General features: G+C 40.6%; 1 protein-coding gene and 1 long non-coding RNA gene across 3 annotated transcripts; one reads left to right on the top strand and one right to left on the bottom strand.

Moving 5' to 3' along the window:
- Window positions 1-28,729: 28,729 nt before the first annotated feature.
- LOC141658725 (uncharacterized) lies at window positions 28,730-30,049 on the top strand. Its single transcript, XM_074465587.1, has one exon. The coding sequence runs from the start codon at window positions 28,730-28,732 to the stop codon at window positions 30,047-30,049; it is 1,320 nt and encodes a 439-aa protein (XP_074321688.1).
- Window positions 30,050-31,208: 1,159 nt separating this feature from the next.
- LOC141610774 (uncharacterized) lies at window positions 31,209-38,387 on the bottom strand. 2 transcript variants are annotated; one of them, XR_012528401.1, is made up of 4 exons: window positions 38,181-38,387; window positions 37,950-38,007; window positions 37,357-37,412; window positions 31,209-32,962 (listed from the first exon to the last, which is right to left on the bottom strand). It is a non-coding gene; the product is annotated as an uncharacterized LOC141610774 (long non-coding RNA). The 2 variants fall into 2 exon arrangements; XR_012528400.1 differs by having other exon boundaries at window positions 37,357-38,007.
- Between the last annotated feature and the right edge of the window lie 33,702 nt (window positions 38,388-72,089).

The raw sequence follows: 72,089 nt of genomic DNA, 5'->3' as shown, positions 1-72,089 counted from the left end.
GAAGACATGAGGTTGAGTAAGCCAAGTACTCTTAGCCTTTGCGAGTATGAGGGTGTGTCCTTTGAAGTGAATGTTGAGACATTGGAGAAAGAGTTAAATGAAGCCCCCATTTATGATTCGTATGAAGATAGCAACAATGATGATGAGCCAAAAGGATGGACTCGTAATATCACCTTGCTTGAGGAGCCTATCCTTGAGACATTTGAGATACTCTATCATAAAGAAGAACGTCCTTCCCTTATTCCTCATGAAGACCACTTGACACCTATTATGGAGACAATGATCGTTGAAGAGGATATGGTAGACCTTCTTCAAAAGGCCAAAGTATCATACAAGAGCTACTTGGTGAAAAAGCTCAAATAGAAAATTGCTCGTGAGGCCACTTGTGAAGATTTGGCACCCACAATGACAACTTCTAAGGAACTTGATCATCAATGCCATGAAAATTCTCCTTCCACCTTGGAAGGATTGAAAAATCAAAATGCTATCATCATCACCGGAATTGAAGAAGAAGTTGGTGAGTGGAAGTCTACGGATGAAAATGAACCACACTTCATGCCTAGTATTGACAAGAATCATGGGCTTGTTTATTTGAAGCATTGGGAAAGCTCTAATGCCAAGGTCAAGATGAAGGAAAGGATATATGACAAAATTCCTTGGCCAAATTTCGTGTTCAAATGGAGCAACCCATACTTATGCTTATTTGGAGCTTGTTCACAAGCTTTTGATCTTCTACTAAGAGCCTTGAGCTCTATGGACAAGAATTTCTACAATTTGAACTAGTTTGGTGGAGTCCTATCTTAAACCACCATTTGTAAGATATTTCTTGGACCCTTTACTTTGTATAATATTGTACATTATTGCATTTGCATTTAATTTCTTGCATGAGAGTGGTGAGAGAGAGAGTCATCTTACATTTTTAATGAGCAAATTTCAGAAAAAGATAAGGAGGAATAGCAAATCGGTGAAAGGGTATGATATTGCAAGGAAAATAAAGAAAAAGAAGAAAAGGAGCTGAAGACGCCCGTCCCGAGGCCTGGACGCCCGTCCAGGACCCCCGTCACATAACTGGTTGGCGCTGTCTCAGAAGATGGGCGGATTCAACCCAAGACGCCCGACCTGCGAAAAGACGCCCGTATTCTTCACGGGACACCCGTCCTGAATGTCATCTGAAACAAGATTTTGAAACTGCCAGGAAATCCGAGCGGATTTTTGACAAGACGCCCGTCTTCTTCCTACTCCTAACTTAGCAGAATCTCTGCATTAAAATCCGCCCGGATTTGTAGGAAGACGCCCGTCTCCTATTATCAGAAGACGCCCGTCCCGAATCGAAGACGCTCGGATTGGGCCTTTTTCTCAGATAAACCGGACAGGTCCCACCCTTATCCGCCCGGATTCTCTTCTTCTTCTTTAAAATCACCTCCCTTTCTCCCTCATTTCTTCACCTTATCAAACCCTAAAACACTCATTTCCATCCTCCAAAACACTTCCCTCACATCAAAAGCCAACAAAACCCCCCCATTTCCTCAACTTCAAGATGATGAACCTCAAGGGAAAGGCTAAGAAGTTGGTTGAATCCACCGGAAGGAAGCGCAAGGGATCATCCTCATCAACTCCGCGAGAGGTAGCGCTACCAAGAAACTTCCGCCCCATAATGAGGGGAGGAATTGAACAACTTGAGTACTACCAAGAGGTGTTTTTCGAATCCGATGACCACCGCAAGAACTTTGTCAAATTGCTAGGTAAGAACTATGAACCCACTCAATTCATAGATACTAGGGTGTTGGAAATCCTTAGGATAAGGTACCCCACCGAGATGTTCTTTGATGGCCTAGGGATTGGAAAACTTTTCCATGCCCATGAGGAGACGTACCTTAGTCTCACCCTTGAGTTTTTGAGTAGCCTTTGCATTGTAACGAATACCCGAACAACTGTGGGCATGGAGTTTAGGTTGTGCAACCTAGACCATAGTCTTTCACTTGATCAATTTGCCTACATTTTCGGTCTTGAAGTGCCCACCAACTTTACCGATAAACCCGATAATTTCGATGTGGACCAACTTTGGAGGGCTATTTCCGGGCGGAATTTTACCGGTCTAAAGCAATGCTATACCTTCGCCATCCAACATCCGGTGATTCGAATCACCGAGCGCTTTGTGGCCGGTACCATCAATGGGAGGTACGAACAAGATAGGTGTACTCTCATTGATTTAACTTTTCTTGAGTCCTATTTGAATGTTCGAGGGACGAGGCGCTATAACTTCAACACACCCCTTGAGATACTTACTAGGTTTCATGATTTTGCTCAAGGGACCACCCAACTTAAGACCTTCGTAATGGGAGGTCTAATTACTATTTTGGCCAACTACCTTTGCCTCGGGTTCAATGCCCGTGGGATCTATACTCCTCTTGAGGGGAGAACTTGGATTGATGAGCACACCGTCTTCAACCATCACCGGTGGTGCAACTACACTCAAGAAGGGAGTGTAGAATGGTACACAAAAGGATGCACCTCAATCATCCTTGAGGGTTGGAAGATACCGGGCATTGACCCAAGATTGAGCCCATACTCGCCTCCACCAAGCTACCTCCTTGATATCCAAATTCTCGACAATCCCCCTCAAAGGGAAGAGCCACACCGCCAACAACAAGTACCTCGTGGGTTACCGGGAAGGCCTATTCGCCCACCTTCCTATGTGCCTATCCCACCATACCCTATCCCTCATACCAAATTTGAGCCGGAAATCCCCAATACCCCGGGTATTAATGATTTGATGGCACTCATGAATAGAGTGGACCTCGGGGTACATGAAGGGAGGGTCGACAACTACTTGGCCCTTTATCCCCAATACTATAACATGGCTCAACAAGGGTATGTTGACCCTAATGGCCCTTTGCCCACTTGGGCACAACCGCAACACTTGTTCCCTAATCAAGGGAACCAAGCTTGGGATCGCGACGGCGGAGAGCATTCTAGCCAAGGTGGAGGGTACTCGGGTCAAGGGGGAGAGTTCGACCAAGGAGGGTATTGGGGCCAACCAAGAGGGTATAACCAAGCCGGGAGCTCTCACCAATATGGTTACCAAGATGAGGAGGATGACGAGTGAAAGAGTCCTACCTCACCACCTCCATTTGTATGATACCCCTCTTCTCCCTCTCTTTTTTGTATATACATTGCACTTAGTGTAGTTTTCGCATGCATTTGTATCATATTTCACTTGCATTAGCTAGTTCATATAGTATAATTGCATTGTAATATATCTCACATGATTCATGTAGATAGTTGCATATAGATTAGAATTCATGCATAGTTACTAATGGCCAAACCTATTCATTTCTACACTAGAAATAGTGTTTAAATCGGTTTGGGGAGGTTTGATCATAGGTGACCATAGTTTACTAGAAATCATGCATCATATAGTATAGTTTAGATTGCATTCATTTGTTATATATGTCATATAGAATTGCATTTAGTTAGAGCATGCATTCATTCATATCATACCATTGCATTTGTACTTTATTTCAAAAAAAAAAAAATCAAAAATCCAAAAACATGTATTTCTTTTTAATTCCTACTCCTACATGTACATTGAGGACAATGTCCAAAATAAAGTGGGGGATGGGAATTTATATTCCAACAAAATGCATAAAAATTGAAAAATTTCGAAAAATCACAAAAATATGTCTTTTAATTTCTTAAAAACAAAAACCATAAAAATTTGAAAAATTGAAAAACCCAAAAACATGTTCATTCCTTTGTAGTGTAGTCATGTATATATTGTTGTATATATTTTGTTTGTTTTATCCTTGTTCACATTGATCGACTCGCCACATCCGAGACATGAGGATATTGAAGACCGCATGGTATGATCTTTCCAATCTCCTTTTTCCTCTTTATGTTAATGACTATGTGGCTTTATTTTGATTGATGTGGTATAACAATGTGGATTTAGGACTTGCATTTAGTTTATTTGGCATACTAGTTGGTAGAATCATATGCATTAGGATGTTTATATGCTAGTTGCATCATGGCATGTAGTTGCATGTTAGAAAAATTTTGCGAAACCGTCTACTTGGGAAGCTTGACAAGTGTATATAGGCCCTAGTAGATGTTTTTTGTTCTTAAGACTTTGCTTGTTAGAATGCTTGTAAAATACCCTAGGATGTGTCATGCTAGTATCCTTTGACCCATGGATTAAGGCCTAGTCAAGAGTACCTTGTGGTGTGATAACTCCTTGGCTACCGTTTATTCCAAGGTGACCCTTGAAACCATGCATGCATCCATCATCCATGTTCTACCACATTTTTGTCATCAAAGGGAATGGGCACAAAAAGAAATCAATTTGAGTTCAATGAAATGAAAAGTGAAAGAAAGTTTGCAAAATGCATCAAAAGAAAAGAGGAGCAAAAATAGACTCCTAAAGCTTCAAATATAAGCCACCCTCACTACATATGGGGTGACTTTGAAAATGTTCAAAAAAAATGCAAAAAGGTGAAAAAGTTGTCAAGTGTTGAAATGCCAAAAATCAAAAAGAAATGGCAAAAGAAAGTGTTCTCAAATGTCAAATGCCACAAGAAATTGGGGGAAAGAACAAACAACAAAAGCAAACTCCCAAATGAAACTCAAATACTATCGATCCCTGTATCCATCATATCCACTTTTGTGCATGGTAGAGAGGGGACGACCCTTCTTCTTGTCTAGGCAAGAGGGGGAATTCCGCGATCCTCCAGTGTTTCTAACACCATAAGGAGTCTATTCTTGACAAAAGCATTTAACGATTGAGGACAAAGGTACCCTAGCTTGACACAACTTGGAGGTGATTTATTGGTATCCTTCTAGGCTTAGTAGTTTGAAGAAATTCCATCTATGAAGGAGTGTGTACCCTTGAATTGCTTCCCTTGTAGATAATTTCCGCCACTTAGATGAGGAAAGTGGCTATTCTTTTGTAGATACATCCATTACTTGTTTTGTGTTCTTTAATGCTTGGATGTGTCGCCATTTTGGCAAGACCCACCTTGCCTTGCAAGAAGGCATCCTACCTCATGGTTGTCTTGTTGTGAGTTGAAGGGGCGGAGTGAGACCCGCTAATTGTCTCATATCGGCTATGTTATTAGGTTAGTTTAAATAAAGGTCTAGTTTTAGTCACCTCTTTACTCGGGACGAGTAAAGGTTCGGTTTGGGGATATTTGATGTGATCATTATTTGCGCACATTTAGTCCCCTAATTGAGCCTATTTTGCATACTATTATAACATTCCATGGCCATTTTATCCGTCAAAACCTTCCTATTTGCTTTTCTATCGCATTTCATGTGTTTTGTAGGAAAGAAGATAATAAGACGGAAATTCCCGTCTTTCGTGCGTATTTGGAAGCTATTTGATGATATTAGATGGACTAGTATGAAGAGGAAGCGAGAACTAAAGACCAATCGTACAAGAATAAAAAGAGAGTGAAGAAAAAGGATTCTGTGACAGAAGACGGGCGGATTCAGCACAAGACGCCCGTCCTGAAGTGACAACCCGTGCGTCCCAGCAACAAAGACGCCCGGATTCCTCCAGAGAATCCGAGCGGATTCCCTTGAAGACGCCCGTGCCCAACCTCAAGAATCCGCTCGTCTTCCTCCCAGGACGGACGGACCGCAACATCTTCCGCCAAGATGCCCATCCTTCCAAAAAGACTAGCATTTCCCTGCTCTAAACTCAAAAGTGTAATTACTAATTTAGCCTTAGTTAACCTAATGAATCCCTACTATAAATACCCCATTTGTAATAATCAAAAAGAGAGGTTCCCATATTAGAAATTCCTCTTAGATTAGATTAGGAGTAGATTAGAATAGATTACTCTTTAATCTTTCCACAAATTACACATTAATCTTTCCATAATAATTGTTCAAGTTTATTATTCAAGTTTATTATTGGGTAATTGAAGATTATTGAGTTTATTGGGAGATTGACAACCTTCCATTAATCAATCAAGTTCTCCTTTTTTATTCCTTGCTTTATTATTTGGATCATTCAAGTTTGGTATAATTCCTTTACTCTTTAATCTTTATTGTTCATTTCTTCATTCTATTATCATGTTTATACTTGTTGTGATGATTGACATCATTAATGACATGTTTCCCATGATAATGAGTGAGTAGTCTTTTAGTTAGGATTAGTGGGTAATTAGGGGAAACCAACATGGGATTGATTCATGCTTAATCTAATATGTTCACATGATTAAATTGCTTGCTTGTTGTGATGTCAACTTTATGCACATGTTATGTTTGATGAAATGCCAAGCCTATGAATCCTTGCATTTACAACCATCTCTTATCTACTCAACAAGACTTGTAAGATATAAACCAACTCGAGTCTTGTTAGACCATGCATAGAAGTTGATTAGGAGGAAAGTAAGTCGACTTGTAGGTGTTGTACAATCTAATCGATTCGGCTCCGGGACCCAACTCTTCCTAAGAACCGTAAGACATAAACCAACTCGGTTTCTCCACAACATTAATTGCTTGCAACTTTGTGAACATGTTTGTATGATCAACACCATGAATCCCCTATGACCCCATGATATCCTAGCACTTTTAATCATTTGTTTACATCCTTTTTTTCATTGCTTGTTATACTTTATTGCTTGCATTAGCCTAGAACACAACTACAAACCCAAACAAATCGTCACACTAGCATAAATTGAGATAGATAGACTTAGAACCCAAAGCACACCGTCCCATGGATCGACCGCGACTTACCGCTAACTAGTAGTTTGTTGAGTATTATAAATGTGTTTTGATTGGGTGTACAACGACACGCCCACGATCAACGTCACCTCATATAAGCAAGTAGGGGCCAATACTATGTTAATCCAGTTCACTTAAATAGGGTTCAACATTGTCTTGACAACCTATTTGGAAAATTAAAGCATTAAAGAAAAGAGTTTTGAATAAAACTCAAACGATGAATGCATTATCACATATGTAAAATTGATACAATATCAATTACTACATAATCTATAATTCATTTTTAATCTTGTATACAGTTGATCATCTCAATTCAATTGAAATGGTATGACTTATCATGCTAAGCCTATGAGAAGGCTTTGGTTAGTAAGTCTTAGCAACACTTTGCACTTTCCTAGCCTTACTATATACTTTTCCTTTTGTTATGTACAATCTTTATTATAAAACTTTTGCGTACATGTCTAGATCTAATCTAGACATAGGCTCTCTTACCTTAGAATAGCTCCCACTGTCCTCACAGTGTGTAGGGATAGGACTTTCGGTTATTGGAACGAACTACCATAGTTCCTCCAATTTACAAAACTGAATCCTAATATCATCCCTTCATACTTGCCTATCTCATTATTGCAAGTGTACTCAATTTCCGTTGTGTATATCTCATTATTTAACTTCCTAGGATGTTTCTAGCAGATATCCTCCTTAAATAATATAGCCAAGATGGTTCTTCAACCATCCCTATGTGTTTAGAATATGGTTTTTGTGTAACCCCTTGCACATAAATCCATCTCATTTCTAAATGCTTAGCTTCATATCTTTAGTACTTCCTTGGTACTAACTAATGAACTATGTGGCTATATATAGAGACATCTCTCAAGGATTCGATTTGTAAAATCTCGTCATACTCCAAGAGTACGAGGTTTAAGAATGGTAATACATCTTAGCGTAATGAATTAATCCCGCAGCGGAAGCAAATGGATTCAATTTCTTCATGTTCAATACTTTTGAACTTGTTAAGATTCTTATTAACATAAGAATATTTTATGCTAATATTGTGACACCCCCATACTCCAAGTGCCTTACCAGGACCACTTAAGGTATGAAAACGTCACCATCTCGGTTACCTGAGGCAATGATACTCAAATAGACAATAACGAAACGTATTAAATGATAATAAAGTTTACGTGATACAACAAAGTTCCAAAAACTGTCAAAAGGAATACAACTGTTCTCCAAAAACCACAGTACTCAAACAACTAAATAAAACACAGCGGAAGACTCTAAGACCGATGGTGACTCCACCCCAGCTATCCCTCGCATAGGCCATCATACCTGCTCAACAACTGCTTACCATCCCCGAATGGATCACCACAGTTTTTAAAATAATTAACGGGGTCAGTACTGATTACATAAAAACAAATGCCACAATGAAACAATATCACAAACAGCTTAAACCAATCTCTAGTCTCCATCTCCAATCTCCAGACAACTGACTACACACTAAAGTGTGTAGCCCTGCCAGAGTACCCATCGCAACAAGTACTCCTCGCCGCCAGTGGGGGACCGCAGCCGTTCCCACCTAAGCCCCGCTCATCTCCATCGAGCGATAAAACCAAGTTCATTAATGTGCACATCCCTTCTGTGGCGGGTTCCACAAAAGGCGAATCAAGGGCATGAAGCCACTCCCGCAAGTGACTCCACTCAGCCTAGGACACACCCCGAAGATCACAGACAGATACACAACCAATCAACAATATACAACCAACAACTATCAAAATCAAACCAATGATATAATTAACCAACAATCACCATCACAAACACCACACATTATGTAACCAATACTGAGTAGGGAAACCCTACTTGGAAAGCAAACACCAACAGTTGATCAAGCAACTAAATCAGAATCTTTCCTCAACGAAACCTCCTCCTATAACATACATACATGCAATTACTACCACATTCATATAAATCACCCAAAACTCCCAATATCACCCAATTAGGGTTTAATCAATCTTAACAAAACATTATAAAAATTATATAAAAAGCTTACCCTCGACACAAGGATCACAACGGCGTAAAGAACAATGCAATCCGACACTCCTAGCCTTTGGATTTGCTAATAATGCGGCGAGAATAATCAACGTAACTTCTAATCTTCCCTTTGAAAGGTTTTTGAGTGTAAAAGTGTTTTAAGAAAAGTGTCGAAAGCTTTATATACTAATCCCGCAATATTAACAAAACCCATCAATCATCGCCCGTAAACTCACTTACTCGATCGAGTAAGTGACTTACTCGATCGAGTGCCCCTTACTCGATCGAGTCCCCAACTTACTCGATCGAGTACCGTACAGGCAGTCTACTGTTTTGCGTAAAAAGCTACTTACTCGATAGAGTAAGCCCCACTCGATAGAGTACCTTAAGACACATAAAACCTTAGTATTATAGTCTTCCTTGCTTAAAAAGAATTTCGTCCCCGAAGTTCAAACCACAAACAAAAACAAAACACACTAACATCACCCCGACACAACAACATAACCAAAACTGACCACAAAACTCAAAACACACCTCCCAAAACAAAACTCAACCTGACTCAAGACAACTACTAACTGTACTAGAACCAACATAAAACATGCAAAAACTTGCAAAAACTCTATGCGACCATCTCCTACCCCCCTAAAAGAAACAAGGTTACATCCCGTAACTATACATACTTGATAAAAAAGAGATGGATACCGCTCCCTCATAGCCTCCTCCGCCTCCAAAGTAGCCTCCTCAACCTCATGGTTAGACCAAAGAACCTTAAGCAACACTGTCTCACCGTGTTTTGTTTTCCTAACCTTACGATCAAGAATCTGTTTGGGCACCTTAAGATAAGACAAGGACTCATCCAGCTCGATGTTCTCTACCTCTAACACATGTGATGGATCACTAACATACTTCCGCAACTGAGACACATGAAACACATTATGCACTCTATCCAAAGCAGCTGGTAAAGCTAACCGATAAGCAACCTCACCCACACGATCCAAAATTTCATAAGGTCCGATAAACTTCTAGCTCAGCTTCCCTTTCTTACCAAATCTCATGACCCCACGCATAGGAGACACTTTCAAAAGAACCTTGTCCCCAACCTGAAACTCTATGTCACGACGATGTATATCGGCATAACTCTTTTGTCGATCTTGGGCCTCTTTCATCCTTTGTCTAATTAGCTTAACCTGTTCAACCATCTCCTGTACCATCTGTGTTCCTAAAATAACTGCTTCAGCACTATCATCCCAGCAAATCGAACTCCTACATCTCCTCCCATACACTGCCTCAAATGGTGCCATGCCAATACTGGTGTGATAACTGTTGTTGTAAGAAAACTCCATCAAATCTAATCTCTGCTCCCAGCTACCACCAAAATCCATAACACAAGCTCGCAACATGTCCTCTAAAGTCTTGATGGTCCTCTTTGTCTGGCCATCTGTCGCAGGATGAAATGCAGTACTCATCTTCAAAGTAGTCCCTATCATCTCCTGCAACTCTTTCTAAAAATGTGATATGAACCTCGCATCTCTATCGGACACTATATTCTTAGGCACCCCATGCAAACGACCCTCCACCTCTTCCCCGGAAGAAATAGTGGCACACTTGACAAGGGACGCCCCTGACTTGAACAACCCGGTCGTCTTCTCTGACGAGGATATCCCTCCCTTCGGAGTCAATCATAACCTTGCCCTGTACATTACCATACAATGTCTCAAGAAGAATGTGCCCATGGTCTTCGTGGATGACGGATCCGCAGTGAATGTCATTCCCCTCAAAACGGCTCACAAGCTGGGCATCAAGGAAGCTGATTTGGTCCCAACAAATCAAGGAGTACGCATCTACGACGGCATTCGTCGCAAGGTCGCGGGGCTTATCACTCTAACTGTCGCAACCGGACCACTGGAAAGGCAAGCCAGTTTTCAGGTGGTCGACATCGACGCCTCCTTCAATATGCTCTTGGGACGTCCCTGGATCCACGCCGTCAAGGCAGTTACCTCAACTCTCCACCAAAAAATCAAGGTCCCCTTCAACGGGAAAACAATCACGATTCCTGCTTCCCCGATCAAAGCTGTCACGAGAAAGGGAATAGCCTCCCAAGCTATTGAGGAGGACCACAATGAAATGTGGGGATTCCAAGCCGTGAATGCCATAACTGATGAATCCACACCCCTTGATTGTGACTCGTTCGCCAACCTCACAGTCAACCGCATTCTGATGCGCCAGGGTTACTTCCCGGGTCTACCCCTCAATCCACTGATGGGCACCTTACCTCCCTTGAAACAGGCTAAGGTCCCCAACATTCCCTTCGGACTAAGATATGAACCTACCGATGAAGATATCCAGGAGATGAACCTCCTAGTTCGGAAGCGCAAGAAGCACGGGGTTATCCTCCGTCCATATCATCTGACCCTAAATGGATACTTTGTCCCCGAGGGAGAGTCTGAGCTCTACCATGGCTTTCCGGAGACGATCTATGACTCTGTGGCCAAAACCAGGTACCCGGGTGTGGAAGTCTTCCAGGACTGCTACTTCATCCCCGACAACACCGAAGCTGCATCAACCGAGTCTAAGCCGTCCTCATGCCACGACGGACAAGCTGTCACTCTCCTCTTTGGAGAAGATAACATCAAGCACCTCGACTATGAGGATATCATTAACATCGCCCTGAAGGACTATCAATTTGACCCAACCGCCTTGATCTCCGACACTGACCTGGAGAAAGCTACACAAGGCTGGAGGAAGACCGTCAAGTCGACCGATCACCAAGGCCGCATTCTCAAGATCACAACTGCAGAAGGCCCTATGTTCAAGGAGGGAAGTGAAGAAGAATATGAATCTGAGTCTGAGTCGGAGTCAGAGTCTGTCATAGCTCCTAACACTCCTGATGTCCAAGTCAAGGTCCCCTTCCCGCTGTTTTATCACAAAGTCGTGGCAGATTCAGAGGCTGAGTGTACTTGGGTCATCCCCACTCCCATGAAAGGTGACAACCTGGAGCCTGTTCCAGGGTCCACCTCCTCTGCTGTGTCGCCTCTGACTGACCATGAGATGTCTGTCCTCTCCGAGATTTTCGCTCGTGTCAACTTAATGAACGCTATGTTTGCTTATGACTCGTCTCAATTTAACTGCAATGCAATTCTGAATGACTATGAGGAATTTGACTTGAGTAACTACCCACCTCACCTAGTCAAATAACTTGACAAACGGGAAACCAGAACCCCCATCATTGAGGAGACCGGACCTATTAACGTAGGAACCGACAACACACCTCAAGAACTTAGGATAGGGACAACCCTTGACCCCTCGAAAAGACGACAGTTCATTGACCTCCTCCACGAATACAAGGACGTGTTCGCCTGGTCCTACAGAGATATGCCTGGGATCGACAGGGAAATTGCGGAGCACCGGATACCCATTAAGCCCGGAGCCAAACCCGTGAAACAAAAGTTGCGCTGTATGCGTCTTGAATGGGCCCTGAAAATCAAGGATGAAGTAGATAAACAGTTCAAGGCTGGTTTCATCAAAGTGTCTGAATACTCTGACTGGGTGGCCAACATCGTTCCTGTACCAAAGAAAGACGGGAGAATTCGGATTTGTGTCAACTTCAGGGATCTGAACACGGCGAGTCCAAAGGACGCCTTACCTTTGCCACATGTTGACATTCTGGTGGACAATACTGCCGAGCACGCTCTCTTATCATTCATGGACGGGTATGCTGGGTACAACCAGATTAAAATGGCTGAGGAAGACATGCACAAGACCGCATTCACTACATAGTGGGGTACATATTGCTACACGGTCATGCCTTTCGGTCTCATCAACGCCAGAGCTACCTATCAAAGAACCGCTACCACTCTCCTACATGATATGATGCACAAGGAGGTAGAGGTATATGTCGATGATATGATTGTCAAGTCAAGAGAGCGGGACGGCCACATCAGCGCCCTTCGGAAATTCTTCGCTCGTCTGCGGAAATATAACATGAGACTAAATCCTCAGAAGTGTGCATTCGGAATTACCTCCGGAAAACTCTTGGGACATGCCGTCAGCAAAAGAGGCATTGAGATTGATCCAACCAAAATCAAAGCCCTCCAACAAATACCTTGGCCTAAGAACGAGAAGGAGATTCGGGGATTCCTCGGCCAGGTCCAATACATCAGCCGCTTCATTGCCAAGCTCACCATGCACTACAACAAATTGTCACTTGCGCCACGAATTATGCCACAGGAATTTATAATTCGTTGGTAAAGTTTTCTTAGCCACGGAAAAAACTTATTCATTATTTTGGAAAAAAATTTATGCCACGGGATAATTTTTCCCGTAGCAAAAAGTCACTTTAGCCACGAATTAGGCTACACCCGTGGCAAATAATTTTTTTAGCCACGGGCTATGTCACACACGTGGCGAAAGTTTATTTAGTCACGAATTGTTCCGTGACAAATATTTTGTCAGCCGAGAACTAATAAACACCCGTGGCGTGTATCTTTTCTGACTTAAATCTGAATGAAATTTAATCAAATATAATAATATGAAAATTCATTTAAATATAAAATTTTAGAAACACTTTAATTAATTTAATTAATATTTTTATTGTTTTATGTACTTTAATAAGAAATTTTGAAATTTTATAAACTTATATGCAAGCAAAGAAAAGTTTATCGCCTAAATTTTTTGATTTTTTTACAAATCACATTTATGTTTGGTAGGTTTTTTAAAACAATAATAATTTAAAAAAAAAAAATTAATATATAGTTTTGTTTATTAAAGTCGTGAATTTCTTTTAATTTCTTTATCTTTTTTTAAATTAAACTTTATAATCTTGAATAACAATCTTAAATGATTGTATCACATTTAAAGATATAACATATCAAATTGAATAAAAACCTTATTTGCCATCTATGTTAGAGAAATCTAAAATTAATATATTGTTAAACTATTTCATTCAAAATTTGATTTCCAACTTATTTGTAGGATATTTCTAGAAAATTCTGAATTTGATATAAAATTTATGGAAATTTCTCGTGGTACCCTTGAACTTTGCCAGATTACACATGACACCTCTTATTTTATGTTTCTACATATGGTGTCCTTGTGTTTACCGTTTTCATTACTAGAATACCCTTTGGCGAAATTTCGTCATAACGCCGTTACTCTTATAAGTAATTTGATGAGTAATTAAGTATGTTATGTTGTATTGTTATATTATTTAGGTACTAAATGTTATTTTATTAGACAAAATAAGGATTTAGGTATTTGATGATGAATTGATAATGCATTAGTTAACAAAAAAAAGGCGTCACAAGGCATATGAGTGCCGGCGTTATGACGGAAGTTTGTCAACGAGTATTCTGGGACTGAAAAAGGTAAACACAGGGGTACCATATGTAAAAACTTAAAAAAAAGCGTACCATATGTAATCTGTCAAAATTCGAGGATACCATGAACAATTTACGTAAAATTTAACTCGCTGAGAAAAAAAAGTTCCAAATTTTTTTCATTGAAAATAAGCGCATTACAGAGAGAATATAGAAATTATAATAATTTACAGTCACATTTGCAAATAATGTGAAATTTTGAGAAAAGAAACGGTAAACGATAAAAAAGAGAAATCGGTTTAGGAAAATAAGCGATTCTTTTGTACAATAGTCTTTTTCGTGTTTTTGGGGTAAAAAAGTGACTACTTTTTGGTTAATAGGGATCACTTTGTGGAAAAAGGCATTTAGTTATAAAAAGCGGTCATTACTTTACCAAAAAATGGTCACATCAGGTACGACGGTTATACAATATAATTTGCGTAGAAAAATATACGAAAAAATGAGTACATGAGAAATGAAATTAAGAATGTCGATAAAGAAAAGAAATAAAATTTTTTTTTAGGAAAACACAATTATGTTTACTTTTTGGAGAAAATGGTTTGATGACTTCGGCAAAAAAATGACGTCAAAATCATTAGTCAGGAGGTTACTATCGAAAATTTAATTGTTTCGGCCAAAATAATGTTTTTTCCGCAAAAATTTGTAAATCATGTAACATTTATGTAATTAAATAGTACTAAAGGTAAGATTTGAAAGAAAAAAAATAAACTTAAAAGGATTCAAAGTGCTAATTATATCAACAAAGTTAGCATTTAATTTCGGTGGCACATCAAAAGAACTCCACAGTTAAGCGTGTTCAAGTGAGATTAGTGTTCGGATGGGTGACCTCCTGGGAAGCCTCTCCGATGCTCACAAATGCATGACCGGCGAAACCAAATAACGTTCAAATGAATCAAATTAACTAGCGAAACAATTACCTTGATTGTTATGATTCCGTATATTAAAAAAAATATCCATTGTGAAAAATAAATAAATTATTTTACGTTTTATTTATTTAATTTTCATATATATTGTTTACCACGGGAATTATTTTTTCGCCACAGGAAATTTCTTTGGCCACGGGAGTTATTAGCCACGAGAGAATCCGTGGCCAAAAATTCAATAATAGCCACGTTCTTGTTTTTCCCGTGGCTATGTCTTTGCCACGGCCACTTGCGGCACGGAAGGTATTCCCGTGGCAAAATGATTTAGCCACGGAAATTTAGCACTTGTGCCACGAATTTAGCCGTGGCCCAAGTGCTAATTTGTAGTAGTGATGATTTGTGAACCGATCTTCAAGAAGCTTCGCGCCTCCGATCACACTGATTGGGACGACGATTATAAAAAAGCCTTCGATAGGATAAAGGAAATCTTATCCAAGCCTCATGTCCTCATGCCACCTCAACCGGGGATTCCTTTATCCCTATACCTGACTGTTACCGACACAGGCATTGGAGCAATGCTAGCACAAACAGTCGACGGCGAAGAACGAGCCATCTACTACATCAGGAAAAATTTCATTGAGTATGGTCGGGACAAAATCTTTCGGTAACTTGTCGTTAGGAGCACCTAGACCAAAACACAATTTATAACTTCACAAACAACACTACAATTAGTAAAGAGGCAAGTAAAGGTCGGATCCCAAGGGACGGGAATTGAGATGAGATTTCTATTGCAACTAGTGGTGTCTTAGCGGTGTCACAATTTGGGTTGATGTAGAAGGTCACTAAACTAAATAGCAATGAAAATAAACAAGCAAGATGAATTAAAAGGGTTGTAAACAATTGATAAAAAGCACTAGGGTGTCATGGGGTCATAGGGGAATCATGGGAATTGATCATACAAACATGTTCTCAAATTATAAGCAAGCGATTATTGTTGTGATGGATTGAGTTGGGTTATATCTTACAATCCTAGGAAAGTTTGGGTCCCGGAGCCGAATCGATTAGATTGTACAACACCTACAAGTCGACTTAATCTTCCCTACTCAACAACATGCATGGTCTAATGAGACTCGAGTTGGTTTATGTCTTACAAGTCTCATTGAAAAGATAGGTGATGGGTAAAAAATGCAAGGATTCATAGGCTCGCATTTCATCAAACATAACATGTGCATGAGTTGAGATCAAAACAAGCAAGCAAATAAACCATGAAAGCATATTAATTTAAGCATGAATCATTCCCCATGTTGGTTTCCCCTAATTACCCATTAACCCTAGCTAGGTGACTACTCACTCATTATCATGTTGAACATGCTAGCAAGGTTGTCAATCATACTAACAAAGTGAAACATGATGAATAAATAAAAGTAGTTAACAATAATTAAAAAGGGATTAAGAGAATTATATCTACTAATGATTCCAATAATAAAGCAAGAATAAAAGAAGTACTTGATTGAGAGGTTGTCAATCTCCCAATAATAACCCAAATAATCTTCAATTACCCAAAATAAAGGATGAACAAAAGAGAGATTAAGGAAATAAAACTTGTATTAAAACTTGATTAATTGTTGATTACAAAACTAAAGAGAGATTTGATTGATATTAACTACACTAAAGATTGCTAAGAAGAACATGCTCTTCCAATTAGACTAATGGGGTATTTATAGTGGGGATTAGGTGAATTAGGGTTAACTAAGGGCTTAAATGACGATTAAGTCCCTACTTAAGGAAACGCCGGTATTTTTAGAAGGATGGGCATCTTTCTTTGAAGCTTGAAGAAACGAAGTTGTGCTGCCTTGGAATCCGTGCGTCTTAGGCACGGGACGGGCGGATTCAGTGGTCTGGGCCCCGACGTCTTTGGGAGAAGACGGGCGTCTTCTGGATGCTGCTGCCCGGGCGTCTTTGGGAGAAGACGCACGGATTGTGGCTTGGTGGACGGGCGTCTTCTTGGGAAGACGCACGGATTTTCATACAGCGTGCTTTCTTCTTCTTTTCTTCCCTTTTCTTCATAAAATCCTTGGGGATTTCCTCGGGGATGCAAGGATCTTTCCTCATCATTGCCCATCTACTATAGTATGTACAAAGGCCTTCTAATCTTGTCTCTCCTTGATGCTTGGTCATTGAATTCAATCAATTTAGTCCCGTTTTGCCATGAAAATGAAAGGTTTGCACTCCTTTCCTACCAAGGACACAAAACCTCAAAGAATATGCAAAACTGCAAAACAAAGAACTAAAGACAATAAATGACCCAAATATGCACTAAAAAGCATGGGAACAAGGCTAATTCGGGGGCTAAATATGCTCTAATTATGGTCACATCAGAGTATGAGACAAGGTACACTCAACTAGAGAAGACATGCCTTGCCCTAGTATGGTCGACAAAGAAGCTGCGGCATTACATGCTCAGCTACACGGTCCACATCTACTACAATATGGACCCAATCAAATACATCTTCGAGAAACCCGTACTAAACGGAAGGCTGTCTAGGTGGACACTCATGCTGTCCGAATTTGATCTCAAGTTTGTACTCCTCAAGGTTATCAAGGGAAGGGCAGTCACCGATTTCCTGGCAGAAAATCCCGTCAACGAGGATCCAATGACTGACACATGGTCACCTCCTGACGAAGACATCCTTTGTGCCAATCCTGACGCATGGGACCTATACTTCGACGGTGCATCAAATATGAGAGGCTTCGGGGTAGGAATCCTTCTAATATCACCAGAGGGAGAACATGTTTCGATATCGGTCAAACTAGACTTCGCCGTCACCAACAATGCCGCTGAATATGAAGCATGCCTCATCGGCCTACAAGCAGCCATCACACTTGGCATCAAGAGACTGAGAGTCCACGGCGATTCCTCGCTCATCATCAATCAGGTGTCCGGATCATGGAAAATCCGAAGTGACAACTTGGCTCCCTACCGAGCGAAAATCAATCAAGAGGCCGAGTTCTTCGACCAAGTTAACTACTTCCACTTGCCACGAGAGAAAACTAAATTTGCTGATGCCCTGGCAAAACTTGCCCCGCTCGTCAACATACCTGACAACATGACATTGATGCCCCTATGTGTCGAGAGAAGGAGCGATCCAGCTCACATTTGTACCATCAACAACGACGAGGAAAACCATGATGAACCCTAGTACCAGGCCATCCTTAACTACAAAACCAAAAACGAATTTCCTCCTAACTCTGACCCAAGAGGACAAAGAGCCATCCGTCTACTTGCATCACAATTCATGATAAACCGAAATCAACTATACAAAGGAACACCCCAAGGGATTCTCCTCCTTTGCATTGACCATCACAAAGCCAAAAACGTCATGGGGGAGGTTCACGACGGAGAATGTGGTCCTCACATGAGCGCAATGATGCTTACTCGGAAAATCATGCGGTTAGGTTACTACTGGACCACCATGGAAGCCGATTGCCGTAACTACGTCAAGCATTGCCACAATTGCCAAATCTTCGCCAACATACAACATATACCACCATCCCTTTTATACACTATGACATGACCCTGGCCTTTCTCAACCTGGGGCATCGACATCATCGGGAAAGTCAACCCGGTAGACACCAAGGGGCATTGCTTCGTCCTCATTGCCATCGACTATTTCACCAAATGGGTGGAAAGGCAATCACATGCAGTCTTGACCGCCAAACAAGTGGCCAAGTTCATCCAAAATAACATCATTTGCCGATATGGGGTACCCCATGAAATCATCAGCGATCAAGGCTCTCACTTCCGGGCGGAAACAAAGACCTTGCTGGACAAATACAAGATCAAACGACATCGATCATCCCCCTACCGTCCCTAAACCAACGGAGCGGTGGAGACAGCTAACAAAACTCTTGTCACCATTATCAATAAAATGCAAGACAACTACCGCGATTGGCCGAGCAAACTCCCATTTGCACTCTAGGGATATAAAACCTCCTTTCGAACACCGACATGCACCACACCCTTCTACCTAGCATAAGGTATGGAGGCGGTTCAACCGGTAGAGTAAGAGGTCCCTTCTCTACGCATCCTACTGGAGAGTCAAGTCCCTGAGGCGGAATGGACCCGTCGAAGGTACGAACAACTCACTCTTCTAGATGAGCGGCAGCTCAACGCCTTGCACAACGTCCAGCTATACCAGCGACGTATACAACAGGAATTCAACAAGAAAGTCAAACCCAGGAACATCAAGGAAGGCGACTTGGTCCTCAAATCGGTCCGAGCACCATTACCCGTCGATCCGAGGGGGAAATTCAAACCCAACTGGACCGGGCCATACCTGGTCAAGAAAATACTTTCGGGGGGCGCTGTGAGACTGAGTGACCTAGACGAGGAGGATTTTACAAACCCGACCAACCTAGACCAAATCAAGAAATACTACCCTTGAACCGTAGCAACCAACGACCTAACCCTAGTTTTACAACTAGCAACCGCTTTAACCCTTTTTAACTCAAGTTCTTCAACGCAAATAACTTTATAAAACATAGGCAATCCCCTGAACTACGAGCATGGTTTGATTTCACCTCTTCAGGTGGATACGTAGGCAATCCCTCTGATACCTAAGGGATACAACCACAAAACCCAAATAAATTTATAAAACATTTCGAACTAAGATCATGGTTTGATTTCACCGCTTCAGGTGAATACGTAGGCAGTCCTTTCTTACACAAGAAGGATACAACCATCCCACAATCAAAAACAACCGTCCCCATAATAAAAAAAAAACCCCCACATACAAAACATTCCCATCAAAAAAAGAAAGAGAAAACCATTCCCTTTCCCACAAAAATATACAAAAAAAGCCTTTCTCCCTTTCCACAAAAATTCCACTTTCCCAAGTGCAAATGTTTAGGACGATTCAAGCCGAATTGCCTTTACAAAATGGATGGAAGAAACGAGCGTTCACGATTTCGACACGAGCAATCCTCTTATTTAATTAATAATGGGAGGGATTACAATTTCAATAACAAATAAAGCTCGATGAGTCTACAACTTGTCAAAGCTAAGGTGTCGACTAAAACACCTCACATAATAAAACTAGCACAAAACACACAATACATAGCTAGTACAACATAATAAAAACTCACAACAATAATACAACATAATAATAAAGTGTGTAATGGAGGTCTTCACTCTTCCATTCTACCCTTGCCTTTTCCCTCGGGGTACATCTTCCCCTTGTTCTTCTTGTTGGCCTGCCTAGCATGGATTTACTCCTCGGAACGGATCCTCAACGGATTTAAGACGGTAACGGCCTCCGGTCTAGCACAAGACCCCATGTTCGGCCCGAAACGAGCCTATGCACGGCCCACCATATTCTTGGGACCCGAGCTTCTCCTCTTTGGTGGCCTCATCACGTCCGGGCTAGCTCCATCAACATAGTCCTCAAAAAAGGCACGGTTGGCCTTGCCAACCTCTCGATACTTCAAGTCAACAACCTCGTCCTTACGAAATTTGGACCTCTCTTCCAAGGACGGAGCTCTTGACCACTTGACATAAGCGGGAGTCACCCATGTCGTGGCAATGGGGTTTGGTACCTCCCAAAGAGGCCGATTGGCCCACCACCTTTCAAAGACCTCCACAAGCTCGGAGTTTCGGATAACATTCTCTTGGACAAGGGTATCTTGAGCGGGCACCTTTTGTTGACGCCCCATTTGCCTCATAAGCCTTTCGGGATAAATGAAGGAAGCAACCTTCAAACCCACCACCATAAAAAAACGAGGACTAACACTCGAAGCGGGCAACCCCGTGAAGGACCTCAAGTGCCACCATGGCACCACCTAACGGATGTGAGGGCCACCCTCCTCCGCCAATATCGCGGCCCAATAAGCCTCGGTAGAAGCAAAGCTATCCGAGCACAACTTCTTCCTCATAGTAAGGTGACCGAAGGAATAAGAAGAAGAATCAACCGGAGGCTCTACATACCTTAGCCTCTCCAATAACCACACTTGGAGGATCCTTGGGGACCCAATGAAGAAGCTTCTCCACAAGAGCCTTCCTTGTCCAAAGCTTGGATGATCTCGCCAAGCACCAACCATGATGGATCTCTACCATGCTCCATTTGCTCGACCACATGTATAAGGGTCATGCAACCATAGCATTTCGTCCCCTCTTTCTTCAAAACATCAACAAAGAGGTACACATGGACAAGGCAAAAGGCAAGAGCCCTTCTCCTAGAAACCTCCGAAACATTGGCATCTAATTGGTTTGAGAAGATGTTGATAAGAGCCAACATATCCACACCATGTGGAGCAAGAAGAAAGTTGACTTGGCTTGTCGACAAGCCCAACATTGAACAGAATTTCTCCTTGTAGAACAACCGAGTCGGAGGAAGCACCGGAACACAACTCAGCCACCCACCAATGGCTCCAACTTCTTCGGCAAAAGGACAAGTTTCACCTTTCGGGAAAATGAAAACATGGTGTTTCGAATCCCAAAACCGAGAACATGCTTCGAGAAATGAGGATTGCACCTTGACTTGACGGAGCACCAACAACTGACCAACTCCCATGCAAATGAGTTGATGTTTTTCGGGAGGCGACAAGTCCCGGCACCATTTTCGCAACGCATTCTCAAAGGCATCCATGAAATATTTTTGTAGAAGAAGAAGAAGTTTTGTAGAGATGTTTTTCGTGTTTCGGATGATGAAACAATGAAGCACAAACATCACTATTTATACAAAATAATCAGCGCGTTTTTCAGAAAAAAGAGAGAGTTGCTTCCTATCGCCAAGCAGCTCGCGCCTCTTTGGGCCTGTTCTCAGGATACCCACCTTGAATTGTCCCTTTCAAGTTGTGTTTTCTCCTGACACCTCAAACCTCCCGCCGGAATGCTTGCGCCTCTTCGGGATGATCCATGACTTTTTTTTGTTTCCTCACACTCACATTTCCTTGCTTTCGCGTTTTACGAAATCCGACACGGTTTCCTTGACGCAGCTTTAAACATACGGATTTTTTGCTTTTTTACGCGTTTTTACCAAAAATAAAATCGAAAATTGATAACTCCACGTCAGTTTTCCTCAAAAATTTAAGCACTCACAAACTCGAGTCTTGATCTCACAAAAAAATCAAATCAAACACACTCGCAAAAATCTTTTCTAATATTCATCCCTGGCGGTTTGAGTTTGAATTTTTCGAGTCACAGTCATTTTTCAAACAATTTCGACACAATTTAATTCACGACACGAGTTAATTGCTCAATTTTCAAATTAATTCCTTTTGCAGTCCAAACGTGACGACTTGTTGCAAAAATTTTCAAAATATCCTTTCAAATTTCAAATTTCAAATTTTAACTTCGTGTCACCGCGGTTAAATTTTGTTTTCGATCAAATGCTTTTACGTGTTTACGTTTATGTATACGTGCTGCCTGTTGCCTGTTTTCTACACTAACGATGCAGGAATTGGCGCAAAGCAAAAGGCGAATTGACAGCTGACAGTGCTCCTCCGAAACACAACACAAAAAGCCAAAAATCACAAAATGAACCACAATCCAAAAACACATATATACAAACCGCCTCACGCAAAATACATCGACACACGTTTGATAAAAACGACTGACCGTACAAACAGGATCCAGTACAGACATTTATCATACAGACACTGGCCTAAGACAATAAACTGGGGGCTACCCGCCACCTACCGAACTAAGCACTCCCTATCCTTCCAATCGGAAAAGCAAAGGAGCAACACAGGGAACAGAGGAGCAACAGCGGAAGCAGAGGTGGTTACGATGACGATAACACCGCGTTCCTCCGCCATAACAAAAAGAAAAATGATGCCTAGCAGATTTTGGATGATGCGACAACCGAGGATCGCAACTCAGCTCGTCACCCTGACGTTGACCTCCAATCGTCAGAGTTCAAGAGCAAAAGGGGACCACGACAACGGACACTATCCCGATGTTGACCCCCAATCGCCAGAACTTAACAACAATCAAAAGTGGCAACATGGGATAACACGCCCGTACTGAACCCCACTCAACGGACATCCGAACCTCTGCAGACAACGACCAACGATCGATAGCCGATCATTGGCCGGGCAAAGGCCGCCAGGAAGAAACACAACCAAGCCTGTAACAAAAAATAGTCGTCTCTCCTCCTCCGGGATCATCCTCCTCCTCCAAGGCTTCCACAACAGGCCCCACAGGTCCCAAATGGTACCCTACAATCAAAGGCAAACAAAGAACGTCAGCCGGAATTTCGGCATTACGACGGCCTAAAATGGACAAATCCCAAAAAAACTGCAAAGAAAAATAAGGGCAATCCCGCCCAAACCCAACAACAAAACAATTCACAAAAAACGCACAAAAAAATGACTCGTCCTTCTTTTCAAGCAAAAGACGAGTCAAAACAACCACAACAAAGAAAACGGCACCCCAAGACCCATACAAGGTCCGCCAACAAACCAAAATACATTCCCTATACAATGGGGTATTTTTCTGCGGCTCAAAAAGGCAATTTCTACGCCAATTTGAGCGCAAACCGGTCAAAATTTCAAAATACGACCACGACAAGGCAACGTGATTTTATCACGCCTCAGAGCGACCTAAACTACTAATGGGGTCCATTTCAAGGCAAACTGACTCAATTCAAGCCCGAACAGGCGCTTATTTTGTCAGACATAAGACCGTCACAAATGAGAAAAATTCCAATTTTGCCCACAATACCCAACAAAGGTCCACAATGGCAAATACAGTCTTTCCCGACTACAATGAAACCTAGTGGGACCCACTACCCAAGCAAATAAACTTAGCATTGTGAGATGAGACAGTTTCTCCAACTCACTCACGTTTTTCGAGCATAAGGAGCGGGAACGGGGACCAAAATGCAAACTAAAGGCACCCCTATCTCCTAAACGGGTTTCTAACCTAATGCAATCATCAATTTCACTCGAAATGGGCCCAATCAAAAGCGCCCAAATCGATTTTCTAGGGTAAAATTTTCGCCCTAATTCAATTGAGCTAAAGGACCAACAAATTCAAATGGATTCAGGAGGAAATACATACCTTGAGATGACATTGTTGATAATGGCACGAATTGAAGCGAGCAAAGGTCCAACAATGGCGGATTTTGTTGTTTTATCGAGAGGATGAAGACGATATGAGAATGGTATGCGAACCATTCTCGCGTCTTTTACAGAAAAATAGGGAAGCTCCCTTGACTCGCCAGGTTGCTCGCGCCTCAATGAGGTGCTCCCTGCTCTTTCTGCGAAAATTTGGGCTTTGGCCCAATTTCCCATAACAAACTTCAAGTTTTCAATGACGACATTAAAGACCGTCATTTTTGAAATACAAAAATGATAGTGAAAAATCAAAATTCACTATTTTCCTTCAAATTTCAAAGACGACAATTAAAACCGTCATTTCCAAAAATGATAGTGAAAATTCAAAATTCAGTACTTCTTCAAATTTCAACGACGGCAAATAAAACCGTCATTTTCAAAAATGATAGTGAAAATTCAAAATTCACTATTTCTTCAAATTTCAAACGACGGCAATAAAAACTGTCAATTTTCAAAACAATAGTGAAAATCTCAAAATTCATTATTTCGTCAAATTTCAAACGACGGCAATTAAAACCGTCATTTTCAAAATAATAGTGAAAATCTTAAAATTCACTATTTCTTCAAATTTCAAACGACGACAATTAAAACCGTCATTCTCAAAATCATAGTTGGAAATTAAATTCCAATATTTTCACCACACATGTCAACGGCGGCAACATAAACCGTCACTTCAAACGTAATAGTGAAGATTCCAAATTCACTATTTCCTTCACATGTCAACGGCGACACATAAACCGTCACTTCAGACGTAATAGCGAAATTTAAAATTCGCTGTTTCCTTCAAAAATTCAAACAAACGGCGATTAAAACCGCCACTTTAAATTCAAAAACGAGTAGTGAAGATTCAAAATTCACTATTCCTTCAAATGTCAACAGAGGGCTCCCTCGCGGAACCCGCTTGTTTCAAAAACAACAGTAGTGAAAATTCAAATTCACTACTTCCACGGCGGCATCATGAGGCCGCTACGTTCAAAACAAACCCATCCGATGCGGCTATTCTCACGGTCAATTAACTGACCGCACCATGGCTGGCGAGCCTTACTACGCATCGCGGATAGCGAGCCCTCCTCATATACGCCCCATCCCTCCTCATATACGCACCATGGCTGGCGAGCCCTCTTCATGTACGCACCACAGCTGGCGAGCCTTTGTCCGCAAACGCGCAAGGACATATCCGAAGATGCCTTAGGTATGACTCCTTCTTATGGCTGGCGAGCCTTTGTACGTAGTCTAACGGACTTTAAACGACCCGCACGGATAGTCGACAGACTCTAAACTGTTCCCGACGACAGGTCCTCGGCTCGTACCCTCGAGTTGCCTTGGCGTCGCCCTTCCCGACGGCAGGTCCTTGGCCCGAATCCTTTCGAGCCACCTCGACGTCGCTTGGTTCTCCGGGTTATAATCTTCGATTGACCTGGGGGCTCTACTTTGACTTTCGCCCTGTCCAAGCCTCAGTCAAAGTGGGGGCTCTGTAGATACCCAGTATCTGTTGAGACTCCAACAAACACCCGATGATTATCGGACTATAACATGCTATGGAATCGCGGCGTTTGATCGACAGTTCGTGTACAACTTTACGTCGGAAAACTTAAAACGATTTTGAAAATAATACATTTCAAAACTTTTCAAAAGTACCTGGAGTGTTTAATGCACGACGAAGGGGTCGCAATGACACTAACTAGAGTCAAAACCGACACCAGACCAAAAACTGACTCAAAAATTCAAATCCCGACTCCAGCAACGAGTCAAACCGAGTCAACCACCAAAAACAAATCATTCAAAGCCTTCTATACTAAAAATTCCCGGATTCATGAATGGTCAAGTACCAAACATGTGACTATAAATCCTAGGATAGAACAAATTATGATTGCATTTGTGTGAAAGTGACAGGACAACTCGAAGACCAGCGACGTGGCTCGCGCCTCTTTGAGCAGCCCAGGTGGCCACGTCGCTCAAAACTCACACAACCACTCATTTTCCTATAAATACCCCTTAAATGACCCCATTTGAGAACTTACGCGAGTATCCGTCCCCTCTTTTCTCCCTTAAAAATCTCGACCCGACTTCCTAAGTCACAATCCGACGCGTATTTACGACCTACCGATCGTAAATACAAGCCTTACACATTGTTTGGTACCGTCATCGTACATTAAATCACTTGACCGACCACTTCGACCACTACACCGTCACTAAACTTAATAAAACACTCTTTTTACTTACCAAAACGGTGTTAAACCGAGTCTTTTTCCGACCAAACGAGTTGTTACACTTACGCCGGTTTCTCTCCATAACCAAACATGTAAGTATGAGGGTGTAAAAATCCTTCTTTTATCATGTCTTTACTTGTTTTATGACTATAACATGCTAAATTATGCATAACACGATCCAAAACATAGGATAGACGAGCCAAAACTGAGTTTTGGCCTGAGACAGAAGCCCCTTATTTTGCACAGAGGCTCGCGTCTCAATGGGGTGTCCAGGTCAGAAGTCAACCGTGTTTGTTCTCGTCTTTCCCCTTTAATCTATTTCCATATTTGTAATCGGTTTTTACCATTTCGAATATTTTCGAACCCTTTTATTTATTTTTACAAGTTTTAACCATAAAACGTTTTTCACCCTTGGTTCTTAATACTATGACGGTTTAATCCGTGTTTCGGTGATAATATTTGGTTAATAACATTTAAAAGGTATTTTAAAACCTTTTATTTCATTCCTTTACATTTTCAAAACAAACATATTAGTCGCCAACACAAAGTCATCATTGGTTCTACATACCATGCGGGAATTTAACCCGGGTACGATGATGAGTATTGACTAATTATATTCAAATGAACTTAAAACAATTAGTTCATAATTATTTTCAAAACTATTCATGCCAAGCTTGGCAAGTCGAACCCGACGCCGAGTATCATCAAAATAATGATGATTATTTGAGTCTCGTTCCTCAAATCAACAAACGCGGTCTAAACGGCCCTTTCAAACCAAATCGGCTCAAATACCCATTTTCAATACGTTTTACAAACGTTTTTCAATGGTCAGAATGCATCTTATACCGTTGACTGACCCGCGCCTAAACAGGCCTTTTCTTTTCTTATTTTCAAACCAGGGGAGACCCCCCTTACACCGCCAACAGGTTCGCGCCTCATATGGATGCCTGGTGCAGGGTCTGTTCCCTTTCCAGCATTAGTCTAGGACGATCACAACTCCGGCTAACCCAGATATAGGACAGATCAGATGACTACTTGTTCATTCAAAAATCATATTTGCAAAATGCCTTACTAAGACAAATGGATCACGTTATGCACCATAAACCTAATACTGTAAATGGATGTTTAATTTCCGTCTTGCATGCAAATCAATCATAATTCCAACTCGACATCTTATACTTGATACTTGGATTAAATCAACCGACTTAGAAAGCTCTCACATGTTAGGTTTAAATTATTGGATGCGCATTCATTCATTTAAACCGTTTTATCAACTTTTGCATTCAACCAACCAAGATCGATCAGTAGAGGCCGCTACCACGGGCGGGATTGGGTGTCTGATTAAAGGGCTTCCCAATACGTACCTTCACCTCTTACTCAGAAATTTTGGATAGTGGACGACCTTATCCAAGGCGTACGAGAGTCATTCTAGAGATAGGATGCTAAAGAGGGACGATTCTTTATCTTTAGTACCTATGTCAAACACTGCTTTGTGCTTCGTTTGACCGAGGTATAAAGTGGATTCGAACGGGTTCCAAGCCTCCCACAAATGCTTGGTGGCGACTCCGAACATCTCTAATCATTTCGAGAGCCTTACCGAGACGAAACTGGCCGATCTAAAACGATCCGGTCGAAAGCATTTTTTACGCCGCCGAGCGTGGCTTTCAAAAGACCGTTGTATGTCCATAGATTGGCTGGGCTTGCAGGTAGGCCATGTCCAGACACCTGTGATGAAGCATTTTTTGGGGAGCACATTTATTGACAGGTAATATCATTGGCTTAGATGGGAGCAGAAGGGCGTGAGGCATTGAGGGTTACATAGCAGTCTAGATCACCTAGAACGGACATTCATTATTTATTATTCATCTTATTTAGTTTTTGTTGAAGTTGTATTTTAATGACTTTACAGTTATTTAATTTGGAACAATGTAATAAGGCAATTTAACGTTATATTGTCATTTGTGGCAGGTTGGCTGGGGTGTTAGTAAACACTATCAGTCTTAATCAGAGTGCATTCATTCATGGTAGGGACATTGTGGACAACATCTTGATCTGTCAAGATCTTGTTAGGCTTTATAATAGGAAAGCATGCTCCTCTAGGGTGGTGATGAAAATTGATTTAAGAAATGCATATGATTCAATTGAGTGGACCTTTGTGGAGGATATGTTATATGCCTTTAAATTTCCTCCCATGATGATTAAATGGATTATGCAGTGTGTGACTACACCTACATACACTATCTCTCTCAATGGATCTCAATTTGGATTTTTCAAGGGTAGGAGAGGCCTTAAACAAGGAGATCCCATGTCTCCTCTTCTTTTTACTCTATGCCTTTAATATTTTACTAGGATACTTGATCTTGTGACTCTAAAACCCCAGTTTAGGTTCCATCCTTTGTGCAAGGCAATGAGATTGTGTCATCTGGCTTTTGCTGACGACCTTCTTATCTTCTGCAGAGGAGATAAGGATTCTGTTAAGATTATTATGAGGGCTTTTATGAGTTTTTCTGATGCTTCTGGTCTTTGTATGAACAAGGATAAATCTGATATTTTTATGAATGGAGTTCCTAACCTTGTAGGTGAAGAAATTCTCCTTTTATCTGGGTTTCAGAAGGGAAAATTCCCTTTCAGATACCTAGGTATCTCTATTTCATACAAGAGACTGTCTAATCTGGAATGCAATAAGCTTGTTGAGAAGATGGTGGAGAGGATAAGGAGCTGGGGGGCAAAGCATCTAAGTTATGCTGGGAGACTGGTTCTTGTTAGAACTGTTTTATCTCAGCTGCATAGCTATTGGGCTAGAATTTTCCTACTGCCAAAAGGAGTCATTCAGAAGGTGGAGTGTATTTGCAGAGCTTACCTTTGGTCTGGCAGTGAGGAGCATCATAAAGTCCCTGCAGTCTCATGGGATACCTGCTGCTTACCTAAAATCTATGGAGGATTGGGCATTGATAATTGTCATATGAGGAATATAGCAATGCTTGGAAAGTACATTTGGTGGGTAGCTAGTAAGAAGGATTGTCTCTGGGTGAAGTGGGTTCACCACGTATATATAAAGCAAGCAGACTGGTGGTCCTATACTCCTTCTATTTCTACTAGCTGGACATGGAGACAGTTATGCAAGGTTAAGGATAAGTTGCACAATGGTTTTCTGAGCAATCACTGGCTGGTTAAACCGTATTGTGCTGATATGGTTTATAATTGGCTCATCAATGCTCAGGGCAAGAAAATGTGGCTTCCTCTGGTTTGGAACAGGCTCAGTTTACCTAAGGACAATTTTATCTGTTGGCTTTTTATACAGCAAAGGCTGCAGACTAAAGATAGGTTGTTGAGGTTTGGTGTCATAAATGATGGCTTATGCTATCTTTGTGGCTGGGCACCTGAAAGACATAAGCATCTGTTTTTTTATTGTAGTTTCAGTGCTAGGTGTGTAAGACAGCTCAGGCAGTGGCTGTGTGTTGATTGGCATGGAGACATCATCACCTGGAGTCTGAAATGGCATTGCAACTCATTGTTGAAGAAGAAGATCATCATGGCTGTCTTGTCTAGCCTAATCTACCTGATCTGGGAAACACGTAACAAGTGTAGAGTAGAGCAACTCGTACAACATCCTGATTGTATTGTGAACAGAGTCAAGGAAAGAGTCAAGGGTAGGTTGAATGTGTTAAAAGTTGAGAGTTTCCGAAGTAGAGATTTAGCATGGGTTAATTCAGTATTAGCTTACTAAATCTGGTTGTACCTTGTATGTTGAAGTTGGTGTCTTGTACCTCAAATCTTAATTATTAATGAGAATTTTACATTCCACCAAAAAATTTAACGTTATATTTAATTAAAGTACTGTGGTTTCGTTTACCTTTGTAATCACTACCTCAGGCAACTGAGATGGTAACACTTTCATTTATCTGGGAATCCCTAGTAAAGGCTCTTAAATAATTGGGGGTGTTACGAACACCTGTCGATAGTGGCATTTATAGAAGTCATGCCAACCATCTGATGATGATAAGACACATGTATGCTCAAATGATGATGTTCGTGAAACAGATACATCATATGAATATAAAGCAAGGTTGCGGCGACGGTTTTAGTTAATTTAAATAGTGATTTAAAATAACTATATGTAGCAACCTTTCCACCTCTAAGTCCTTCGCGAGACACTTACGGGGAAATAGTCAGAGATTTTGAGGATTATTCAGCTTATGTTATTACACCAATCCTTAGGGCCCAGACATGGAAGTTTGAATCCACGATGTTTTCCAACCCATTTGCACTCGGGTTTCGTCAATTCCGAGACCCCATTTCCAACCACGATATAAGCCATAACCCATTGGCCTAAGCACCAGAAAACGAACTTTCAGAATGATGGTCTAATATTCAAGACTTTTGTTGCCAAGCTCCACATTCTAGAAAATCACAGCCTCCTGCACCAACCCTAGACACGGGATCTGAAGGTAGCTTACAGGATAGAATGGGATACAGTATGACGTTTTAGGTCGAACCTTCGGGTGTGTACACACAACTGAAAATGAGTATTTTATTCACCTTCTTCCGAACTACGTCGAGCTTGATTTCGCTTCACGCGAATATGTAGGCGTTCCTTCAGAAAAAGGATTCAACCCATCCACGATGTATCATGTCGGTTCCTTACGGGTCTTAGCAAAAGTCCAAATGAAGCCGCCTTTGTCGAGTCAGTCATAGTACTCGATTTAGGCTAGGATGAAGATGTAGATTCACGATGAGTAGTTGTCAAGTCTCGTAGTGAGTTATATCTGATGATGTTTGCAAAGAGGCTTTGTAACACCCCCATACACCAAGGTGCCTTACTAAGACCACCCTAGTACATGGAGATGCTACTAATCTCGGTTACCCGAGTTATAGTAATCAAAGGAGACCATAAAGAAACATACTTTGAGTTTAAAAGTTTAAATGTGCATACAACTTAAACCAAAACAAGAAATGTAAATTACAACCGTCTCAAACTGAAACCCAAAACTGAAATTAAACTATCATAACTATCAGCGGAAGACAAAAAGACCCAAACTAGTGATGACTCCATCCACAGCTAGATCCCGTACATACTCCATAGAAATACCTGCTAATCAACTGCTCACCATCCCCGAATGAATCACCACAGTTTTCAAAACATTTCAATGGAGTCAGTTACTGTATAACCAAGATAAGAAAACAACAACCAAATACATAAACACATTCCTCCAACTCCAGTTCATCACCAATCACCTGACTACACACTAAAGTGTGTAGCCCTTCCAGAATACCCATCGCAACAAATATTCCACACCGCCAGTGGGGACTGCAGCCGTACTACCTAAGCCCCGCTCAAAGCCGTAGAACGAATAACCAGTGTCCATTAATGTTCACATCCCCCTTGTGACAGGAACCACAAGGGGTAAATCAAGGGCATGAAGCCATTCTCGAAAATAACGCCACTCAACCGAGGGCGCACCTCACGAACCACACACAATTACAACCAAAACCACAATACCAATATAAACATACAAACTCCAAAGTAACAATAACAATAATCATGCCAGTAAACCAATCACACCATCTTATACTTAACTACACAGTCAACTGAGTAAGGAAACCCTACCTAAGACGGAATCACCAACAACAAACACAACAGATCAAAAAGCTTCCTCTACAAAATCACCTCCTATAACAATAATCATATAATTATAATCTACTAAAACAATTACTCCCAAAAACCCCCAAATCACCCAATTAGGGTTTAATCAAAACTAACAAACTGACATACAAACAACATAGAAATCTGACCTAAACGATGACGATTACGAAGGTATAACGATCTCAGAAATCTGACAAGCCTAGCCTTGATTTGATAGCAAAATGAGGAGAGAATTGAACGTCATTTTGTTTTCTTGTGAAAAGTTTAGAAAAGTAAAAGTAAAAGTGACAAACCTGTCGATAGAAACTTCAAAAACCTCTCCATGTTTGACTATCAAACCCGGCGGAAAAGTCCGTAAAACCCGACTTACTCGATCGAGTAACTAACATACTCGATCGAGTACCGCCTACTCGATCGAGTTGCACCTACTCGATCGAGTACATTCCAGAATCCGTCAATTGTAGAGTAAGTCCTACTCGATAGAATACACAACAGCTCAAATATATGAGGTATTACAGTCTTCCCTCTTTGAAATTTAACTTCGTCCCCGAAGTTCAAGCCCATACTGAAAAACAAAACTCACTATACTCAACTATAGCGCAACGACCCAACTACAACTTAAGACAAAACATAAAACACAACTTGACAACCCAAAACATACACTAAAGTTGACCAAAACTGACCAAAAATCGCACCCAAAAGCTTATATGATCATCTCCTACCCCCCGTAAAGAAACATGGTTACGTCCCCGTAACCACACATACCTGATCAAAAAGAGACGGATAGCGCTTCTTCATAGCTTACTAGTTTAGAACCCGTGCAAAGTTGCACGGGCATGCGTAAATAGCATATAAAGATAAGGCTTAAATACGTAAGAGTAAAATGCTCTACTCCCTCTGTCCCGGTCATTTGTTGTCCATTTACAATTTGGGGTGTCTCAGTCAATTGTTGTCATTTTTTTAAAAATGAACTTGATAAGCAATTTGATCATTCACCTGCAACAATTATACAATCTGTATTAAGCAAGTTCATAACTTGCAATTACCAAAGAATGAAATACGGAAACGTCAACACTTTTGACTTGTACATCATCACTCATACAATCATAATTTTATCTATGTAATGAAACTATGACTTGTATCATCGTACTTTAAGCATTAAGAATCATTAAAGACAAACGATAACGGGTGTTTAAATCTCCAATTCATGGTTGCTTTATGTTACTTGTAAGTAAAAATTAAAATGTGGAATTCAGTAGATAGAAATAAGTTTGTAAAATTATACTATAGAAACAAACGTGCTTAGGACATGTAGTGAGCATTCGACGCTAATTTTAGTTACTTTGATCAATTTACCATTAACGGTATAACTTCAACATATTTAGCAATATGTTATTATTCGAGAAAATGGCCTTGGTAAATCAAATGCTAATTTTTTTTAAACGGAGTATCCGGTCATTCCTATATAAAGATGATAAGAGAGGTAAGTTTTTTTTTTTTTTTTTTTTTTTTTTTTTTTTTTGGCAACAATACATAAAGGTACACCAATTATGATCCTCTCATAGCCCTTTGAGCAAGGCCATGAGCGATCTTATTGAAACACCTGGGTACAAACGAAAAGCTCAAACAATGAAAAGACGGAAAAAAGACACTCATATCATCCAGTAACCCTTGCGTAAGATGATGGACCGTCTCGCCCCCAGATATCTGAAGTACCAACTTCAGACAATCCGTGGCTACATCAAGATGTCGAATCCCTTGAGCCGACGCCCAAAGCAGCACGTCCCTTAAGCCAATCGCTTCAGCTTGCATCGCCGCCTGAGCCTTGACCTTGTTACCTCTGCTACAGATTATTGAGCCATCAGCCGCGTACGCCACCCACCCAAAAGCAGCTTCCTTAATTGACTTCCACCCTGCATCAACCCTTACCTTGACAGGCATACATGAAGTAGCCGCCCCAACCACAAAAAACGGGTAACCATCCCGCAAATCATTTACCTCACACCGTATAGCCCCTCCTCCCTCCTTCCTCTCAACCCGTGACTTCTCACCCTCCTCCCTAGCTTTCACAACTGTACCCACCATGGTTGTCCAAATGCCATAAAACATCTGTGGATGAAAAGCCTCTCCCCTAAAAACCACCCTATTGCGGACCACCCACAAGCACCACAAAATACCCACAAATTTAATCAACTTAACTCCCGCTCCTTCTAGTTTACAAAGATAGGATATCCAATTGATAACCCAAGACGCCACATCCATCGAGGGATCACAATTCACCCTAATACCCAAGTCCAAGCATGCCCAAACACGTTTTGCAACACTACAATCTCGAAAGAGGTGCGCTCGTGTTTCCAAAAACTCTCGTCCGTCCATACATACCTTACAGAACGAATCAGCATGGATACCCCGTTTCTCCAGACCTGAACCCATGGGGAGGGCATCCGAAATCAGCCGCCAGAGAAAAACTTTCCACTTCTGCGGAACATGAAGCTTCCACAAAATCTTCCTACAAAAGATTATGCTCTTATCACTCATCCGTGTCTTATCCTTCACGCTTGCATGCTTCAACATGAAATGATCAAACGCAACCCCATAGCCACTTTTCACCGAGTATTCGCCATTAGTCGTATGCTTCCAAAAAATACGGTCTTGAGTCTGAGAGGCATAGACTAGGATTGCTAGAATATGATCCACGACCCCTTCATCAAAGATATACCTAATTCGTTCCTCATTCCACCCTCCACTTGCACTATAAAGGTCAGCAATTCTCAAATCTTTAAGACCCACATTTTCGAACTGTAAAGCCTCAACACTCGGTTCTGGTTTGTCACCATTTACCCAGCAAGTTGACCACACATTTAGACTTGAATTTATCCCTGGTTTCCACGCCACATTACGTTTGATCAGCTCCATGCCAAGACGAATACTTCTCATACCCCATGACACATTTCCCGATCTCTTATAGTCCAACTCTGGGTTCATTCCTTTCTTTCCAAATAGTCGAGCTCGAAACACATTACAAAACAAAGAGTCCTGACCCGACACAATTCTCCAAGCGTGTTTGGCCAGCAAGGCTTGATTCAAACATTCAATATTCCGCATCCCAAGCCCTCCAGCACTTTTAGGAAGACTCATGAAATTCCTACTACACCAGTGAGTACCCTTACCCGACTTACATCCCGCCCACCCAAAATGTGACAACAGTGAATTAATCTTATTCGTCACACTTACCGGAATCTTGAAGACCGATAGAAAGAAATTTGAAAGATTTGATAGAACCGATGAAATAAGGGTAAGTCTACCAGCTGATGACAGAAAGATTCCATTCCACGAGGAGATCCTCTTCATAACACCATCTATTAAAGTCCTAAAAAGGTCCCGCTTTGATCCCTGAAATTCCGTCGGAACCCCCAGATATTTCCCGATCCCTTTGTTATCTTTAATACGGAAAGTCTTAAGGCACCTCGTAGCTTGCATCAGTCTCATACTTGGACTAAAAAGAATTCCAGATTTGGCATCATTTATCTTTTGTCCCGAGGCTCCACAATAAATATCTAAAATCCTTCTCAGTTGCATAGCAGAATCCCCCGTATCCTGGAGAAAGAAAACAGCATCATCCGCGAAGAAAAGGTGAGTCAGTGGAGAGACTTGTTTGCATAAAGGGATACCCCTCAAAAGCCCACAATCCTGGGCCCGAGTAACCATTCCCGACAATACTTCCATACAAAGAACAAATAAGTAAGGGGACAACGGATCCCCCTGCCGAAGACCACATCTTGGTAAGAAAGCATTCAGAGGCGATCCATTCAGCAAAATCTCATACGATACCGTTGAAACACAATTCATGATCAAATTAATCAGCCTCTCTGGAAACCCAAATTTGTCCATAACTTTAGCAAGGAAACTCCAATGGATCGTATCATACGCTTTACTCATATCTGCCTTAAAAGCAAAACGCCCATACTTTCCACTTTTATGCCCATTTATCTCGTGAATAGCCTCATGAGCCAAAAGAATATTATCACTAATAAGTCGTCCCGGAACGAAAGCGTTTTGAAACTCATCAATCAACGAGCTCATGACCCGAGCCAACCTATTAGCAATACACTTAGAAATAACTCGCATGAAGACGTTACACAGACTAATAGGTCGATAATCTTGAACAACCTCAGGATTGTCAGTCTTTGGAATCAATGCAATAAAGGTACGATTAATTTCCCGCAGAACACGTCCCGAGTTAAGCACAGAGAGAGCAGCCTTTGTAAAATCCTTGTTAATACGTCCCCAAAACTTCTGAAAGAAGATAGCCGGAATACCATCCGGACCTGGTGATTTCAGGGCTCCCATTTGAAAGACAGCAGCTCGCACTTCCTTGGCCGTGAATGGCTTTGCTAACCGATCCACTTCATCATCTGGTAGCCGCTTTAAAATACCGCGAAAGGGCTCCTCCTCCATCCCACTGTTCTCAGACCCTTCCGTCAACCCATTCGCCTCATATAACCCCATAAAATATTGTTGGAAAGCTCCGCCAACCTCCATAGGATCATACGTCCATCTACCCCCTTCTCCTTTGATACCATGAATATAATTCCTGCCAGCCCTTCCCTTAACCCAGTTAAAGAAGTACTTTGTACAAGTATCCCCATCAATAGCCCATCGAACTTTTGCCCTTTGTTTCCAAAACAGGTCTGCAGCTCGAGCAAAAGCACGCACTTCCTCATCCACTTTCGTGTGTTCCTCATCCTTCCCCTCTTGTATAGCTAATTCCATCCCTTTCTCAAGTCGGGCATCAAAATCCTCCCACTTCTGTCCCCAATCCTTCCTCTTATCCAAGGTCCACACTTTCACCCTTTGTCTAACCAAAGCTAACTTCCGACTAAACTGAAAAGCCGGAGAACCCTTAAACCTTACCAACCACGCCTCATTTACTACCTTGACACAATCTTCATGCTCAAGAGCCCACGAGTCTAATTTGTATGGCTTCCTGAACCCGTTATTAACAAGATTAAAATCCAATTCAATCGGAGCATGATCAGAAATCTGAATCGGATAATGCTTTAACCCCGTATTGGGAAAGAAGGTAAACCAATCCTTAGACCCCATGGCTTTATCCTCCTTTTTCAATAAAACAGAATTTTTTTCCTCCTTTTTCAAGCTATGTTTAGAGGAACATGTAGACATTGTACATGTTAAATAAGCCTAAAATTACAATACTCCAAAAAAAAAACTCAATTTTTTAGTTAATTGCCAATCATCACATTCCTATATTGTCAATAGTGCCAAATAATCATGATGCAATTTAGAATTCTTACTTATACTACATTTTACAGGCAAGTTGAATATAACGAAACAACTGCAATAGTTCAAAGAGAAATCTTGAGAATTACCACGGGAAGGCGCCAATCATCACATTCATAATTTTTTAGAATCCACGTCCACCTCGCTTAAAATAAAAATTGTACACAAGAAAACAGTACAACTCAGATTATCTGATGAATCATAACCAACTGTAATAGTTCACTGACTTGGATTTTGAAATCAAGTCAATGAAAAGTGGCTATGTTTTGCTACCTGTGCGCACCTACTCAATGTCAATAACCAATTAAGTAGTACATTATAAAGATAATGCAAGTTTGAGCTAAGTCAATCAAAATTTACCAAGCCGAAATTTGGACTGAGAAACAACTTTTTGGTAAATCACGCATATTATTGCAATGATCATTAGTGCGTCATCCAAATAAATTAACAAAAAGTTAAAACAAAGAAGGTTAAACATAAACTTGCTTAACTCTAGTAGATCAAAAACAATAATTAGTTTAGTATATTATATATACACTATAAAATAGACTAATTAATCAAAGACATGTTCTTCCAAGTAGTGTTAGGAATCTATCAGGGTGATTAATGGCTCTTAAAAAGACAAATTAAAAGATGAAATGTAAAATCAAGACTTCTTAATTGAATAACTAAAAAGGCTAACCTCATACTGTGAGAGTGACACAATTAAGTCTTTACACATGATAATGTAAAAACATCAACTGCAAACACAAAATTTAAGTTGTCACTAATATTTGATAGACAAATTCAGCCTCTTACAAATACTACAAATTAAACAATAATTGGTATTTGGTCTTTGATAAGCATAAAATAAAAACAAATCATTCACAATATGAATGTTTAATACAGAGAAGACGGAAATAAAGGGTCAAACCTCGTGAAACACAAATCAATCTAATTAGTAAAGGAATGAACTGAGTGGCAAAGAACGACAATAGCATGTTATTCCAATGATTTAGCCTGTGGAACTTATGGATTTTTGTTTTGTTTTTTTATTTTTCCAAAAGTAATATTTAGCAGAGATAGAGGAGGAAGTAGTTGGGGTGATTTTTATTTTAGAAGGAAGTATTTTTTAAGGAAATGACGGCATAAAGTTAGAATGTACTCTTTAGGGTTTGGTTTAGTTATTTACAGAACAATGCATAGGCGGGAAAAAGAGCATTGTGAGCTTGACACGTGTCCAATTTTATGCTTAGTGGTTAATTATTATACTTATATATAGATAGATAGATTCCGCCTCCCAAGTAGCTTCCTCGACGTTGTGATTGGACCACAACACCTTTAGAAACACAGTCTCCCTAGTTCTAGTCTTGCAAACCTTGCGATCTACAATCTCCTTTGGTACTTCAAGATAAGACAATGATTCATCCAATGTTCTCAACCTCTAGCATATGAGAAAGGTGACTCACGTACCTCAGGAGTGGAGACACATGAAATACATTGTGTACTCGATCCAAAGCTGGTGGCAAAGCTAACTGTAGACACCTCGTTTCTACACCTCCCGCCAAACACCCAGTGATGATTGGGCCGCATGTTTAGCATATGTCGCGATTTTATGACGTTTCGTAAATCGGTTAATAAAAGGTAACTCAAATACTTGTATCTACCTCATGGTCGTCATCTAGGTGTCATTACGGTCGTTTTGGCAGTAATTAGAGTACATTTGGAGTCCGGGTCAAAAACCGTCTTCATTTCCTAAAACCATCAAATCCCGAGTCAAAGCAATTGGCTTGTCTACCTAAGGTTAGGATGTCATAAAATGTTGAGATTATATCTCATTTTGAGTCCCATGTCGCTTCTTTGGGCTAAACTAAAAGTTTACATTACAAAATGTGCATTTCATTTAATTAAAATGATAACCCGACTTTTAGGCCCATTTTACGAGGTGATATTGACTTTTTTGGGTCAGGCCTATTTCACAGAATGTTCTAGATCTCTTTCTTAGCTTTCCAACGCCACTAAAATCACCTTATTCCGAGTCTTGTAGAGAAAGTTATGCCTAAAATACGACAGACTTTCAAACGCGCTTTCTTACGCAGGAGGAACCCGCTAAGGAAAGGACGCAGCAAGTGCTGCGCCTCTTCCAAGGGACGCAGCACCTGTTGCGCCTCGTCCCCAGGTTTTCTTTTTGTCCAAGTTTCCGTGTTTAACATAAGTCGGTTGTTTCCGGATCTTTCTCTCCTTTCCTAAACCCTAATTCCGTCGTGTGATTAGTATAAATAGAGACCTTCGGTCTCACATATTTCTCACGCGAGTGTCCTCCCTTCTCTTCTCCCTTTGCATTCTAGACCACGTTCTTACTTTTTGGCGTCTACGTGCTTGAACTTTCGACCACGTAAGCTCGGATCCTTTCGAGTACCAGCCTCGTATTGCATGACCGACCAATTTGACCAACTCCACTACACCATAATCAATAATTCAATTTATTTTAAATCCTTTTTCAAGGGCACTTTCATATTTGCATTATAGATCGAGTCGAGTTACCACTAAAAAACCGATTTAGTTAAATCTCGCGACGCTAACATGTAAGCCTGAGGGTGTAAAATCCCAATTTTATTTAATGTATTTATTTTCTGTATTATAATTAATGTAAGAATTTATGTCATAAGCATGCCCGAAACCGTCTTTTAAAATCACTTTTTTAAAACCCTTTTAACGGAAGTAACACAGATCTGACGTGGGGAAGAATCGCATCAACTGATGCGCCTTCTGGAAAGGATGATACGCCTCTTCTAGGGGCTGCTTTCAGTTGATGCACTTCTTCTTCTTTCTCGGGTTTTTGTTCCTTTCGTCTTTTATTTTTCTTTCTTCGTTCTTTCCCTTATTTCACCTAATAATTTTCAAATTAGTTTTTATGAATCCTTTTCAATAATTTTCGACTTAAATCCCTTATAATTAATATTTGTGGGTTTTCGTCACAAATTCAAACTCGGATTTTAGAGACTCGATTCGTTCATATCAAGTCCCTTGATTTCGTCTTTGATACATGTTTTAAATCTGTTTTCTTCATCAATTCGTAATCTTTTGTTTCCACCATTAACTTCAAGTTTGTAAATAAATCAATTCCAACATCGTAAATAATATCTAACTTATAATAATTCATTTTAAATTGTTTTCTTTCACTTCATGACGATCCCAGATGCATGTAAATCAATTAATCACTTCTACTCGAGTTACCAATCAATAAATCAATGTAAATTAACCAACGAACATTAAAAAAACCGCGAGTCTGACTTTCACAATCAGAACCCAACTCAAGAACAGACGCAGGAAGTGCTGCGCCTGTTCTGAGGTGGTTTCTGCCTCTGAACTCTTCTCGTTTTGACGTAGGGTTTCTAATTAGGATTTTAAATAACCATTATTCTCATTATCACCAGAATTTCCAGAATTTCCTTATTTTCCATAATTTCCATAATTTCCTTATTTTCAAAATTTCCATATTTTCCTTATTTCCCCAAATTTTCCTTTTCTTCATATTTTCCTTATTTTCCAAATTTTCCTTTTCTTCAAATTTCCTTATTTTCCAATTTTTCTAATTTAAATCAATTTCCAATTTCCTTATTTTTTCCAATTTTCCAATTTTCATTTATTCTTTTATTTTATTTCTAAAACTCTTTTGGGCATGTTTATGACGTAAATTCAAGTTTATCAATTGTAATTTATTTCTTTATTTCGTATTCGTATTTATTATTTATGATTTATTTACTTGGCATTCACATGTAATTAATCTAACATTCACTTCGACCCCAATTTGTGTGCTAATTACATGTTCACCGACTTAGTTAATTCTCACATGCTAGGATTAATCTAATGGATGTTGCATTGTAAGCATATAAACCGACAACATATCGAGTATAAATAACTTCCCTAATCATTAGTAGCGGCCGCTATCGAGGCGGGCGGGATTAGGTATTCGATCAAAAGAGCTTCCTAATACGTACCCTCACACCTTACACCAGATCTATGTGAACATCCGTGTTCATTGGCACCCACGAGAGTCATTCTAGACATAGAATGCTAAGGGTAACGAGTTCTTGGTGTTCATGTCACTACTTTCTGTCTTGACATGGCACGAGGTATTCGAACGGTTTCCAATTTTCCACAATAAATTAGTGGCGACTCCACAAATGCAAACGCTTGTTCCCAAGCGCCCCCGTGGCCCATGTCCACAGTTTGGCGACTCCACTGGGGATAATACACTTACGTGTAGCCAAGGGTGAAACTTGAACAAGGTTAGGGAATAGTTTGTATAAGACAATTGTCGGTTTTCATAACTCGGTCTTCCTAGATCATTTCATTCGGCCTTCCTAGGCCCAACCCAACCCATCCGACCAATCGTCCTGTCTAAATGGTCCTAATTCTTATTTTGGCCTAAGGATGAATAGCGATTGACGGCATCCATACCATGGTACTTACTCTTGTTTGTATCAAGGACTTTCACTACTTGAGGAAATGGACTAGGAATCGGCCTTACTCTTGTTTGGTACGAGCCTCTCCACAGACTTCGGGTTTGATTGTTCGGTATGGTAACCCACCCTTTAAACCAAAACCTTTTAAATGCACTCAACATCCCGTTATAATGCTTGTATAAATGTTTGTACCTTACGTGATCACCATTTCTAAACGAAACCATGACGATTTTTGTAAAATCAAAATCCCTTTTAAAATGTAAATTTCGAAAAAGGCCAATGATTAGCGCAAAATCGAGTCAAAACTCTGTCCTTTTATCGAGTCAAAATTCGGGCTTCAAAACCCATTTCAAAACTTCACTTCGAGTCCACTCCTACAACTACACTAAATTTGACTAGGACCAACATTTTTTGTCATTTCCTCAAAAGCTCACTGACACAAGTGGCACACTCCCACTTCACGAGTCAAAACATTTCTTTTCAAGTAAGTGTGTTAGAATGGTCGATCGTGTTTTGATTCATCGCCGATCTCTTATCCAGTTTCCAAGATGCCTGAAACAAGCGACGTGAACATCAATCAACTCCAGGATAGTAATGATCAAATCCTAACCGCGCTAGCTCGTCTCCAAGTTACTCAAGACCAAGTGTATGATCGTCTTGACACCATCGAGGGACGAATCTATACCGTAGAAACAAGGTTGCCTCCTCGGGAAAGTGAAATCTTTGATGACTTCGTGAATGACTTCGGGGACGAAAACCCTCCCATGGGTATGACTGCAGCTGAGAAACGACTCCAATACTTAGAGGAGCAATTGATGTATCTTAAAGGGGATGACATTTATAGGGAGAATAATCGCAAGTATGAGGCCGTAAGTTCCAAGTTGCCAACCAACTTCAACATGACGGATATCCCTAAATTCAAGGGGCACGAAAACCTTTTGAATCACATCCGTGCCTTCAAGGACTACATGTTTATCAAAGGCATTAAACCCGAGATGTTTTTAAGGATCTTTCCTTCATCTCTTGACACCATCCCAAAGCAATGGTTCTACTCTCTAGAACATAAGAAGATCGCTACTTGGGAAGACGCCACGATCGAGTTTGCTAAGCAATATGCGGATAATGTTGGAATATGTGTCCTCCGACAATAATGCGATCACGACTGTTGATCATGATGATCACATGTTTAAATCTCATTATATAGAATACAATTGGGAAGTAATTTTGTTACTGTCAACTGGTCAACATATATCGGTAATGATTGGCTGACTAGAGTTTGACATTACTGTCATGTGACGGTGGTGATCAGTTGACCCCCTAGGTCATACCTATAGGGCAACACTCTTAATTGATTATTTAATTAATCGTATAATGTTGCGAGTTAATTAAATTACTTGAAAATTGACGGACGATTTTGGAAGTAAAATTTACGTATCATATTGAAATGTGATTAAATAAGATACGGTCTGAGTAATTGAATTGTATCATTACTCGGATGAAATAATTGTTTAATGTAACAATTAAATTTGAATGAATTGTTATAAATACAATTGGTTGTAATTTATAATTGGTAAAATTTTTGGCACAAGTAATTATGAAATTACTAAGTCGATTTTTGTATGTGACGTATTTTTATTAATACGTTGATTTTTAATATGATAAAAATACATAACAAGTTTATCTGACATGTGACATGTAACATATTGACAATTGACAAAATTAATATGGAACCCATATTAACTAAAAGTGCCGAAAATTGGAGGAGTTTTTAAGCTAATTAATTGTTTAATTAGTAGCTAAACATAATGATTGTTTTGCTTTAGTAGCCATGCAACCCTACTACTCCTTGTGAAGACAAATGTGGGCATGCATTGGCTCCCCTTAACCTCTCCTCTTACACGGTTTTGGGAAGAAAAACCCATCATTGTTTTTCCTATAATTTTTACCTAATAATATACTAAGTGTAGTGTATTATTATTCATTCAACTCATCATCCAAAATATAAGTTCTAGTGAGAAGAAAAATCCTCCTCTCCTTCTCTCATAAAAACCGAAATATTCAAGTGTTAAATAATATTTTGGTTCAATTTTCTACCTTATTAATATTATACTAGTACTTATAATATTAATTTGTATTAAGAGATAGCCTTGGGTATAAAGCTTAGGGAGAGATCCTATACTTGGATCTTTGTTCTTCCATAAGGAAAAGCTCAAGAACAAGAGAGAAAGGTGATCTCTCTTGTGCCCATTAAACCGAAATTATCAAAGTAAGGACATGATTTCTCCTCTATTTTATTATTGTTTGCATGCATAAAATCTACATTTAATTTTATGATAAATTAATTTCGACATATAAGAGTATGTTAGTATGTATATGAATCTACATTTCCTTCAATCGGTATCAAGAGCCACGGTTGTTTGCATGCAAATCGGTTAAAAGTTTTTCCGAGTTATAAGAATAACAAATAAAACTTGTAAAATTTGTGTTATTATGAGATATCACGAAATCAATCCATACATGTTAATATTTCTGGTCCTAAAATGTTTTAGGATATTTTGGTTAATTTTACGGATTTTTATTGTTCATATTTCACTATAATGACATTTAAATGTGATTTTATGAGTAAAAATGTCATTTTTGGTCTAAAATTAGCTATACTTCGAATTTTCACTTGGTTTTTGGATATGTTGTCACATATATTATTTTGAGATAACCTGTAAATTTTCATAATTTTTGGACATGTTATGCTCGAAAAATGATTTTTTCATTATTAAATTCGGATTTAAGTGAAAAATAGGTTAATATGAGTTAAATTTCGAATCTGGTCATAGAAAATTAATATGTTGTCACATGCAATTTTACAAGATGTGTGTAAAATAATTGGCTATAAAGAAGTCTTTTTGCATGATTTATGAATTTTTGAAGAAAAATAGCATAAATAGTGACATTATTAGTGGAAAATTAATAAAATATAATCTATGACTTAGGAAAAACGTCTAATGTTGCATTTTATAATCTTTTTCAGATCTAAAATTGAAAAGTTAATTAAAATAATTTTTCCATGTTTTTATGATTATTTTATTAAAAAATCGATAAACCGCAACATTGTTTTTCCGGAAAAATTTCGAAATTTTTAACCTTAAATTTTGAACATTATGAGTGTCATGGAATTTTTCCAGAATGTTCATGAGTTTAAATTTCAAATTTCAAATTTATTTGAAATTTTGTGATTTATTTGAAGTTTAATAGCTTATTTTTGTAATTTTGGACCATTTATGAACAATTTTATAAAATATTGGTTAATTATGGTCAAATTATTAGTGAAGACTAAATTTTGAGTCCTAAGAGGTTAGGGTAATTAACTTATGCATAAATATGAGTTTATGTATTTTTGTGATTATAAAATGTTGAAATCACGCAAATCCGTAAAAACCGAGTAATATACGATATTGGCTAATTAAAGGCGATTTAGCATAAAATTGAGCATGTTCATACATATTATAATGCTGCATTTTCTTTATGATTGTCATAATTTTAATTTATGTAATTATTGAATTATGTAATTTTACTTAGTATGGCCTTAGATTTTAATTGGTATTTCCCGAAATGTATGGGAATATCGATTCGGTTGTAATTTTTGTTGTGATCTCGTATCACCATTTTTTAATTTAATAGATTTATTTTATTTTAGTTACAAATGTATAATAGGAAATTATGTAATTTATTATGTAATTTTATTCATTCCGGAGTACCCACAGACGGATTTCTTCAAGAATGGCGATACATAAAGACGGTGTTACCTCGAGATGCGTGCCACAACCGAAGTTCAAGGGACCAATGGAGTTGGTTTCCGAATATGTAATAGTTAAATAAGTTTTTCTATTTTAGGAAAGGCCATACTAGGATTTTTATCTTTATGCTTGCATTTTTTTTTATGTCACATGCATCGCTAAATCGCCATAACTAAAACATGCATCCTTATTTTATCGAGTTTATCGACCGTGTCAATTCAAATTATCGTAGTTCACCGCTTTAGTTCACTTAAAACGTGATAGATAATAGATTGACATGACCTCTCGCTAAAACAATTAATTGAGACATAGCCTTACCGAATAGTAGAAACCATGAAAACCTATTTCGCGAGGGAGTGCACTCGGCTACCCCGGGGTACAAACCTTGTTACGTAGGGGAAGTGGGTGATAAATGTCTAATCCACCGAATTCATGTTGATGAGGGTTTCATCGGCTACCCCGTGCCTAAGTTAATGTGGGTTTGGATAATGGACACATTTATTCGAAATTTGGATTGAACTCAACAAAAGTAATCGATGAGGGTTTCATCGGCTACCCCGTGCCCTTGTTGATGTGTTTTGGGCTATAGATAAATATTAGAGTAATTTTATCGACCAAGAGTTCTAAAAGTAGAATCGATTAAAAGTTAATCCACCGAGTTATATTGATAAAGGTTTCATCGGCTACCCCGTGCCTAAGTCGATATGAATTTGGGTCTTGGAATCATTTATCTAGTTGGGTAGAGGTCACTAGAAAAATGCATAAAACTTGTTTAAATTATACATTTTTACGAGTATTATTAAAACGACAATTGTTTTACTCCTTATATTTTGTTTTGTAGACCACTTCTTTTTCATAACAAATGGCAACATCAACACCAACTCCTAATGCTACACCACTCGCTAGTTCGTCTTGGCTCCGATCCTTTATGGATCGATGTAAACTTGAAAAGAATGGGTCAAATTTCTCCGAATGGGATGCCCAACTCAAATTAGCCGCCGAAGGTGACGACAAGCTTCGTTACCTTACCGAGGCCTCTCCACCCGAACCCTCCACTAGGTCCACCGCGGCCACTAGGGAAGCCTATGAGACTTACCAAAAGGAGTCCGCCGCAATGAAAAATGTCTTGATATTTGCGATGGAGGCGGACCTCCAAAGGAGAGCCTTCAAAATGGGCAATGCTAATGAGATTTACTCCAAACTTGTGACCATGTTTTCACAAACTCCGCGGATCGTCCAATATGAGGCGGCCGCGGCATTCTTTGATCTCGACTTCAAAGAGGGCCAAAAGGTTAGCCCTCATGTGCTCAAACTCATGGAGCTTGTCGAGACCTTGAAAATTCAAAAGGTTGAAATCCCCAAAGAACTCATCGTAGATAGGATTCTACACTCCTTGTCCAAAGTCAAGGCATATGTGCAATTCGGGTGAATTTTAACATGCAAGACAAGGATGTGTCTCTTGAGGAGTTGCACAAGTTACTTGTGCAAGCCGAGAGGGACATGGGGTTAAATGTGAACCCTCCCAAAGATGTGCTTAACATAAGCACAAAGAGTAAGGGGAAGTTCAAGAAGAATGGAAAGAAGGGTAAAAAGCAAGCTCCCACATTCACCAAAGCTAAGTCTTGTGAAGCTAGCACATCCAAAGTCAAGAAGGGTCCTCTTGATAAATGCCATTATTGTAATGGCATGGGACATTGGAAAAGAAATTGTTCCAAATACCTTGGTGATATCAAAGCTGGAAAGATCACTCCAGTAGGTAAATGACTAACCTTCTTTTATGTTTCTAAATTCAACTATGGTATTATGATGCAAAGTTGTGATAATGTATCTCCCTTTTTATTGTAAATAGGGCCTCCACCAAACAAAGACAAGGGAAAAGAAAAACAAGCATGAGAAACCATGGAGAAGCTAAGGATAGCTTTTGTGGAGCTTTGTTTTTCATTGTCTTATTTTAAGTTATGTTTTGGATTTTAGAACTTTAAATTTCCGTGTTCGACATGGAAAGGTATTTTGGATAATGGTTTGTATTTTGGATGATGGTGACTTGGTTTGCAACCCAAGTCACCCGTTTTATCATTTATCCTTTATGTTCTAAAATTTCATCTTTAAATGCTTGCGTTTTGAAACATAAGATTATTCACTTAAGGTGATCTAATAGACAATTATAATGACGGGTTTCATTATATGTCCACATGCTTAAGGCTTGTGTATGATCATTTATAAAGCGATTTTGAGTCTATGAACTCTCTTGAAGGAATGTCAATCACCAAGTACACATATGAAATCAATAACAATTAATCAACCTATGAGGTAGTTCTCCTTATACTTCAACATCATTAATTTGTGTCTCATATGCTATCTTTGAATGTTTAGTGTATTTATTCTAAAGATAGAGTGGGAGAAAAATGAGGACACAACACACAAGGCAAAATTAAAATTGTGTACTTGTGTAAATGAAGATCTACGCAAGAAAGAATGATTTGAATGAAGGTATATCTATTTACATAGTATGCTGAATAGATGAGATCTATGGTCTCAAGTTAGTTCTATAGGACTAAAGAGACCAAGTGTAATAATCATAAGAGTATATTCTCAAGATAACTACACGAGGAGACCAAAAGAAGTTTTGGAATAAAATGACTAATGTAAAGTCTTAACAAGTTTTTGACTAAGTTTATGAAACATTTGACCAATAGTTTCAACCATGAGATTTACTTAAGAGCCTAAATGAATCATAGTAACATACTAGTTATGATCGAGTTGCAAAAATTGATATACCGATATCTTCAATGACCAAAATTTTAACCACGCAAATGTCATTGCTTGACCTTACTATGAAATGGTTAAACCTCCTTCCAAAAGGGTATTTGCGAAGGACGTATTCTAGATATTGTTTATATTTGAATAATGACATTACTACACATCATTATGACATGAGTGTGTTGGGGATTTAAAATCCCTTTCCGTAAGGTTGAGATGAGACCACTTCAAAATAGGTATTTTGAAAGGATATGATGGGAACATATATGGTTTTATCCTAGTAACTTGGCAAAGCAATTTATATTTAAATTCTTTCGATTGAGAAGTCAATTTCGAAATGTGTTGAATTGAGTGGGAGTTAGGAAAATCTCATGTGAAGACATGGAATTTAGTGGGAGCTATCATCCTTGAATGTTTAAAACTCATCACTCATTAAAGAATGACGAGCAAATACCTTCTTTCATAAAGAAGCTTTTGAGTTTTCAATTCTGGATGAAAATGGACAATGATGAATCCAATTACATCAAGAGATGTTGGATTAGTATTAAGAGATACACATCATATCAACATTCACATAGGTTATTCATGTAGATGAAAATGGAATTACCATTAGCAGTCATGGTCGTTCATTGAACCTATGAACGGTTGATCTCATGATTATTAGTAACTAATGTTTCCGCCATTAGAATAATCATATACATGTCCAATTATGAATCATATGCATAAGAGCATGATGATTGATTGGTAAGCCATAATAGAAACGTCATGAATTCTCGAGTAGAATTCGATGAGCGATTTCAGTGATTGACGGAATGTTCTATTGTGTGTCAAGAGGTTGCACATATTGTAGAAAATCCGAGCACATATGAGGATTTATGAGAATCCCAAATCTTTCAAGCCCAGAAAGAGAAATGAGAAGTTTTGGAAAGATGCTTGGTTGAATAAGAGGTTATTCAAAAACAATCTTTCCTAGTAAAGCTAGGACTTGTGAGAAGTGCTAAGCTAAATAATCTTGTCAATTGTTACAAGATTCTACAAAACATATACCTAGTGCATTGTGTGTGGATGGAATACTTGATCGGTACAAGTTGTATTATTCATCGCAAATTCGTTCGTTATGAGATGATCGATAAGAAAGTTCTTTCAAGTTAAAGAACCAAAACCAAGGTCGAGAACCTTGATGTGTACTTGGTAAGATTCATGCTATGAGAGAGAACATGAATGTGAAGGAAAATGCAAGTGTAAGAAGTTTGAACACATGGACACATGGGATGTTAAACTTCTATTGCAATCAATAAGTGTTTACACTTATGATAAACATCACAAGGTTGTAATATGATATTGACTACCCGAGTGTGATGTCGACATTTGTCGTTTGAGTTATTATTAACTCACCTTGTACTTTGTTGTATCCAAACGGGTTGTAGAGACAATTGAACCCCGTTAAAGTGAACACGGATTAACATTGTATTTGCCCATAGTTACTTGTATGAGGTGACGTCTCGAAGTGACTAGAGTGTGATGCGATTGATGGCAAGTTCAAGTGCCATAGAGTCATGTGAGATGACTAATCGATCACATAGGCAGACTGTTAGGAACATTTAGCCGGGCCTAATGACCGCTTATAGAGTTCTGGCAAATTTATATAGCCTGGTCGTGGCGAGAGCTACTATAGTATTCGAATGAGTCGATTCTTTTGACTAAAGACTATTCGCCTAAGATAGCACAGTTTCAGATTAACTTTGATTTGTGTTACTACGACCTTCGTAAATGGGGTCAAATGGGCATATTTTGGGTTATGATGGCTGTGGCTAGTCGAAGGGAATGAGTGCGATAGGAATTGTCCACCCCTAGTCAGGGTTATAAAAATATCTCAGGGCCACTCGAGGAGTAATGAACTGGAAATACGTGGCCACGCTCGGAAAGTATCTATGATAGATAAGTCCGGTCAAACAGTTATTCTCCAGATCGAGGAAACCACTCTCGATATGATCACTTGCAAGTACGACCTGAAAGACACCTTGCATTGAGTGGGAGATAGTAATAGGACAAGAGAATTGGTGACGCACACTTGTCGAGGACAAGTGGGAGATTGTTGGAATATGTGTCCTCCGACAATAATGCGATCACGACTGTTGATCATGATGATCACATGTTTAAATCTCATTATATAGAATACAATTGGGAAGTAATTTTGTTACTGTCAACTGGTCAACATATATCGGTAATGATTGGCTGACTAGAGTTTGACATTACTGTCGTGTGACGGTGGTGATCAGACGATTTTGGAAGTAAAATTTACGTATCATATTGAAATGTGATTAAATAAGATACGGTCTGAGTAATTGAATTGTATCATTACTCGGCTGAAATAATTGTTTAATGTAACAATTAAATTTGAATGAATTGTTATAAATACAATCGGTTGTAATTTATAATTGGTAAAATTTTTGGCACAAGTAATTATGAAATTACTAAGTCAATTTTTGTATGTGACGTATTTTTATTAATACGTTGATTTTTAATATGATAAAAATACATAACAAGTTTATGTGACATGTGACATGTAACATATTGACAATTGACAAAATTAATATGGAACCCATATTAACTAAAAGTGCCGAAAATTGGAGGAGTTTTTAAGCTAATTAATTGTTTAATTAGTAGCTAAACATAATGATTGTTTTGCTTTAGTAGCCATGCAACCCTACTACTCCTTGTGAAGACAAATGTGGGCATGCATTGGCTCCCCTTAACCTCTCCTCTTACACGGTTTTGGGAAGAAAAACCCATCATTGTTTTTCCTATAATTTTTACCTAATAATATACTAAGTGTAGTGTATTATTATTCATTCAACTCATCATCCAAAATATAAGTTCTAGTGAGAAGAAAAATCCTCCTCTCCTTCTCTCATAAAAACCGAAATATTCAAGTGTTAAATAATATTTTGGTTCAATTTTCTACCTTATTAATATTATACTAGTACTTATAATATTAATTTGTATTAAGAGATAGCCTTGGGTATAAAGCTTAGGGAGAGATCCTATACTTGGATCTTTGTTCTTCCATAAGGAAAAGCTCAAGAACAAGAGAGAAAGGTGATCTCTCTTGTGCCCATTAAACCGAAATTATCAAAGTAAGGACATGATTTCTCCTCTATTTTATTATTGTTTGCATGCATAAAATCCACATTTAATTTTATGACAAATTAATTTCGACATATAAGAGTATGTTAGTATGTATATGAATCTACATTTCCTTCAGATAATGCTGAGATCCAAGTTAACATGCGCACTTTAGAGGTTCTTACCCAAAATGACAAAGAAGGTTTCACCGACTTCCTAGGTAGGTGGAGGAAGACTAGTACTCAACTTGTTGAACGCCCGGATGAGGCTATCCTTATGGAGAAATTCGTGGACAACCTAAAGCCCATCTATGAAAATCATTTGAGGTACCAAAACATCAAAACTTTCAAAGACTTAACCGTACTAGGAACAAGGATCGAAGATGACATCCGTAAAGGGCTCTTGTCCAAAACGGTAGGCCGGGGATATCAAGGCTCAACAAGTTGTTCTTACGGATCCACTAGCAAGACCGATGAAGTTAACCTCCTCGAGCCATCCAAGAAGAGTACCCCACCAAGAAAATTTACAAATCTTGGGGACACTTACTCCAATGCTCTAAAAGGTTAATGAAACAAGGCAAATTCCAACCCATAAGACCTACGCCCGAACCTCAAAAGAAATCAAAGTTCTGGGACGAGAACTCATACTGCGAATATCATAGGGGTAAGGGGCATGACACAGAAAAATGCTACAAATTGAAGAATGTGCTTCAAGACATGATTGAGGATGGTCAACTACCAATACCGCCGGGAGGTAAGCCCAACAACACTCAGAATCCTCTTGGAATTCTAGTGATCACAAGTGAAGAATCTACCTTAGATTGTTCACACCTCATTTCTCCAGTCGAAGATGAGATCCACGCGATCGAGAATGAAGGGTTCTACTCTACCATTTCCCCTACCATTACCGACTTCATCGCATGGGCAAGGAGTATGGATAGGCAAGTTTCGGAATTGGAAAATGTGGTGACAACTTTACATGACCCCAATGCAACACCTAAAAAACATGCGCCACTAATTTTCTCCCTAAATGCTACCATACAAGAAATAGTCGCCGTGGTTGATAAACTAATCGACCAAATTACACGATTAGAGGACGAGATCATGAGAATGAGGGAACTAGCTACAGTCAATGGAGTATGGGCCGATGATGATGAAGACGAATATCTCATTGAACACTCCCTAGTCAAGGAAATAGTCCAAAATGGTGAAGACCAAGATGTAGACCACCTAACTCGTTCGGGGTGTCCATATCAAAATACTACTCAAAATGGTCCAACCTGTAATACTACGTATTTTTATAAGCTAAGTACTTGACCGAGTAGTGTCAAAAGTGTAATATGTTTGGGTTATGCCGAGGAATACTCGGCCGAGTATAGTGAATACTCGACCGAGTAGAGGATACTCGGCCGAGTATACACTTTACTCGACCGAGTATCCGGTCTGGCGAGTAATATTTCAGCGGTTGATGCGGGAGTGTTTAGGGTTATTTAATATTGAAAGTCAGTTTCTAAACGTCATTTACAACCCTAAACATTTTACGATTACTCTAATCACTCCCTAATCCTCCACTGTGTGGGCAATCGTCGTAGTCCTTGCGCTCAATCTTTCATTCTTTCGCCAGTAAGTCTTTATCCCTATGTTGTTGATGATTAATTCTAGGGTTTGTCTTTATTCTTTGAATTGGGGGAAATGGGGTTTTGCAGTTAGTGATTAGAATTATATGATTGTTGTTGTAGGTGACGATTTGGTAATTGTTATGCATTTGTATGGTTGATTGCAGCGTAAGCGGATTGCGAAAAAGGTAGGGTTTCCCTACTCAGTAACTGTTAATTGATTTAAGACGGTGCTTGTGTTGTAATTGTTGTTATCTACTGATCATCGGAGTATGGGTGTTGCGATGACGGTGGTGATGTGGTTGTGTTGTGATGGTTGTGGTGTTGTGACAGCTGTGATGCTGTGGTGTTATGTGATTGTGGTGGAGTCACTTGCGGGAGTGGCTTCACACCCTAGTTCGCCCTCCATGGAACCCGTCACGGGAGGGGATATGCACATTAAGGGACAGGGATTGTTAGTCGCTCGTTCATGAGCTGGATTTGGTAGGGATGGGCTGCGGTCACCCACTGGCGGAGTGGATTACCTGTTGCGATGGGTAATCTGGCAGGGCTACACACTTCGGTGTGTAGTCGGTTACTATGGAGGGTGATCAGTCGGTTACATTGTTTTTTTGTCTTACATTGATTGAATGGTACTGACCCCGTTGTTGTTGTTTTGTAAAACCTGCGGTGATCCATTCGGGGATGGTGAGCAGACTTGACAGGTATTGCATTTGGTGAGCTTGGGCGGTCATGGGGAAGTCGTCATCACCAGTTGTAGTATCACAGTCACGAGTCTTAGCTATGATTTTGTAGTTGTCCTCAGTTGTATTCACTTTATTGGTTTTGGTTTGGATTTGGATTGTTGTAAACATTAATACTTTACAGTACTTCTAATAAATGTGTTTAGGACGGACGCTTTTGGTCTATACTAACCTCGGGCAACCGAGATGGTAATAGCCTTTCATGCTTGGGTAGTCCTGGTAAGGTACCTTGGTATGAGGGGGTGTTACACAACCAACTTTATCGCACCAAATGATAACGAAGATGACTCTACTGATCATTTGCTAAAGCAATTGCAGAAGACAAAGGTTGATCTTTCAGTCTGGCAACTAGTAGCAAGCTCATTCCCACATCGCCAAGCTTTACTGCAAGCTTTGGCCAAACTAAATGTAGCACATAACTCCACACCCGACGATGTAGTCAACTTGGTCTTCCTAGAATCACCGAAGCTAAGTAATCCTATTACTTTCTCAGATGAAGATTTGCCGCCCTTTGGCGCTAGTCACAACTTGGCTCTTTATATCATTGTCGTTTGCTTAAAGAAGAATGTGCCAATGACCTTGGTGGATGATGGCTCCGCGGTCAACGTCATACCCTTGAAAACGGCATACAAACTAGGCATGAAAGAGTCGGATTGGACCCCTACCAATCAAGGTGTCCGCGAATATGATGGTACGCGACGAAAGGTAGTAGAACTCATTAACCTAACCATAGCCACAAGGCCAATTGAGCGAAAGGTTAACTTCCAAATAGTGGACATTGAAGCTTCCTTCAACATACTTCTGGGAAGACCTTCGATTCACACTTCCAAGGCGGTAACATCCACCCTTCACCAAAAGATCAAAATCCCAGTAAATGGCAAAGTGGTGATGATCACTTCGTCGCCCATCAAGGCAATAATCGAAAAGAAGTCAAATAATCAAGTCCTTGCGGATCCAGTATACGAACTTGGGGGCTTTCAAAGCATAAGTGTCATAGAAAGTGAGTTGGCACCCCAATACGTACTACGATCCCTACTCCAACTTGGTGGTCAACCACATACTCAAATCCCAGGGATACTTCCCGGGAATGCCTTTGAACCCTGCCCGAAGAAACACCTTCGCACCCTACAAGGAAGGCAACTAAAAAAGAATACCACTTGGACTAGGATACAAACCCACTAAAGAAGAAGTTCTCGAGATGCTCGCTCAAGTTCAAAGCCGTAAGCACATAGGAGTCCAAATGCGACCATATTTCCCTACCCTAAATGGATACTTTGTTAGGGAAGGAAGTCAAGAACTCTTTCACGGATTTCCCGAACCTTGGCACTACCTCGGAAGGAAGCTAGGCGGAATCGAGATCTTTCACGATTTCTACTTCATTCCTCCAGAAAAGGTTCCTACCGTCAAGGCCCGTCAAGCACCTTGCTTAGACGAACAAGCTGTCAGTCTACTATTTGGAGAAGATCGATTTGTTAGAGCCGCGCAGGATGAGATCATTACTATGATACTTCAAGACGATCACTTCAACCCTACCGCGTTAATCACAGAAACAAGCGCGAACCAGCAGAAAGGATGGAGAAAATCAATCAAATGGACCAACAATCAAGGAAGACTCTTCAAGCTCACCACTGGAGAAGGAGTGATGTTCAAAGGAGAACCAGAAGACGATGAATTCGAGTCAGAGTCAGAGTCGGAGTCTAGATAAGTCACTAGGGAGTCTCCTCCTGTCGTCGTGCTCATTCCCTTTGTTTCTCCTAGCTTAGCCTCAAATAGCAACAGTAGTTCGGGAAATGTCCCAACAACTGTCCCTTTACCGCCGCTGACCACAGATCAGATGGCTTCTTTGTTTCAACTTTTCTCAAACTTTAATATGAATAAATCAGGTTCTGCTTACTCTGTGCGTTATCTTGAATGCAATTCTGTTTACGATGATACTGAGGATGACCCGGACCCAGACTCAATTGAGATACCTCCCAACATAGCTAAGGAAATACTACAAGAGCGGGAAGGGGGACCAGTAATAGAGAACACCGAACCCATCAATGTAGGAACCGAACTAGAACCCCAAGAACTTAACATAGGGACAACCCTGAGCCCCACCGAAAGGGCCAGTTTCATATACCTCCTACACGAGTTCAAAGACATTTTCGCTTGGTCCTACAAAGACATGCCAGGGATCGACAGGGATATCGCCGAACATAGAATCCCAATTAAGCCAGGTTTCAAGCCCGTGAAACAAAAGCTTCATCGAATGAGAACAGAATGGGCTCTCAAGATTAAAAAAGAAGTCGATAAACAATTCAAAGCCGGGTTCATCAAAGTTTCCGAGTACTCTGACTGGGTAGCCAACATAGTACCCGTACCCAAAAAGTATGGGAGAATCCATGTTTGTGTTGATTTTAGAGACTTAAACAAAGCAAGTCGTAAAGATCACTTTCCTCTACTACATATCGACATATTGGTGGACAATACCGCAGATCACGCGTTACTGTCCATCATGGATGGGTACGCGGGTTATAACCAAATCAAGATGGCCATAGAAAACTTGCATAAGACCGCCTTTGTCACTCAATGGGTAACCTATTGCTATAAAGTCATGCCGTTTGGGTTAATCAACGCCGGAGCTACATATCAACGCACCGCAACTACACTCCTACATGACATGATGCACAAAGAAGTTGAGGTATACGTAGACGACATGATTTTCAAGTCCAAGGATAGAGAGGGACATATTACGAACCTTCGCAAATTCTTCTCAAGGCTACGAAAGTACAACATGAGGCTCAATCCTAAGAAGTGCGCATTCGGAGTAACATCTGGCAAACTCCTGGGATACATCATCAGCCAACGAGGTATAAAAATAGACACTTCCAAGATCAAAGCTCTGATCGAAATGCCACAACCTCAAATGGAAAAAAAAGTCACAGGATTCCTGGGAAAAGTGCAATATATAAGTCGATTCATATCGAAACTTACCATGATCTGTGAACCTATCTTCAAAAAGCTCAAGAAAACAGATCACACCATGTGGGATGATGACTGTCAGAAGGCATTCGACCGAATCAAGGAGATATTAGCTAAACCACCCGTGCTCATGCCACCTCAACGAGATCAACCTCTTGGTTTATATCTCACAGTAACCGAAACAGACATGGGCGCCATGCTAGCTCAAACCGTAGGAAAGGAAGAAAGGGCTATCTATTACCTTAGCAAGAAGTTCTTGGAGTACGAGTGCAAATATTCACACCTCGAAAAGACATGCCTCGCTCTTGTGTGGGCAACGAAGAAGCTACGTCATTACATGCTTAGCTACTCCGTCAAAATATACTCCAAAATGGATCCAGTCAAATACCTCTTCGAGAAACCCGTCTTCAACGGACGCCTAGCAAGATGGACTTTGATGCTCTCAGAGTTCGATCTCAAATACGTGCCCCTGAAGGTTATAAAAGGGCGCGCCGTTGCCGAATTCTTTGCAGAAAATCCCATCAATGATGCATAAACAATAGATACTTGGTCATTTCCAGACGAGGATATACTCCAAACCGATGTAGAATCCTGGGACCTTTACTTTGAGGGGGCATCAAACTTGAGAGGATTTAGAATAGGAGTGTTGCTCATTTCTCTTGAAGGCGAGCACACACCGACCTCTGTCAAACTCGACTTCGAGGTGAAAAATAATGCTGCAGAATACGAAGCCTGTCTCATTGGACTACAAGCAGCAGTGAGCTTAGGCATTAAAAACCTCCGAGTGCATGGGGATTCGTCCCTGATCATCAATCAAGTTACGAGATCTTGGAAAATCCGAAGCGAAAGCTTAGCACCTTATCAAGCCAGAATAGACCAAGTTGCCCAATTCTTTGATCACGTGACCTATCTACACCTACCTCGGGAAGAAAATCAATTTGCACATCCTCTTGCAAAACTTGCATCTTTGATTAATATGCCAGATGACATGGTGGAAATGCCTTTATGTATCGAACGACGATCAGAGCCAGCCTATGTCCACCAAATCACCGATAAAGAGGAAATCACAGAGGAACCTTGGTTCCAAGCAATCCTAAATTTCAAGCTCAACGGTGCCTATCCACCAGATATGGACAAAAGGGGACAACGTGCTATACGCCTACTAGCTTCCCAATACGTTCTTATGCAAGGAGAGTTATACAAAATAACACCTCTTGGTGTAATCCTACGTTGCCTTGATCATTCACAGGCGCGGAAAGTGATGGAAGAAGTCCATGATGGAGAATGCGGTCCTCACATGAGTGGGCCCATGATGGCAAAGAAAATCACACGTTTGGGGTATTATTGGACCACAATGGAATCCGATTGCATCAAATATGTAAGACATTGCCACAACTGCCAAATCTTCGGGAATGTACATCATGTCCCTCCTTCATTGCTCTATACGATGACATCTCCTTGGCCATTTTCTGCCTGGGAAATTGATATAATCGGGAAGATAACTCCAGCCGGAACAGGAGGCCACTGTTTCATCCTAGTGGCAATCGACTATTTCACCAAATGTGTAGAAGCGGCTTCCTACACTAGTCTCACGGCTAAAAATGTAGGAAAGTTCATACAAAACAACATCATCTGTCGATACGATTGCCCACATGAGATCATTAGTGATAATGGATCACATTTCCAAGCCGAGACTGAGCAATTTTTAGCCAAGTACAAAATTAGGCATCACCACTCTTCGCCATATAGACCACAGACTAATGGCGCGGTAGAGGCGGCAAACAAGAACGTTGTCACAATTCTCAAGAAAATGATTGATAACTATCGAGATTGGCCAAGCAAGATACCCTTTGCTTTGTGAGGATATCGCACATCTGTTAGGACGCCCACTGGGGCCACCCCTTTCTATTTGACCTACGGCATGGAAGCTGTACAGCCAGTCGAGTTAGAAATACCATCATTGCGTATCTTACTCGAAAGTCAAATCCCGGAAGCCGATTGGAAGAGGGATAGATATGAATAACTCATCCTCCTGGATGAACGTAGGCTACGCGCATTACATAATGTCCAAACTTATCAAGCACGTATCAAACGAGCCTTCAACAAAAGGGTCAAGCCAAGGAACATCAAGGAAGTATACTTCGTACTCAAGTCGGTTAGAGCTCTTTTACCTGTCGATCCACGGGGAAAATTCAAACCTAATTGGGCTGGGCCATTTCTAGTCAAGTCCATACTTCCAGGGGATGCAGTTAGAATCACAGACCTAGATGGGAATGAATTTTCCAACCCGACAAACCTTAACCAACTAAAGCGGTATTATGCCTAGAATAGGAACAAAAACGCGCCTCGCGTAACCTCACATATCGCTCTTGTGGCACTAAATAAACGGCCCCCGACCAAGCTGAAATAAGTTAATGTCACTCTGCTCTTGCATTTTGACAATTTGTCATCCTCATATCGTCAAATAAACTAAATTGCACCTTAAGAGTAAGTAAAAAGCTCATGCTTATCTTCTAAGTTTATTACAAGCTCCTGCTTAGAACAATTATTCTTTTACATTTACTGGAACTACGCGCAAGGGTTTGATTTCATTTTCTTAATGAATACGTAGGCAATCCTTCACAGGATACAACCCATTAATTTCAAAATGTAAATAGAAGGACATTTGCAGTTGCATTTGGAATTCGACAAGAATAATAAATAGAAAATCACAACGGTTTCATAACCAATTAACCTCCTTTATTTCATTCATTTTCTAATAATAATAATAATAATACGTTACATAATAATAATAATAATGCTAAAGAAAAAGAATAAAATAGGCTAGGATTCTAAAAACCCCACCTTCTTATTACAATAATAATAATAATAAATAATAATAAAGACTTAGGCTATTTCTCCATTTTCCCTTTGCCCTTGCCATTTTTGTCATATTTCTTGTCCCGACCTCGAGCCAGACGCTCTTGTGCCACCTCGGACCTAATCACCAAAGGTCTTTCTCGCGGTCTAGCCTTCCCATTCTTGTCAATCACTTTGTTTACGACAGGAGAGGTCTTCGGTTTCTTTGAAGGATGAACAACTCGAAACCCGGCTTCTTCCTCTCCCTCACTCAGATGCTTCTCTTTCTCCTTTTTCACCTCGCGCACCTTGTAGTCAACGGGCTCGCGCTTCCTCAATCTCTCACGCTCCTCCGGAGTAGTAGCTTTCCTCCACCGCAGATAGGAGTCCGACACACATAAGGCACTAACAGAAGATTTCAAGAACCATACGTTTCTTTGAGTCCATTTAATGACCCACTCCCTTCGACTCTCATTAGTAAGCGCCACGGCAGTCTGCGGGATAGTGTCAAGCTTCGGGATTGTCTGCGTCAGTCCAACCTGTCTTATCAGCCTCTCCGGGAAGATGCATACCATGAATTCGAAGCCAGGAATGCGCACAGATCGGGTAGGATCCAAGGAAGATACTCCAGTGACAGATTTGAGATGCCACCATGGTACAACCAATCTAATCAAGGGGCCATCATCACTCTTCAACTTGTTTTCCCAGTAATTGCACACTCGAGTGAAGTCCACCATGTAAAGCCTGGTCCTCTTTGCAATTGAGCGAGCATGATAAGAAGGAACATGAACTGGGGGCTCGATCAATCGAAGACGCTCCATAAGCCAAACCTACCAAAAGCAGGTATTAGAAACAAAAAAAAAAAACAAAAAAAAAAGAAAAAAAAAAAGAAAAAAAAAAGAAAGAAAGAAGAAACGAAAAAGAAAAAAAAAAAGAAGAGAAAAGTGTTCTTTTACCTGCAAAATAATGGGACTTCCAAAATAAGGTAGGTCACGATTGGCTTTCCTGTTATCCAAACCCAATAGGATCTCTCCTAAACATAAACAGGCTGGGCTCCTACGCAGTTCCATTTGCTCAACTAGGCCCAGGAGACGGGGATCACCTCTCAAATCCTCATCAACATGCCCTTGAAGGACATATACATGTAACAAGCAAAATCCGAATGCCCTTCGTCTAGCAACATAAGAGAGGGTGGGGTCGGCCTTGTTAATAAATCGGTCAATAAAGTCCAACATTCACACTCCTTTCGAGGTCACTAGACGGTTCACTTCAATTCTTGTCAACCAAAGCAAGTCTCTAAACTTTTTTTTTTTACCCTTGTGAAGTAGAAGGAATAGCAGGCAAGTGTTCTGGGTCCCACCCATCGATTGCAGCAATTTCTTCAGGAAATGGGCAAATGTCACCTCCAGGGAAAGCAAAAACGTGATAATTCGGGTCCCAATAATCAAGACAAGCATCTAGGAATGGTTTGACCACCTTGATAAGCTTCAAACTCAACAATGATCCAAGATTATAAGCACCCATGTCGTGTTTCTCCACGTTGGAAAACTCATTCGTCCACTCTTTTAGACGAATCTCTAAAGTATTCATGATGAATGATTATTTTGAGAATGTTATGTAATAAGACGAAGGAAGAGACGGAAGAATTGTGTGAATAAAACCTCTATCGACGTCTCTATTTATACTAAAATCTGTTTCCTAAAATCCGCCAGGACGGATACACCGGGGAACAGGCGCAGCACTTGCTGCGCAGCTCCTGTTGCGCCTCTTCCTCAGTAATGTCTCTGTGATTTTCCGCGTTGGATCTTTCCTAAATTCCTTGGCAAATAATTTCCTATTCATACGGGTAATTATTTTGGTAAATACGTCAAAATTACCATGGTTCGTGTTTCCTAATTCCGCGGGCACGCATTTCGAGGCAATATCAGCATTTTCGTCATTTTAGCACACTTATATATTTCTTTCTATTTTCTTCTTTTTTAGGAAATCATTTCTCCAATTTAATGTAATTTATTTCAAACTTATATATTTCTTTTATTTCTTTCCTTTTTTTGGGGAATCACTCCACTCCCGTCCTACATTACATTTCTAACTTATAGATTTCTATTTTTTCATTTTTTTGGGGGTAACCCTCCCTACCGTCCGGTCATTTCCGGCAATTGTTTTGCATTTTTTGCATTTTTTTGCACTTCTGAGTCATTCGTTTTGCGCTAATTTAGGCCATACATCATAAATGTATGTTTTACGTGCATTTCTATGTAAATTTCGGCAGCATGACGGCATAAACCGTCATCTACCAAACCTGTTCAAAGCTAATCTGCAGGTACAAGCAACACAACCCAGCAGCAAAGGCGCTCAGGCCATCATATACAACCAAAAGAGGGACATATACAACAAACTGGGGGCTCGAGCCCCAAGCAAAATCCAAAATGTCCAAAATGTGGGTCCTAAAATGTACAAATGTGCAAGATACAGCCAACAACAAACAAACAACGAAAACTACTGCCGGTCGCCGCCTAACTCCGCAACTCTCGCCTCGAGAGCAGCAACCTCGGCATCGCGGACCTCGAGCTCCCTCAGCAAACGAGTTGTCTCCTCCTGAGACTGGGCCAGCTCTCGCTCCACCTCACTCTCCCTCTGCAAACAACAAAATTGGCTCATGTCAATCATTTCAAGCAATCATAAGAAAAGTTAAAAAATTAGAAAATGAAGTAGACGAAAGGTTCATACCTGACGACCTCGACCGCCGACAAGTGAATCGACGGCAGTAGCTCGCAGCCGGTTGGCTACCCTCCACAATGCCACAAACCGAGACGGCACAACCTGCATTTTCAAAGGGAGGTTCTCAATAATTGGATAAGTTCAATCAAATGTGTTCTTACACAAAAATCACACAAATTAGAGGCTCACCCTCCGAATCAGATGTTGCCAATCGTCCAGGCCAGCATCAGTCACAGCCACGTCAAAGTCACGCAGCTCAGTGATCGTCGTCCTCCCGGTCGCGTCAGTGTACTCGAGAGTCCCGGGGTACTTTGGGGGCTCGATGCCCACCGCCTCGACCTCTTGCAAAGTCAAATGATTTCCATTAATCTATGATCTTTCATCGTATTCTCAAAAAATCAAAAATAAAGAAGGATAAAACACTTACCACAACCGGCCAGTACGCCAACCTCCCGTAGAGGAACGCCGAGTAGTCCTCACCAGGAAGAAGGAGGGCATCACCACCAACACCAGCCAAGTCAGCCTCCCTCTCAGCCTACGAAGGCTCCCTAAACATCGTCCTAGAAGGATCGATGGGAACCGTCAAGACATCCCGAGAGCACTGACAAGCCAAACGCTCGCCCAGATACCATACAGGACCCATCGACGTCCTCAGTAGTAACCGGCTCGAGCTCCTAGGTCGAAGGACCTTAGCCACAAAAGGAGGAGCACCAGCGTACTCCGCCCAAGGCCTGGGCATCCACTTGGAAAAGACAAACAAGAAATCATTCTTATGATCGGTTAAAAGTAATGACGAAAAACGAATATAAGTGAAATGCTCACACTGTCCAGCTGAAGAGCGTTCACGTCCCGCCAGTAGACACCATGAGAGGAACGCTTGCTCCTCTTGCGACACATCACCCAATCCCTCACAATGGGATAAGCCTTCTCCAGCGGCTCCGTCCTCTTGGGCGAGAGGCTCGGAAAGTAGGAGTACACCCACGCCTGTGAAGCAAGATGGTCAATAACGATCTTTCGTAATTCGATAAGGCAAAGAAGTGATGAAGGTTCATACCTCCAACAGTAGTCCAGGGCCGACAGCACCAGGAGAAGTCCCTTCTCCATCAATTCCGGACGAACCATGGCCCTCATGAAGCGGATGAGGACCGCAAAACCAGCAGTGACCCAGTCCCAACGTCCTAGGGAGCTCAAGTCAGAAAGAAAGGGAAGGAGCTTCGTCGACAGCCTCTCTCCCTTGTCTTTGAGGTAGATCGAAGACAGGAACCACCAAAGCCACAAGCGGGCCCTCTGCTCGGCTGTACAGGGAGGAGGAGCCATCTCTCTTCCGTCAATCACCACCCGCGCCGAGGTCTTCCCTGAAAAATAGTCTCGGACATAAGAACTAGGCACCAAACCAGGCACTGCAGCAGCTTTCGGCGCCAAGTTCCAGCCGATCAACCTCCTAGCCTCGGCCGAGTCCACCCTCATGGCAGTCTCCGGCCACTCCACCACCTCAGTCCTACACGGCAGCCCAGAGATCATGTCGTAGTCCTCCAACGTGACTCCCACCTCACCAAAAGGCATGTGAAAAGTGGAAGTCGTGTCCCAGAATCGTTCCAAGAAAGCGTGGACCAGGCTAAGGTTAGCCCGCAGCTTCCTCTTCGCGATATCCCTCCAAGCCTGCACTAAGGCGCCAAATGCTCCCCGCTCGATCATGGCTCGCTCCTCCGCCGACAGCCTCTCGTAGCACTCCATCGCCGTCTTATAGCCCGAGAACGATCTGATGTTCCCGGCCTCCTATTGTGATTTGAAACAAAAGCTATCTTTAGTTTGTATGAAATTAGAAAAGATATTAGCAAATGAAATAAAAGAAGGTGAGTGATAGGTAATGAATTCAAGATTACCAAGCTCTTTACCGTCCTATAGGATAGGTGACCCTCCGCAGCCCAAAGCAAGTGCCTGCTGTCCCAGGTCTCAGCCCACGCAGGTGCTCCCCTCAGCTAACGACTGCCTCGCCCAACATTGGCCCGCCTCGGGTCTCCTCCTCCTCCTCCTCCTCGAGGACCTCATCCTCAGCAACCTCAGCAGCTGCCCCAGCAGTAGTGAAAGCCTCCTCGAGAGCACGAGAAGCGTCAACGGCTGTGCCTATGTCCATGGGAGCTCTCCCAGAAGTAGAAGCCTCGTCACCTGCAATGTGGTCGGAGATAAATCTTTTCGGTTACTTGTCGTTAGGAGCACCTAGACCAAAACACAATTTATAACTTCACCAACAACTCTACAATTAGTAAAGCGGCAAGTAAAGGTCGGATCCCAAGGGACGAGAATTGAGATGAGATTTCTATTGCAACTAGCGGTGTCTTAAGGGTGTCACAATTGGGGTTGATGTAGAAGGTCACTAAAATAAATGGCAATGAAAGTAAATAAGAAAGATGAATTGAAAGGGTTGTAAACAATTGATAAAAAGTACTAGAGTGTCATGGGGTCATAGGGGATTCATGGGAATTGATCATACAAACATGTTCTCAAATTATAAGCAAGCAATTATTGTTGTGATGGACCGAGTTGGGTTATATCTTACAATCCTAGGGAAGTTTGGGTCCCGGAGCCGAATCGATTAGATTGTACAACAGCTACAAGTCGACTTAATCTTCCCTACTCAACAACATGCATGTTCTAATGAGACTCGAGTTGGTTTATGTCTTAGAAGTCTCATTGAAAAGATAGGTGATGGGTAAAAAATGCAAGGATTCATAGGCTCGCATTTCATCAAACATAACATTTGCATGAGTTGAGATCATAACAAGCAAGCAAATAAACCATGAAAGCATATTAATTTAAGCATGAATCATTCCCCATGCCGGTTTCCCCTAATTACCCATTAACCCTAGCTAAGTGACTACTCACTCATTATCATGTTGAACATGCTAGCAAGGTTGTCAATCATACCAACAAAGTGAAACATGATGAATAAATGAAAGTAATTAACAATAATTAAAAAGGGATTAAGAGAATTATACCTACTAATTATTCCAATAATAAAGCAAAGAATAAAAGAAGTACTTGATGCTTGATTGAGAGGTTGTCAATCTCCCAATAATAACCCAAATAATCTTCAATTACCCAAAATAAAGGATGAACAAGAGAGAGATTAAGGAAATAAAACTTGTATTAAAACTTTATTAATTGTTGATTACAAAATTAAAGAGAGATTTGATTGATATTAACTACACTAAAGATTGCTAAGAAGAACATGCTTTTCTAATTAGATTAATGGGGTATTTATAGTGGGGATTAGGTGTAGGAATTAGGGTTAACTAAGGGCTTAAATTACGATTAAGTCCCTACTTAAGGAAACGCCGGTCTTTTTGGAAGGATGGGCATCTTTCTTGAAGCTTGAAGAAACGAAATTGGTCTGCCTTGGAATCCGGGCGTCTTTAGCACGGGACGGACGGATTCTGTGGTTTCTGCCCGGGCGTCTTGGGGAGAAGACGGGCGTCTTCTGGAGTTGCTGCCCGGGCGTCTTGAAGTGAAGACGCACGGATTGTGTTGGTGGAGAGGGCGTCTTCTGGGGAAGACGCACGGATTGCTGGGCAGTCTGCTTTCTTCTTCTTTTCTTCCTTTTTCTTCATAAAATCCTTGGGGATTTCCTCGGGGATGCAAGGATCTTTTTTCATCATTGCCCATCTACTATAGTATGTACAAAGGCCTTCTAATCTTGTCTCTCCTTGATGCTTGGTCATTGAATTCAATAAATTTAGTCTCATTTTGCCATGAAAATGCAAGGTTTGCACTCCTTTCCTACCAAGGGATCAAAACCTCAAAGAAATGCAAAACAAAGAACTAAAGACAATAAATGACCCAAATATGCACTAAAAAGCATGGGAACAAGGCTAATTCGAGGACTAAATATGCTCTAATTATGGTCACATCAAATATCCCCAAACCGAACCTTTGCTCGTCCCGAGTAAAGAGGTGACAAAGACTAGGACCATTATTTAAACTAACCTAATAACATAGCCGATATGAGACAATTAGCGGGTCTCACTCCGCTCCTTCAACTCACAACAAGACAACCATGAGGTAGGATGCCTTCTTGCAAGACAAGGTGGGTCTTGCCAAAATGGCGACACATCCAAACATTAAGCACACAAAATCAAAAAATGGATGCATCTACAAAAGAATAGCCACTTTCCTCATCTAAGTGGCGGAAATTATCTACAAGGGAAGCAATTCAAGGGTACACATTCCTTCATAGATGCAATTTCTTCAAACTACTAAGCCTAGAAGGATACCAATAAATCACCTCCAAGTTGTGTCAAGCTAGGGTACCTTTGTCCTCAATTATTAAAAGCTTTTGTCAAGAGTAGACTCCCTATGGTGTTAGAAACACTGGAGGATCGCGGAATTCCCCCTCTTGCCTAGACAAGAAGAAGGGTCGTCCCCTCTCTACCATGCACAAAAATGGATACGATGGATAAAGGGATCGATAGATATTTGAGTTTCACTTTGGGAGTTTGCTTTGTTGTTGTTTTTCCCCCCAATTTCTTGTGGCATATAACATTTGAGAACACTTTCTTGCCATTTCTTTTTGATTTTTGACATTTCAACTTTTCTTTGCATTTCTTTTGAACATTTTTAAAGTCACCCCATATGTAGTGAGGGTGGCTTATATTTGAAGCTCTAGGAGTTCTATTTTTGCTCCTCTTTTCACTTGATGCATTTTTGTAAACTTTCTTTCACTTTTCATTTCATTGAACTCAAATCAATTTCTTTTTGTGCCCATTCCCTTTGATGACAAAAAATGTGGTAGAACATGGATGATGGATGGATGCATGGTTTCAAGGGTCACCTTGGAATAAACGGTAGCCAAGGAGTTATCACACCACAAGGTACTCTTGACTAGGCCTTAATCCATGGGTCAAAGGATACTAGCATGACACATCCTAGGGTGTTTTACAAGTATTCTAACAAGCAAAATCTGATAAAGAAAAAGCATCTACTAGGGCCTATATACACTTGTCAAGCTTCCCAAGTAGACGGTTTCGCAAAATTTTTCTAACATGCAACTACATGCCATGATGCAACTAACATATAAACATCCTAATGCAAGTGATTCTACCAACTAATATGACATATAAACTAAATGCAAGTCCTAAATTCACATTGTACCGCATCAATCAAAATAAAGCCACATAGTCATTAACATAAAGAGGAAAAAGGAGATTGGAAAGATCATACCATGCGGTCTTCAATATCCTCATGTCTCGGATGTGGCGTAGTCGATCAATGTGAACAAGGATAAAACAAACACAATATATACAAAACAATATATACAAGACTACACTACAAAGGAAATGAACTTGTTTTTGGACTTTTCAATTTTTTTTCAATTTTTATGGATTTTTGGAAGTTTTTCAATTTTTTTGGATTTTTGAATAAAAGTTAAGTTAGAATTCCCCATCCCCACACTAATATGGACATTGTCCTCAATGGCCAAAATAATGGGAAATTATGCAAACATGATGCATGAGTTTTTGTTTATGACGGAGAGTGTAATTTATATTACCTCCTGTTGTGTATGCATGTACTTCCCCAAACCGAGTTAGACATTATTTCTAATGTCCTAAAGTTGGGGTAGTTCATGCACACAAAGTGCAATGCATGAAACTAAATTTGTCATTTTGGATTTTCAAAAGTGGGAACAATAAAATAAGAACACCTCAATGGGGCCGAGGTGTTAGTCCTCTATGGTGCTAGGAGTACTCCAACCATGATCAAGATTAAATAGTATACAAGTTAACAGAACACAAACTTCTTTCATGAAAATTTGAAAACTAGAGAGAAGAGATGAGGAAACTTCACTTAAGCTTGAGATGGGTGCCTCACGCCCGCTCCATCTAGCTATAAAGTGATTCTCCAGAGATCACCGTCATTTCCCCCTAGATCACTATCCCATATCTCCTTTGATGCATCACTCATATTCGGGTCCATGAACTCGTCCTCTTCACTTTCAAGCTCCACCGTGTCCCCTCCGCAAGAATTGTTCCTCCGTTCCTCTTGTCTCCCGTTTGCCCCTTCATTTGCCCTCTCCGAATTGGGGAAGAGTAAGTACATTTGTGCCCAAGAGGGAAATGCTCCCTCCTCACTAATCTTTCCCCTTTGAACCATATCGTGGTATTGAGGATAGAGTGCTTAGTAATTGTCCACGGTGGTTTCGTATTGGCGGAAGTGCAAATCTTGTAGAATTCCCGTGGCAAAGTCATCACGGAGAAGGATAAAGGGGTTGGGATGGTTGTACGGTTGATAAGGAAATGGGTAAGGAGGCACTTTGATCTTCTCATCTTGAGATTGTTGCTCTTGCTGTTGTTGTTGGGGATTCGGAGGTGGTGGTGCTTGCCTTGCTTGGTTCGGGATGAGATAGGATGGGATTGGTGATAAAAGTCCTATTCTTGGGGAGATGCGTGGTAGGCCGGTCATTGGAAGATAGATCGGATCACTTCCTTTCATTATCCATTTGATTCGCTTATCAACCCCCTCAAGGGTTATCCAATGATGATGAATAAGAAGAAGATCATCATTTATCCTCGTGTTTCCCGAAGGAGGAGCATACTCATTATTCTCATTGAATCTCGGATTGAAATGCTTCGCAAGCCTAGTAATGAGTCCTCCATTTACATTGTCTTTCATCCCATCATCATCACCATTCCTAAACTTTGCCCATTTTTCGAGTAGCACAAGAGGTGCATTGAAGTGGTACACACTCCTTCCTTGAATATTGAGGTAAGATTCCATGAACAAAAGGTCAAGTTGATTCACAATGGCCGGATCTCGGCGAGCAAGTAGAGTGCCGGAAAGGAATCGATAAGTAAGTCTCAAGATAGGATTTTGAATATGAAAAGCCAGACATTCCTTGGTGTGTATGAAATCCCGGCCGGTCATGGCCCTCCACAAAGGTTCAACACTATATTTCTTTGGTTTCGATGTCCGGGTAGGCAAGACATCGAGACCAAGCACATTTGCGAATTCTACAAGGGTCATCATTCTTGAAACATTTTCCAACCTAAATTCTATGCATATTGTTTTATTCAAGGTTGTAATCTTCAAGAAGCTCAAAAATTCAAGCACAAGAGATCGGTAAGTTTGCTCATACATGCGGAAAAGGGTAGAGAGACCAAATACTTCAAAGAGAGCTTCCACTTGGTGATAAATCCCAAGTTTCCTCAAGGTATTATGACATAAAAACTTAGTAGGGAGAATGTTCTTACTTAGAAGCCGGTGGAAGACTAGTCTTTGCACATCATTGACGAATTCGACATTTGAGAAGTCATCAAGCCTTGTAAGATCCATAATTTCTTCATGCTCCCTTCTTAATGTGTTGACATGGGAGGTAGAAGAACTTCCCCTCATCCTTGGTCTCCTCCCATTCCTAAAAGAAGATCTCCTTGGTGCCATTCCTTGATTATTGAGCTGGAATTTTTTGATTTGTTAAAGAATAAAGATGCTCCTTGTGGATTGAGTGTTGCCTTTGAAACCCTAGAAATTTGGGGCTTTTTGATTTTGTGGGGTAAAAGAGTGATTGGGATATGCTTTGGAGTCATAAGGAGGTGGGTTTTTATAATACAAGTTGAAGGAAGGGTGATGTGTCACAAATTGTGTGGTGGGGTGTAATTAAATTAAGAAAAGTCGGGCCAAATTATCGCAGGAAGACGGGCGGATTCGAGCATAAGACGCTCGGATTCCAGCTTCTCGGGACGGGCGGATTCTAGGTAAGACGCCCGGATTCTGTCACAGTTAACTTTCCAAAAATATGACGCCACAAAGACGGGCGTCCCGACCCTAAGACGCTCGGATTCTTCTGAAAGGAGACGGGCGTCTTTTTCGAAAGACGGACGGATTCAGAGACAGTGAGATTTTCTTGAAATGCACAGGCAAAAAGACGGGCGGCTTTCAGCAAAGCCGGACGGATTCTTCGGGACGAGCGTCTTCCCTGCTGAGACGCTCGGATTCTTCGACAGTCCCAAAACTTTCAATTTCACAGCTAAAAAGGACGGCCGGATTCTACCTAAACCGTCCGGATTCCAGCAGGACGGGCGGATTCCAATGAACACGCTCGGGTTCAAGCTGCGAATCTTTCCTTTGATTTCCTTTCCTCTCATAAATGATTCCCCACACTTGAAGATTGGTTCCTTCCTTCATTCAAAATTCATTAGTGACCCTCCCTCACTTACTCTCATGAAAAGAGTTTATGTTTATGATTAAAGAAATGCAATAAAATTATAAATACAAGTTAAAGGGTTAGGATATTTACAAGTGGTGGTTTAAGGAGGACTCCACCAAACTCTCCCTTTTGATGATTCTTTTAAGGATGAGGAGGCCCGAGGTAGGTGACCTCGACCTCTCCAATAAACGCTCCCTCATAATATGGCTTCAATCTTTGACCATTGACCTTGAACTTGCTTCCATCTTCCGCTTTGAGTTCAAAATATCCATATTTTCCAACTTCGGTTATCACATAGGGACCCATCCATCTAGAGTTCAACTTTCCCGGAAAAAGTCGGTAGCGGGAATTGAATAGAAGGACTTTGTCCCCTTTGTGCAAGGCCTTTTGTCTAATTCTCTTATCATGGAGCAATTTCATCCTTTCTTTGTAAATCTTTGCATTCTCATAGGATTGTAGTCGGAATTCCTCCAACTCTTGAATTTGAATCATCCTCTTTTGGCCACTCAATTTGAGATCAAGATTAAGTGCTCGGATTGCCCAAAAAGCTTTGTACTCCAATTCGATTGGCAAATGACACGCTTTTCCATAGACAAGCTTGTAAGGGGAGGCTCCTATGGGAGTCTTATAGGCCGTCCTATAAGCCCAAAGAGAATCATCAAGCTTTGTGCTCTAATCTTTTCGGGTCTTGTTCACAACTTTCTCAAGGATTTGCTTGATCTCTCTATTTGAAACTTCAACTTGACCGCTTGTTTGAGGATGATATCCCAAGCCGGTTCTATGTTGGACACCATATTTGGTCAAAAGAGATGCAAGTTTCTTCTCATGAAAATGCGTTCCTCCATCACTTATAATTTCTCTAGGAACTCCAAATCTTGGGAAGATTATTTTCTTGAAGAGCTTGGTGACCGTTTTTGCATCATCATTTGGAGTGGCAATTGCCTCCACCCACTTTGAGACATAGTCTACGGCCACAAGGATGTACTTATTCCCATTGGATGTCACAAAGGGACCTTGGTAGTCGATCCCCCAAACATCGAAGATCTCCACCTCTAGAATGCCCCTTTGTGGCATTTCGTTCCTCCAAGAGATATTCCCCGTTCTTTGACAAGCATCGCAATGAATGATGAATTCTCTTGTGTCTTGAAACATTGTAGGCCAATAGAAGCCCGATTGAAGAATTTTTGCAATGGTCCTCCTTGCTCCATGGTGCCCACCGTAGGGTGATGAGTGACACCCTTCCAAGATTCCTTGGACTTCCCATTGAGGGATGCATCTCCGGTAGAGCCCATCACTACACTCCTTGTAGAGGTTTGGGTCATCCCAAAAGTACCTCTTTACTTCGAATAGGAACCTCTTTCTTTGGTTGTGGTTCACATTTGGAGGGAGTACTTTTCCAACAATGTAGTTAGCATAATCGGCAAACCATGGGGTGATGTGCCTTTCATGTTGTGTTTGAATGGCCATCAAAATAACGTCGGGAAATGAGTCATTGATCGGGGTTTCTCCTTGTTCATCATGAAACCGGATCCTTGACAAGTGATCCGCCACTATATTTTCGGCTCCTTTCTTGTCACTTATTTACAACTCAAATTCTTGAAGAAGCAAAATCCATCTCA

Source organism: Silene latifolia, chromosome 1 (assembly GCF_048544455.1).
Source record: "Silene latifolia isolate original U9 population chromosome 1, ASM4854445v1, whole genome shotgun sequence".
Classification (NCBI taxonomy): Eukaryota; Viridiplantae; Streptophyta; class Magnoliopsida; order Caryophyllales; family Caryophyllaceae; genus Silene; species Silene latifolia.
This window is presented reverse-complemented; position numbering and strand designations above follow the sequence as displayed.

Bases quoted from the DNA above. Each gene is read 5' to 3' on its own strand.
- LOC141658725 (XM_074465587.1), top strand. From the start codon at position 28,730: ATGAGATTGTGTCATCTGGCTTTTGCTGACGACCTTCTTATCTTCTGC.